Genomic DNA, 60948 nt, shown 5'->3' on the forward strand with positions numbered 1-60948 from the left:
AACCTTTTCCATCATCTTCTCAGCAACAAACAGAGAACTCTGAGCAGAGTCGTTCTGGCCTAGCTACCATAGTCTCTGATCTATCTAAGACCACACTAAGTTTCATGAATGAAACAAAGTCCTCTATTAGAAATTTGGAAGCACAAGTGGGTCAGCTGAGTAAGAGAATTACTGAAACTCCTCCTAGCACTCTCCCAAGCAATACAGAAGAGAATCCAAAGAGAGAGTGCAAGACCATAAATATAACCAATATGGCCAAATGCACAGAGGAGGAAGAGGCAGTGATTTCCAGTGAGGAAAACCTCAATGGACGTCCGCTAGTCTCCAAGAAGTTCCCTAATGAGGAACCAATGGAATCTGAGGCTCATACAGAGACCATAGAGATTCTACTGAACTTACTGTTGCCATTGATGAGCGGATATTTTATACGTTTTTTGGGGTTAATTTCATATAGTTTTTAGTATGTTTTAGTTAGTTTTTAGTTTATTTTCATTAGTTTCTAGGCAAAATTCATATTTCTGGACTTTACTATGATTTTGTGTATTTTTCTGTAATTTCAGGTATTTTCTGGCTGAAATTGAGGGAGCTGAGCAAAAATCTAATTCGGCTGAAAAAGGACTGCTGATGCTGTTGGATTCTGACCTCTCTGCACTCGGAATGGAATTTCTGGAGCTACAGAAGTCCAAATGGCACGCTTTCAATTGCGTTGGAAAGTAGACATCCAGGGCTTTCCAGAAATATATAATAGTCCATACTTTGCTCAAGAATAGACGACGTAAACTGGCGTTCAACGCCAGTTCCATGTTGCAGTCTGGCGTCCAGCGCCAGAAACAAGTTACAAGTTGGAGTTCAACGCCAGAAACAGGTTACAACCTGGCGTTGAACGCCCAAAACAGCGCATGAACGTGAGAAGCTTAAGTCTCAGCCCCAGCACACACCAAGTGGGCCCCAGAAGTGGATTTCTGCACCATCTATCATAGTTTACTCATTTTCTGTAAACCTAGGTTACTAGTTTAGTATTTAAACAACTTTTAGAGATTTATTTTGTATCTCATGACATTTTTAAATCAAAACTTTGTACCTTTTGACGGCATGAGTCTCTAAACTCCATTGTTGGGGGTGAGGAGCTCTGCTGTGTCTCGATGAACTAATGCAAGTATTTCTGTTTTCCATTCAAACATGCGTGTTCCTATCTAAGATATCCATTCGCACTTCAATATGAATGTGATGAACGTGACAATCATCATCATTCCTCCATGAACGCGTGCCTGACAACCACTTATGTTCCACTGTAGAATGAATGAATATCTCTTAGATCTCTTAAACGGAATCTTCGTGGTATAAGCTAGATTGATGGCAGCATTCAAGAGAATCCGAAAAGTCTAAACCTTTTCTGTGGTATTCTGAGTAGGATTCAGGGATTGAATGACTGTGACGAGCTTCAAACTCGCGAGTGCTGGGCGTAGTGACAGACACAAAAGGATAGTAAATCCTACTCCGGTACGATTGAGAACCTGCAGATGATTAGCCGTGCGGTGACAGCGCACCTGGACCCTTTTCACTGGAAGGATGGATGGTAGCCATTGACAACGGTGATCCACCAACACATTGCTTGCCATAGGAGGACATGCGTGCGTGAATCAAAAACAGAGGAAAGCAGAATTTCAGAAGACAAAGCATCTCTAAAACTCCAACATATTCTCCATCATTGCATACAAGTATAATTTGTGTTCTTCCCTTTTATTCCTTGCAATCAAATTTGATAAGTGAATTATTTTATTGTTTTCCTGACTAAGAGTTACAAGATAACCATAGATTGCTTCAAGCCAACAATCTCTGTGGGATCGACCCTTACTCACGTAAGGTATTACTTGGATGACCCAGTGCACTTGCTGGTTAGTTGTGCGAATTTGTGAAGAACTGTGATTTTCAATTTCGTGCACCAAATTTTTGGCGCCGTTGCCGGGGATTGTTTGAGTTTGAACAACTAACGGTGAATCCTGTTGCTTAGATTAGGAAAATTTTGTCTTTTAGGTCAGAGTCTTTTATATTCTTTTTAAAAAAAATAAATAAATAAATAAATAAATAATTTATTTTTTCTTAGTTATTAAAAATATTTTTCAAAACAAGTGTTACATTTACTGCCCATTTGGCTAGAGCGTTGGTCTGTGTTCTTGGTAAATTGGGTACCTTCTTTTTAAAATTCTTTTTCAAAAATAATTTTTACATTAAATCTTGTGCCAAACTTTAAGTTTGGTGTTTTCTTGTTGATTTTTCTTTGTTTTTCGAAAATTTTAGTTTGGTTTTCTAAAAATTTTAAGTTTGGTGTTCTTTCTTCATGTTCTTGTGCTCTTGTGAGTCTTCAAAGTGTTCTTGAGTTTTCCTTGTGTCTTGATCTTAAAATTTTTAAGTTTGGTGTTCCTTGGTGTTTTCCCTCTAAAATTTTCGAAAACAAGGAGCATTAGATCTAAAAAATTTTAAATCTTGTGCTATCTTATTGTTTTTCTCTCTCCTCTTTAAATTCAAAAATATCTTCTCTCTCTATTTTAAAGCAAATTTTCGAAATTTACCTTTAAAATTCAGATTTTTATTTCAAAATTTAAAACCATTTTCAAAAATCATCATATCCTTTTCAAAATTTTTTAACCACTCTCTCTCTCCTCATTTTTTTCGAAAATCTTCACCCATTTTTATTTATTTTAATTTATTTTGTTTTCAAAATAAATAAATAATTAAATAAATAAAAATATTTTTTTTCTATTTTACATCATCTCCCTTTCTCCATCATGGACCTAAGCGGAAATGAACAGTCCAGGAGGACTCTGGGGTCATATGCTAACCCCTCTACTGCTTCATATGGGAGCAGTATCTGCATACCCTCTATTGGAGTCAGTAGCTTTGAGTTGAATCCTCAACTCATTATCATGGTGCAGCAAAGTTGCCAGTATTCCGGTCTTCCACAGGAAGAACCTACAGAGTTTCTGGCACAATTTTTACAGATTGCTGACACAGTACATGATAAGGAAGTAGATCGGGATGTCTACAGATTATTACTGTTTCCATTTGCTGTAAAAGACCAGGCTAAGAGGTGGTTAAATAACCAACCTAAGGCCAGCATAAGGACATGGAAACAGCTGACAGAAAAATTCCTGAATCAATACTTTCTTCCAAAACGGATGACACAGCTAAGGCTGGACATCCAAGGCTTTAAACAAGGAGATAATGAATCTCTTTATGATGCCTGGGAGAGATACAGAGAGATGCTACAAAAATGCCCCTCTGAAATGTTTTCAGAGTGGGTTGAGTTAGACATCTTCTACTATGGGCTTGCAGAAAGAGCTCAGATGTCTCTAGATTACTTAGCTGGTGGATCTATCCACATGAGAAAGACAATTGAAGAAGCTCAAGAGCTCATTGATACAGTTGCCAAAAATCAGCATCTGTACCTAAGCAATGACCCTTCCATGAAAGAAGAGGTTAAAACAGTAACTGCTGAACTCAGTCCTGTAAAACAAGCTGCTGAATTCAATCAGCAATTGGACTTTCTAACAAAGCAGTTAGCCGAATTCAAGGATAGACTACAAGAGACAAGGATGGCTAATATAAATATGAAAGAACAATTGAAGCAAACAAAGCAGCAGCTGTCAAAACAAATAACAGAAGAATACCAAGCAGTTCAATTAAGAAGTGGAAAGACATTAAATACCCCCACCTCAAGGCAGCAAGAAGCCAAGAAATGAGCAAACCACCCAAAATCCACCTAAGGACAGTAAGAGCCCAGGGAAAAATAATTCTGGCGCTAAAACGCCAGAACTTGGGTGGAAGGCTGGCGCTGAACGCCCAGACCATGCTCAGGACTGGCGTTCAACGCCAGAAACAAGCAAGGATTTGGCGTTGAACGCCCAAAAGAAGCACAGTTCTGGCGTTCAGACGCCAAGAACAGATGAGGAGCTGGCGTCTAACGTCACTCTAACTTCTAACTCTGGTACTCCATTGCTAGTGAGGGATCAGACACACACAAGTGCTGATGACAACCCATCTGAAAAGGCTTCTTCAACCACTTCTGTAGGAAATAAACCTAGAGCAACTAAGGTTGAGGAATATAAAGCCAAGATACCTTATCCTCAAAAACTCTGCCAAGAGGAGCAGGATAAGCAATTTGCTCGCTTTGCAGATTATCTCAGGACTCTTGAAATAAAGATTCCATTTGCAGAGGCACTTGAGCAAATACCTTCTTATGCCATGTTCATGAAAGAGATCTTGAGTCATAAGAAGGATTGGAGAGAAACTGAAAGAGTTCTCCTCACTGAAGAATGCAGTGCAGTCATTCTGAAAAGCTTTCCTGAAAAGCTTAAAGACCCTGGGAGTTTTCTGATACCATGTACATTAGAAGAATTGCACCAAGACAGCTTTATGTGATCTTGGGGCAAGCATCAACCTAATACCTGCATCCACTATCAGAAAGCTTGGTTTAACTGAAGAAGTTAAACCAACCAGGATATGTCTCCAACTTGTTGATGGCTCCATTAAATACCCATCAGGCGTGATTGAAGACATGATTGTCAGAGTTGGGCCATTCGCCTTTCCCACTGACTTTGTAGTGCTGGAAATAGAGGAGCACAAGAGTGCTACTCTCATTCTAGGAAGACCCTTCCTAGCAACTGGACGAACTCTCATTGATGTCCAACAGGGGGAAATAACCCTGAGAGTCAATGAGGATGAGTTTAAGTTGAATGCTGTCAAAGCCATGCAGCATCCAGACACATCAAAAGACTGCATGAAAGTTGATCTTATTGACTCTTTGGTAGAAGAGATCAACATGGCTGAGAGTCTCGAATCAGAGTTGGAAGACATCTTTAAAGATGTTCAGGCTGATTTGGAGGATTCAGAGGAAATGAAAGAGCCTCTGAAATTTCCTCTGGAAGAGGAAAAATCTCCTAAACCTGAGCTCAAACCATTACCACCATCCCTGAAATATGCATTTCTGGGAGAAGGTGATACTTTTCCAGTGATCATAAGCTCTGCTTTAAATCCACAGGAAGAGGAAGCACTAATTCAAGTGCTAAGGACACACAAGACAGCTCTTGGGTGGTCCATAAGGTAGCGTTTGTTTTGAGGTATTGAGACAGAGACTGAGAGACTGAGACTCAGTATCGTGTTTGTTAGTTCAGAGACTGGTACTAAAATTTCTGTCTCTGTCTCTAAAATTTCAGTATTTCAGTACCTCCAAAAAGTAGGGACACAGAGGACTGGAATTTTTAGAGATAGAGACTGAAACTTTAATAACATTTTATACCTAAAATACTTTCATTTCAATTAATTAATTCCAATTTTACCCTTTGTGCAAATTAAATTAGAGTTTCATTCTTGTTTCAATTCATGTCTCCCATTTTGCACCAAACAGAATACTGAGATTTATTTCAATCGCTGTCTCTTAGTCTCTGTCTCTCAGTCTCAGTCTTTCCGTCTCTGTCTCTCCACCAAACGCTACCTAAGTGACCTTAAGGGCATAAGCCCAGCTAGATGCATGCACAAGATCTTATTGGAGGACAATGCTAAGCCAGTGGTTCAACCACAGAGGTGGCTAAATCCAACCATGAAGGAAGTGGTGCAGAAAGAGCTCACTAAATTACTGGAGGCTGGAATTATTTATCCTATTTCAGATAGCCCCTGGGTGAGTCCTGTTCAAGTTGTCCCTAAAAAGGGAGGCATGACAGTGGTTCATAATGAAAAAAATAAACTGGTTTCTACAAGAACAGTTACAGGGTGGCGCATGTGTATTGATTACAGAAGGCTCAATACAGCCACCAGAAAGGATCATTTTCCTTTACCATTCATAGACCAGATGCTAGAAAGACTAGCAGGTCATAATTATTACTGCTTTTTGGATGGCTATTCAGGCTACAACCAAATTGCAGTAGATCCCCAAGATCAAGAGAAAACAGCATTCACATGTCCATCTGGAGTATTTGCTTACAGAAGGATGCCTTTTGGGCTGTGTAATGCGCCTGCAACCTTTCAGATATGCATGCTCTCTATTTTCTCTGATATGGTGGAAAAATTTCTGGAAGTCTTCATGGATGACTTCTCAGTATATGGAGACTCATTCAGCTCCTGTCTTGATTACCTGACATTGGTTTTGAAAAGATGCCAAGAGACCAACCTGGTTTTAAACTGGGAAAAATGTCACTTTATGGTGACTGAAGGGATTGTCCTTGGGCATAAAATTTTAAACAAGGGAATAGAGGTGGATCAAGCAAAAATAGAGGTAATTGAAAAATTACCACCACCTGCCAATGTTAAGGCAATCAGAAGCTTTCTGGGGCATGCAAGATTCTATAGGAGGTTTATAAAGGATTTTTCAAAAATCGCAAAACCTCTGAGCAATCTTCTAGCTGCTGACATGCCCTTTGTGTTTGACACAGAGTGTCTGCAGGCGTTTGAAACGCTGAAAGCCAAGCTGGTCACAGCACCAGTTATTTCTGCACCTGACTGGACATTACCATTTGAGCTAATGTGTGATGCTAGTGATCACGCCATTGGTGCAGTATTGGGACAAAGGCATGACAAGCTTCTGCATGTCATTTATTATGCTAGCCGCGTTTTAAATGACGCCCAGAAAAATTACACAACCACAGAAAAAGAATTGCTTGCAGTGGTTTATGCCATTAACAAGTTCAGATTATACTTAGTAGGATCAAAAGTGATTGTGTATACTGACCATGCTGCTCTTAAATATCTACTCACAAAGCAGGATTCAAAACCCAGGCTCATCAGATGGGTGTTGCTTCTGCAAGAGTTTGATATAGAAATAAGAGACAGAAAAGGGACAGAGAACCAAGTGGCTGATCATCTGTCCCGGATAGAGCCAGTAGAAGGGACATCCCAACCCTCTCTTGAGATCTCTGAGACTTTTCCGGATGAGCAATTATTTGCCATTCAGGAAACACCATGGTTTGCAGACATTGCAAACTATAAAGCTGCAAGGTTCATACCCAAAGAGTACAACAGGCAACAAAAGAAAAAATTAATCACTGATGCAAAGTACTACTTGTGGGATGAACCCTATCTCTTCAAGAGATGTGCAGACGGAATAATCCGTTGGTGTGTGCCTAGAGAAGAAGCACAGAGGATCCTATGGCATTGCCATGGATCACAATATGGAGGCCATTTCGGAGGTGAGCGAACAGCCACCAAGGTCCTCCAATGTGGCTTCTATTGGCCCACACTCTATAGAGATTCCCGAGAGTTTGTACGTAACTGTGACAGTTGCCAAAGAGCTGGTAATCTACCTCATGGTTACGCCATGCCTCAACAAGGAATCTTGGAGATTGAGTTGTTTGACGTATGGGGAATTGACTTCATGGAACCTCTCCCACCATCATACTCAAACACTTATATTCTGGTGGCAGTTGACTACGTATCAAAATGGGTAGAGGCCGTTGCCACACCCACCAATGATACTAAAATAGTGCTGAAGTTCCTCCAGAAATATATCTTCAGCAGGTTTGGGGTCCCTAGAGTACTAATCAGTGATGGGGGCACTCACTTCTGCAACAAACAGCTTTACTCTGCCATGGTCCGGTATGGGATTCGCCACAAGGTGGCAACTCCATATCATCCACAAACTAATGGGCAAGCTGAAGTCTCTAACAGAGAGCTAAAAAGAATCCTAGAACGGACTGTAAATACCCATAGAAAGGATTGGGCAAGAAGCTTGGATGATGCTCTATGGGCATACAGAACAGCATTCAAGACTCCTATAGGGACCTCTCCATACCAACTTGTATATGGTAAGGCATGTCACCTGCCCGTGGAACTGGAACATAAAGCCTACTGGGCAACCAGATTCTTGAACTTTGATGCCAAATTAGCTGGAGAAAAAAGATTGCTTCAGCTAAATGAGCTAGAGGAATTCAGATTCACTGCATTCGAAAATGCCAAGCTTTATAAAGAGAAATCAAAAAAGTGGCATGACAGAAAGCTGTCATCTAGAATCTTTGAACCAGGACAGAAGGATCTGTTGTTTAACTCTAGACTCAGGCTATTCCCCGGGAAACTAAAATCCCGGTGGAGGGGACCATACGTGATTACAAGTGTATCACCATATGGTTATGTGGAATTTCAAGATATTGATTCTGATAAGAAGTTCATTGTTAATGGACAGAGAATCAAGCACTATCTTGAAGGCAATATTGAGCAAGAGTGCTCAAGACTGAAGCTAAATTAAAAGCTCAGCAAGGTCCAGCTAAAGACAATAAAGAAGCGCTTGCTGGGAAGCAACCCAGCCATGGGGCATCACTTCCTCTAAGCATTTTGCCCTATTCTTGATTTTATTTGTTTATATAAAGTTCATTGATACTAAGGTAAAGAGTCAATTGTATAAGTTTACAGGGTTACAGAAGGATTCTGCACACAAAACAGAGAAAAAGAGCTCACTGGCAAGAAAACGCCAGTAAAAGTCTGTTTTGGGCGTTCAACGCCCAAAAGAAGCATCCACTGGGCGTTGAACGCCAGTAAGGATAGCCATCTGGGCGTTAAATGCCAGAAAAAAGCATCTTCTGGGCGTTGAACGCCAGAAAGAAGCTCCTTCTGGGCGTTCAACGCCAGATTTACAGCGTCCTGGGCGTTCAGAAAAACGCCCAGTGACAAAGGAGTTCCTGGCGTTCAACGCCAGAAAGAAGCAACAGCTGGGCGTTGAACGCCCAGGAGAAGCAGCAGTTGGGCGTTGAACGCCCAAAACATGCAGCGTTTGGGCGTTCAAACGCCAGGATGGTGGGGAGGAGGTAAATTCGTTTTTTCTTAATATTTTTTATTTTAATCTTAATTTTCATGTTTCAATTCATGATTTCTTGCATAAACATGTTACAAACCCTGATTTCTAAAATCCCTAATTTCTAAAAACCCTTCTTTAAAAATATTAAATGTATCTTAATCCATAAGCACAAATCCTTTTTTTCAATCCAATTCAACTCTTTTTCAAAATTTTCAAAACAAATCTATCTCTTTTCATTCAAAAATCTTTTCAACTAATCAATATCTTTTTCAAATCTCCATATTATCTTTTTCAAAAATCCAATTTTATCTTTTTCAAATATCTTTCATATCTTTTCAATTTTAAATTATATCTTTTCTTATCATACTTATTTTTTTAAAATCATATCTTCTATCTTATCTTTCTCCCTAGTTTTGAAAACCCCCCTCCCTTTTAAAAACCCATTCGGCCTCCTTCCTCTCATCCACCATCCTACACTCTCTCCTTCTATCTCTCTCCTTTCTTTTCTTTTGCTTGAGGACAAGCAAACCTCTAAGTTTGGTGTGTTTATCCGTGATCACTAAACCATACCCACTAAGATCATGGCTCCTAAAGGAAAATAACCCACTCCAAGAGGCAAGAAAGAGAGTGTTCCAAAACCACTTTGGAATCAAGGGAATTTCTTAACTAAAGAACATTCAGACCATTATTACAAAATAATGGGTCTAAGATCAGTGATCCCGGAAGTTAGATTCGATCTAAAAGAAGACGAATATCCGGAGATCCAGGAGCAAATTCGAATCAGGAATTGGGAGATCCTAGCTAATCCTGAAACAAAAGTGGGAAGGAATATGGTCCAGGAGTTCTATGCTAATATGTGGCAAACAGACAAGCAAAGACTATCTGGATCTGCTCTCTATGACTATCGGACCTTGGTCAGAGGAAAGATTGTTCATACCCACCCTGACAAGATCAGGGAGATCTTAAAGCTACCTCAGCTGAAAGATGATCCAGACTCCTTCAATAGGAGAATGATGAGAACAGACAAGGGCCTGGATAAGATTCTAGAGGATATATGTATCCCTGGAGCCAGTGGACCACCAGCACGAAGGGTGTCCCAAATCAACTCAAAAGAGAAGATCTCAAACCAGTCGCCAGAGGATGGCTGGACTTCATTGGGCATTCTCTGCTGCCCACTAGCAACCGTTCTGAAGTCACTATTAGAAGAGCAGTGATGATCCATTGCGTCATGATGGGAAAAGAAGTGGAAGTTCATCAAATGATTCCAACTGAATTTTACAAAATTGCAAACAAAAATTCCAAAGATGCCAGATTGGCTTATCCAAGCTTGATTTCTATGCTCTACAAGGACGCTGGAGTAAGGATGGGAATAACTGAGTATATCTCAGTTGAGCGGCCAATCACCAAAGCATCAATGGAAAAACAACAAGCACAGGATGACCCCATCAAGAAGAGAACACAGGAAATTCTCCCAGAAATCCCTCAATCTGAATACTGGGAGTATCTTGAAACATCTATTACCAAGATGCAAGAAGCTATGGAACAAATAAAGAAAGAACAGAAGGAACAAAGTAGCATTCTTTGCTATTTGCTTAAAGAACAGGAGGAGCAAGGGCGTGATTTAAGGAAATTGAAGCGCCAGAAATTATCTCTTGAAGGACCAAGCACCCCGCAGATTAGAGGAACATCCACTTCCCAGAACACAGGTTGTTAAATTCCAATCTTAGCCTTAACTCTGTGATAACTGTTTTTATTTTAGTTTTACCTTAGGAATTATATAGTAGTAATTAGTATCTATATTTTTGATTTTATCTCCAATTAAGCTATAATTTAATTTTATCATCATCATTAAACATGAATAAAATAGAAGAATTTCTTTAGAATAAGAGGCAATAAATTTCGAGTTTTTTTTAAGAAAAATTCTAATTATTTACATGTGGTGGCAATGCTTTCTGTCTCCTGAATGAATGCTTGAACAGTGCATATGTCTTTTGAATTTGATGTTTAAGACTGTTAAATATGTTGGCTCTTGAAAGAATGATGAACATGAGACATGTTATTGATAATCTGAAAAATCATAAAAATGATTCTTGAAGCAAGAAAGAGCAGTGAATACAAAAGCTTGCAGAAAAAAAAATAGAGAAAGAAAAAGAAAAAGCAAGCAGAAAAAGCCAATAGCCCTTAAAACCAAAAGGCAAGGGTAAAAAGGATCCAAGGCTTTGAGAATCAGTGGATAGGAGGGCCTAAAGGAATAAAATCCTGGCCTAAGCGGCTAAACCAAGCTGTCCGTAACCATGTGCTTGTGGCGTGAAGGTGTCAAGTGAAAACTTGAGACTGAGCGGTTAAAGTCAAGGTCCAAAGCAAAGAGAAGAGTGTGCTTAAGAACCCTGGACACCTCTAATTGGGGGCTTTAGCAAAGCTGAGTCACAATCTGAAAAGGTTCACCCAATTATGTGTCTGTGGCATTTATGTATCCGGTGGTAATATTGGAAAACAAAGTGCTTAGGGCCACGGCCAAGACTCATAAAAGTAGCTGTGTTCAAGAATCAACATATTGAACTAGGAGAAACAATAACACTATCTGCATTCTAAGTTCCTATAGATGCCAATCACTCTGAGCTTCAATGGATAAAGTTAGATGCCAAAACTATTCGGAAGCAAAAAGCTACTAGTCCCGCTCATCTAATTAGAATCTGAGCTTCACTCAAAAACTCTGAGATATTATTGCTTCTTGACTTATTAGTAGTCTATTTTATTTATCTAGTTGCTTGGGGACAAGCAACAGTTTAAGTTTGGTGTTGTGATGAGCGGATATTTTATACGCTTTTTGGGGGTTAATTTCATATAGTTTTTAGTTTGTTTTAGTTAGTTTTTAGTTTATTTTCATTAGTTTCTAGGCAAAATTCATATTTCTGGACTTTACTATGAGTTTGTTTGTTTTTCTGTAATTTCAGGTATTTTCTGGCTGAAATTGAGGGAGCTGAGCAAAAATCTAATTTGGCTGAAAAAGGACTGCTGATGCTGTTGGATTCTGATCTCTCTGCACTCGGAATGGAATTTCTGGAGCTACAGAAGTCCAAATGGTGCGCTTCCAATTGCGTTGGAAAGTAGACATCCAGGGCTTTTCAGCAATATATAATAGTTCATACTTTCCTCAAGGATAAATGACATAAACTGGCGTTCAACGCCAGTTCCATGTTGTAGTCTGGCGTCCAGCGCCAGAAACAAGTTACAAGTTGGAGTTCAACGCCAGAAACAGGTTACAACATGGCGTTGAACGCCCAAAACAGCCCATGAACGTGAGAAGCTTAAGTCTCAGCCCCAGCACACACCAAGTGGGCCCCAGAAGTGGATTTCTGCACCATCTATCATAGTTTACTCATTTTCTGTAAACCTAGGTTACTAGTTTATTATTTAAACAACTTTTAGAGATTTATTTTGTATCTCATGGCATTTTTAGATCAAAACTTTGTACCTTTTGACGGCATGAGTCTCTAAACTCCATTGTTGGGGGTGAGGAGCTCTGCTGTGTCTCGATGAACTAATGCAAGTATTTCTGTTTTCCATTCAAACATGCATGTTCCTATCTAAGATATCCATTCGCACTTCAATATGAATGTGATGAACGTGACAATCATCATCATTCCTCCACGAACGCGTACCTGACAACCACTTACGTTCCACTGTAGAATGAATGAATATCTCTTAGATCTCTTAAGCGGAATCTTCGTGGTATAAGCTAGATTGATGGCAGCATTCAAGAGAATCCGAAAAGTCTAAACCTTGTCTGTGGTATTCCGAGTAGGATTCAGGGATTGAATGACTGTGACGAGCTTCAAACTCGCGAGTGATAGGCGTAGTGACAGACGCAAAAGGATAGTAAATCCTACTCCGGTACGATTGAGAACCTGCAGATGATTAGTCGTGCGGTGACAGCGCACCTGGACCCTTTTCACTGGAAGGATGGATGGCAGCCATTGACAATGGTGATCCACCAATACATAGCTTGCCATAGGAGGACATGCGTGCGTGAATTAGAAACAGAGGAAAGCAGAATTTCAAAAGACAAAGCATCTCCAAAACTCCAACATATTCTCCATCATTGCATACAAGTATAATTTGTGTTCTGCCCTTTTATTCCTTGCAATCAAATTTGATAAGTGAATTATTTTATTGTTTTCCTGACTAAGAGTTATAAGATAACCATAGATTGCTTCAAGCCAACAATCTCCGTGGGATCGACCCTTACTCACGTAAGGTATTACTTGGACGACCCAGTGTCCTTGCTGGTTAGTTGTGCGAATTTGTGAAGAACTGTGATTTCCAATTTCGTGCACCAGCCATTCATGAGCTCTGATGAGTATTCTTCCTCTGAAGAGAATGAAGATATTACTGAAGAGCAAGTTGCTAAGTACCTTGGAGCAATCATGAAGCTGAATGCCAAGTTATTTGGTAATGAGACTCGGGAGGATGAACCCCCCTTACTCAACAATGAACTGAATGACTTGATTAGGCAGACATTACCTCAGAAGAAACCAGATCCTGGAAAAATTCTTAATACCTGTATCATAGGCACCATGACCTTTGAGAAGGCTCTGTGTGACCTAGGGTCAAGTATAAACCTTATGCCCCTCTCTGTAATGGAGAAACTAGGGATCCTTGAGGTGCAAGCTGCAAGAATCTCACTAGAGATGGCAGACAATTCAAGGAAACGGGCTTATGGACTTGTAGAAGATGTCTTGGTAAAGGTTGAAGGCCTTTACATCCTTGCTGACTTCATAATCCTAGACACTGGAAAGAATAAGGATGAATCCATCATCCTTGGCAGACCCTTACTAGCCACAGCAAAAGCTGTGATTGATGTTGACAAAAGAGAATTGGTCCTTCAAGTGAATGAGGACTACCTTGTGTTTAAAGCTAAAGAATCTCCTTCTGTACACATGGAAAAGAAGCATGACAAGCTTCTCTCAATGCAGAGTCAAACAGAGCCCCCATATTCAAACTCTAAGTTTAGTGTTGGGAGGCCATCATCATGCTCTGAGTATCTGTGAGGCTCCATGAGAGCCCACTGTCAAGCTATTGACATTAAAGAAGTGCTTATTGGGAGGCAACCCAATTTTTACTTATCTATGTTAAATTTCTATTGTTATTTTATGTTTTCTTTAGGATGATGATCATGTGGAGTCACAAAAACAAAAGCTAAAATCAAAAACAGCATTGAAAACAGCACACCCTGGAGGATGAGCTTACTGGCGTTTAAACGCCAGTAAGGGTAGCAGAATGGGTGTTAAACGCCCAGCCTGGCACCATTCTGGGCGTTTAACGCCAGAAAAGGCCACCAGACTGGCGTTTAACGCCAGAAAAGGCCACAAGATTGGCGTTTAACACCAGAAAGGGAAGAAAAGCTGGCGTTAAACGCCAGAAATGGGCAGCAACCTGGCGTTTAACGCCAGGATTGGCACTCCATGGGGCGTTTACACGCCAAAATGGTGCAGGGATGAGAAATCCTTGACACCTCAAGATCTGTGGATCCCATAAGATCCCTACCTACCTCAACTCTCTCTCTCTCTCTTCTTCACACCTTCCCATAACACCCTTCCCCAAATACCCCTCACCAATCACCTCCATTTCTCTTCCCCATCACCTCTTAACCAATCACCTCCTTGCTATTCAAATTCAAAACCTTTCCCTCCCAAACCCAACCCCTAATACACGAACCCTACCCCTCTCTCCACTCCTATATAAACCCCTCATCCTTCCTTCATTTTCACACATCACAAACACTTATCTCCTCCCTTTGGCCGAACCACTCACACCTCTCCATCTCCTCTATTTTCTTTTTATTCTCCTCCCTTCTTTTCTTCTTTTGCTCGAGGATGAGCAAACCTTCTAAGTTTAGTATGGTAAAAGCGTTGCTTTTCATTTTTCCATAATCATTTATGGCACCTAAGGCCAGAGAAACCTCTAGAAAGAGGAAAAGGAAGGCAAAAGCTTCCTCCTCTGAGTCATGGGAGATGGAGAGATTCATTTCAAAGGTCCATCAAGACCACTTCTATGAAGTTTTGGCCAGGAAGAAGGTGATCCCTGAGGTCCCTTTCATGCTCAAAAGGAATGAGTATCCGGAGATCCGACATGAGATTCGAAAAAGAGGTTGGGAAGTTCTCACCAACCCCATTCAACAAGTCGGAATCTTAATGGTTCAAGAGTTCTATGCTAATGCATGGGTCACCAAAAACCATGATCAAAGTGTGAACCCGAACCCAAAGAATTGGCTTACAATGGTTTGGGGAAAGTACTTAGATTTCAGTCCAGAAAATGTAAGGTTGGCATTCAACTTGCCAATGGCAAGGAGATACACGCCCCTACACTAGAAGGTTCAACTTTGATCAAAGGTTGGACCAAGTCCTCATGGACATATGTGTGGAAGGAGCTCAGTGGAAAAGAGACTCCAAACGCAAGCCGGTTCAACTAAGAAGGCTTGACCTCAAACCCGTGGCTAGGGGATGGTTGGAGTTCATCCAACGCTCAATCATTCCTACTAGCAACCGGTCTGAAGTTACCATAGACCGGGCTATCATGATCCATAGCATCATGATTGGAGAGGAAGTAGAAGTTCATGAGGTCATATCTCTAGAACTCTACAAAGTGGCTGACAAAACCTCCACTTTGCCAAGGTTAGCCTTCCCTCGTCTCATCTGTCACCTATGTAATTTAGCTGGAGTTGTCATAGAGGAAGACACCCTCATTGAAGAGGACAAGCCCATCACTAAAAAGAGGATGGAGCAAATAAGAGAGCCCACTTATGGACCTCAACAAGAGCATGAGGAAGTCCCTCATCAAGAAATCCCTGAGATGCCTCAAGGGATGCATTTTCCTCCACAAAACTATTAGGGGCAAATTAACACCTCTTTAGGAGAACTGAGTTCCAACATGGAACAACTAAGAATGGAGCACCAAGAGCACTCCATTATTCTCCATGAAATTAGAGAGGATCAAATAGCCATGAGGGAAGAGCAACAAAGGCAAGGAAGAGACATTGAGGAGCTTAAGCACTCTATAAGATCTTCAAGAGGAAGAACTAGCGGCCATCACTAAGGTGGACCCGTTCTTTAATTTCCTTGCTCTTAATTTTTTGTTTTTCAAAAATTATGCTTTATGTTTTGACTATGTTTGTGTCTTTATTACATGATCATTAGTGTCTAGTGTCTATGCTTTAAAGTTATGAATGTTCTATGAATCCTTCACCTCTCTTAAATGAAAAAATGTTTTCTGAAAAAGAAAGAGAAGTACATGAATTTTAAATTTTAAAATAGTTTAATTATTTTGATATGGTGGCAATACTTTTTGTTTTTCTAAATGAATGCTTGAACAGTGCATATTTTTGAATTTGTTGTTTATGAATGTTAAAATTCTTGGCTCTTGAAAGAATAATGAAAAAGGAGAAATGTTATTGATAATCTGAAAAATCATAAAATTGATTCTTGAAGCAAGAAAAAGCAGTGAAGAGCAAAAGCTTGCGAAAAAAAGCGAAAAAAAGAGAAAGAAAAATAAAAAGCAAGCAGAAAAAGCCAGTAACCCTTTAAACCAAAAGGCAAGGGTAGAAAAAGGATCCAAGGCTTTGAGCATTAATGGATAGGAGTGCCAAAAGGAATAAAATCCTGGCCTAAGCGGCTAAACCAAGTTGTCCCTGACCATGTGCTTGTGGCGTGAAGGTGTCAAGTGAAAAGCTTGAGACTGAGCAGTTAAAGTCGTGGTCCAAAGAAAAAAGAGTGTGCTTAAGAGCTCTGGACACTTCTAACTGGGGACTCTAGCAAAGCTGAGTCACAATCTGAAAAGGTTCACCCAGTCATGTGTCTGTGGCATTTATGTATCCGGTGGTAATACTGGAAAACAAAATGCTTAGGGTCACGGCCAAGACTCATTAAGTAATTGTGTTCAAGAATCAACATACTGAACTAGGAGAATCAATAACACTATCTGAATTCTGAGTTCCTATAGATGCCAATCATTCTGAACTTCAAAGGATAAAGTGAGATGCCAAAATTGTTCAGAAGCAAAAAGCTAATGGCCCCGCTCATCTAATTAAGACTGATCTTCATAGATGTTTTCGAAATTTATTGTATACTCTCTTCTTTTTATCCTATTTTGTTTTTAGTTGCTTGGGGACAAGCAACAATTTAAGTTTGGTGTTGTGATGAGCGGATAATTTATACGCTTTTTAGCATTGTTTTTAGGAAGTTTTTAGTATGATTTAGTTAGTTTTTAGTATATAATTATTAGTTTTTAAATATAAATCACATTTCTGGACTTTACTATGAGTTTGTGTGTTTTTCTGTGATTTCAGATATTTTCTGGCTGAAATTGAGGGACCTGAGCAAAAATTTGATTCAGAGGCTGAAAAAGGACTGCAGATGCTGTTGGATTCTGACCTCCCTGCACTCGAAGTAGATTTTCTAGAGCTACAGAAGCCCAATTGGCAAGCTCTTAATTGATTTGGAAATTAGACATCCTGGGCTTTCCAGCAATATATAATAGTTTATACTTTGCTCGAGATTTGATGGCCCAAACTGGCGTTCAAAGTCAGTCCAAGGAATTCTGGCGTAAAACGCCCAAACTGGCACCAAAGCTGGCATTTAACTCCAGAAATAGCCTAAGCATGAAAAAACTTCAATGCTCAGCCCAAGCACACACCTAGTGGGCCCCGGAAGTGGATTTCTGCATCATTTACTTATTTCTGTAAACCTTAGGCCATTAGTTCATTATAAATAGGACCTTTTACTATTGTATCTTGAGTCTTTTATCTTTTAATCATGTTTTGATGATTGAACCCTCTTTGGGAGGCTGGCCATTCAGCCATGCCTAGACCTTCTTTCACTTATGTATTTTCTACGGTGGAGTTTCTACACCCCATAGATTAAGGTGTGGAGCTCTGCTCTTCTTCATGAATTAATGCAATTACTACTGTTTTCTATTCAATTCATGCCTACTTCTTCTCTAAGATATACTCTCGTACTTCAACCTAATGAATGTGATGACCCGTGACACTCATCATCATTATCACGTATGAACGCGTGCCTGACAACCACTTCCATTCTATCTGCAATAGCTTGAGTGTGTATCTCTTAGCCTCCTGGTTCACGACGCATGGTTGCCTCTCTTGACAACAGAGCATTCCATTCCATGAGATCAGAGTCTTTGTGGTATAGGCTAGAACCATTGGCAGCATTCCTGAGATCCAGAAAGTCTAAACCTTGTCTGTGGTATTCCGAGTAGGATCTAGGAAGGGATGACTGTGACGAGCTTCAAACCTGCGAATGTGGGGCGCAAGTGACAGTGCGCAAAAGGACAATGGTCCTATTCCGACGCTAGCGGGAACCGACAGATGATTAGCCATGCGGTGACAGCACAAATGGAATTGTTTTCATCCGAGAAGATCATACAGCTTGCCATGGAAGGAGGTAACGCATGGTTGGAAGAAGGCAACAGGAAAGCAGAGGTTCAAAAGGAACAAAGCATCTTCATACGCTTATCTGAAACTCCTACCAATGAATTACATAAGTATTTCTATCTTATTTTCTATTTTAATTATATTTTAATTATCAAAACTCATAACCATTTGAATCCGCCTGACTGAGATTTACAAGGTGACCGTAGCTTGCTTCAAGCCGACAATCTCTGTGGGATCGACCCTTACTCACGTAAGGTATTACTTGGATGACCCAGTGCACTTACTGGTTAGTTGTGCGGAGATGTGAAAAGTGTGAATCACGATTTCCGTGCACCAATCCTCTAAGCCATTCCTACCCTATAAACCATGAAAACACTTAACACACATATCACGGCATCGAATGGTAATAAGAGAGGATTAAAATTAGCAAAGTTAAGGCCAAAGAAGCATGTTTTCAATCATAGCACAAATTTAGGAAGAAAAATGTAAAACATGCGAATTATATGAATAAGTGTGAGTTTAGTGGATAAAATCCACTCAATTATGCATAAAATGTACCACGAAATAGTGGTGCATCACTGCTTATACATGGTTTAATTATGGTTCAGTTGAAACCAGAAATTAATTTAATGTGTTGTTATCTTTGGACTCTCTTCTGTTTCTTATAGCTACCCTCCAGAACCCAAAAAGCAGGATGTTACGGTCTCTCTTACGAGTTCTGTTATTGAAGAGATTTTCAAAGATGACGATGTCTATGATGTTTCTGGTGAAGAACAAAAGCAACAATCCCAAGAACCTCTGGTGGCACGGCAATCAGAACAACAAACTCTAATCTTGTCATCATTTAATAGGTACGTTACTTGCTTTTCTTTAATATCATTTTTGTTTAATATCATTTTGGTTCACTGTAAGTTTGAATTTAGGTTCACTATTTGTTTGAATTTCAGTACACTATAATGATTAAATATCATTCTTGTTTAATATGTTTATTAAATATCTATCATCTTGCAGTGCTGCTCAACCTAGGGAAAGGGAAGATGAAAGGCCTTCCTTTAGCCTTGGGATAAGTCCACCAGCATCTCAACCAAGTGAGCCCTCTCAACCGACTGTTTTAAAGCTTGAAATCTTGGAAGAGGTGGTGGTAGATGCTAGAGTGATAGCAGCATTAAAGTTTGCGAAAGCAACATCTTCAGAACCAACCTTACCAGCTTCTGAAGTTTACAAAACCCCAGAGAAAAATACAAAAATCACGAATAAGTTGATTGAAAAGTGTTATCATTGGATGACACATGTGAAACAGACAAAAGATGGTACCAATGAATATGAACCAGTATTTGTCTTGAAACATGAGGCACTCTACGAGGGATTAAGAGAATATTTCATGTCTCTAATGCCCAAAGAATAAGTGCATGCCATGGTAAATCTTTTGCCAATTGTGTTAACGTTAATGATTTTTTTTAAACACTCTTTTATATTATATCTCATAAATTTTCATCCTGTAGGTGGTTAGTATACATAGCATGATTCTCAACAAAACAAAAGTTAAGCGGTATCAAGAAACAATATACATTGTGCCGCTGGATATTGTGGTAAGCTAAATTTCTTATTCACTCCTGATTGCTGTTCGGTTGAGTGGGAATTTTAATATTGAATCACCTGATTGTTATGTGTTTTGTTGAGTTCTTTTGCATGAATAAAACTTTACTCATGATAATTGAATGGTTTTAAGTATTATTCAGCACATGAATTGTGTTCGGTTTGGTGCTTGAATTGTTTTCGGTTCAGTGCAAATGTGATTTAAGTGATATTCTTTTTGCAGAATTTTATGTTGGGAACACATGATGAGTCCTACATTGATAAAAGTACAAACAAGGCCTACCGGTTCAATATTCAATAGTATGCCCACCACCGCCAGTTTCTTGACAAAAGAAAACTTGCATCGCATCCATTTGTAAGTTGTAATTTCTAAAAACTCTTCGATAATTCTCTTGTTTGCTATTGTTTTGACTAAAATATTTTATTTTCCCAAACTTCAGCTATTTGTGCCAATTTGCAATGGAGCGCATTGGTGGTTGTGGATTGCCGATGTCAACAAAAAGAAATTCTACGTGCTTGACTCTGTCAATAAGCTGCCAGAAGATATACATGATTCCAGGAAGAAACTGAACAAATTTGTTGTAAGTTATTTTCTTGTAAATTATTCAAATTATTCAGTACATGAAATGAGTTCGGTTGAGTGTTGTTGATTTATTTTTTTCAATTTTTGCATACCTTTCAGGGATTAATAATTTCTCATATGAAGGTTTATGCTGGGGCGGAACCCTTAATGGAGGATGGACTGGGAGTAGAAGCAGAGTATATCCTACTAAATGGTCAACGTACAAAGTAAGAATCTTTCTCTTCTATAGTGCTATTTTTAATATGTTTTATTCTGTATACTATTAATCGTATTATACTCAATTCTTGCTTAGCTATGATTGTGAAATATACGTCATGAAATGACTCGAAACAATTGAACCACAAAATATCAAAAGCAAGAAGAGATATAAATATAGAGCTTGGACACAAGTTAGTACTTTATAAACTTCTTTCTTTTCTGATTTCAGTTGGGTTCATTTCTTATGTAACTAATTCCTTTCAATTGAAATGTAGGGAGAGATTGATAGCTTCAGGTATCAATATGGTCCGCACCTTCTATTCCATGAAATGAACAAAATTAGAGACCAAGTGATTTGGGAATCTCAAGTAATAAGACTCCCGAAGCCATCTGCTACCCTCTCCAGCCCTTATTGTCAATATACATCTGGGAATTTAGATAGTAAATAGCATATACTATGATTGGTTGTGTTTGTAATTAACAATATTTTGTTTAACTTGTTTAAAAAGCAAAAAAATGCTTACATCAAATGTATATATGTGGATATTAATGTAAATGTTAATGTTAATATTTATATTTGATTCAAGATGGATTACTCATCTAAGATGTTAATTTATATATCTGTTGGAACTGCCTGGCTGCTGTTTTATTCCAGGTTCTTAGTGATTGTAATCACTGTATTTACCAATACATTACGAATTCCAAAAGAACAAAGTGAACCGAAATTAATACACTTAGTGAACCGAAAGTTGGAAACACACTGAACCCCTAAAACCTAAACCTTAAATCCTAAACCCTAAACACTAAAACCAGAACCCTGAACACTAAACCCTGAACCCATAAACCCTAAAATCCTAAAACCCTAAACCTTAGATCCTAAACCCCTAAAATCCTAAATCCTGAACCCCTAAAACCCTAACTTCTAAAACCCTAAACCCTGAACCCTGAACCCCTAAACCCTCAATCCTGAACACGGTGAACCAAAATTAATACACTTGGCAAACCGAAAATATGGAAACACACTGAACCCCTAAACCCTGAACCCTAAATCCTAAACTCTAAACCCTGAACCTTGAACCACTAAACCCTAAACCCTAAACACTAAACAAGGAACCCTGAACACTGAACTCTGAACCCATAAACCCTAAACCCTAAACCCTAAACCCTAAATACTTCCCCTGAACCCTAAATCCTAGACCTAAAGCCCTAAACCCTAAAAATCCATCCAAGAAAGAGTTTTAAAACTCCACTAATGTAAGTTAAAAATAATTATATTACTCTTTTAGATTTTTTTTAATAATTTTTATTTAATTAATCACACAGAAAATGTAACTAGCAGTACACCTGATTCCCATATCTCAAAACAAATTCTAATTATTCAACTTAGAAATTAATACAGTAGACGAATCGAAAAACTTCATATATCAATATAGAATTTCAGAAAAAAAGTGACTATTCATTAAAGACTAACAACATTCAGAAATTAACCCTACTATAAGCATGGTGAACCGAAATTTGCTCATGGGTGAACAAAAATTTACATTAATAAAAACTAGAACTTGTACAATCCTCTCTTGGATAATTCATATCTGGTGCATTGTAAAGAGTGGAGCTTGACTGAATCGATGATCCGGAGTTTAAAAGGTTCAACTACAAAATACATAATTAATTGTATATTAGCAAAATGAACAATATTGAATTTTTAACTAATCAAAAGCAAGTCAATTTTACCTCACTTGGAGCTGTCTTTTTCTTTTTCTTCATGGCATTTGAGATCTTTTTTTCCAAGTTTGATCCAAGTCTGTTCTTGGGCCGACCTCTTGTTTTGACACGTGGTGGGCTTTGAAGATCATTCACATTGCTTAATGTCGCTTCTTCATGGGTTAACAAACTTTTTCCTTTCCTTCTCTCTTGATATTCTTCCATCTCAGCCATGACCTTGTCAAATGCTCGGTGCAAAATTCTGATCAACTCTTCAGACTCGGATGCAAATTCACATATATTGTGCGACCAAAACACCAATTCATCAAATCTCTTACTTCTTGGCTCCAGTAGAGGTTTATCTTGGTTGCTCTTGATGTGTGTATGCCTCCTCTTTATGTTCTTGCTCTAACGTTCCAATATGTATTTCGGTGCCACATTATCCACTCGCTCAAAGCTTAGGATGCTTAGGGAATGGCGGCACAATATGCCCCTAGACTCAAACAGCAAGCAATGGCACTTTACATCTCGTGATACTACATCGTAGGTGACGACAAACTTGTTGAATGTGGAGTTGGAAACCTGCTCTATGACTTCATATGTTGTGAAACCTAGTGTTGAATGCATTGATCTTGTGATACAGTTCACTTTACCTCTTAATTGAGCTTGAACTTCCCTAAACTTTTCATGGGTATATACATGTTGAAACTGTGCCTCTATTGCTGATTTTGTTGCGCATGGTATCACGGTGTAAAAATCTGCAGCATCGAATTATCTCTCTGCTTGCTAGGCAATTGTCGTATTGCTTCACGAATTATCTCAAGGAGCTATTCCGTGTGATGAACTTGTTGAAAAATGAATGCATGCTCTCGCTCCTTTGTGTGCTCATCCCGGCCCAAAAGTGGTGATCCAAGTAAACCAGAATCCATATATGCCGATCCTCGGACAGCTCTGTAAACCAAACCAAACTTATAAGGTCTGGTGAACCGAAAACAGTGCATGCTTTGGGAAAAAATATATGAGCATAAAAATAATTCGAATTGAAATCTCAATTACCTGAAAGCCACTTATTGCCTCCGAGGCCGTACTTTCCAAGGAAATCGATCCAGTTTCTGCCAAATACTTCTTTTGTGTACGAGTTCCAAACAATATGGCTCATCTCTTGTTCAATTTCGTTGTGTCCCTTGTAGCCATTTAATTTTCTTGGGATCTTCTTCATAATATGCTAGATGCACCAGCGGTCAATTGTTGTTGGCATGCACAGCTCAATTGCCCTTTGAATCGATGCGCATTGATCGGTAAGAATACCTTTTGGTGCCTTCCCTCCCATGCAACGTAGCCAACACTCAAATAGCCATTTGAATGATTGGATGTCCTCATTTTTCATCAGCGCGCATCCAAGAAGTTTCGACTGGCCGTGGTGATTCACGCCCACAAAAGAACCTAAAACCAAATTGTACCTGCATAAATAACAAGCACACGGTGGTGAACCGAAATATATACACTCACTGAACATCAAAAATATATTTGAAAGAACCGAATACCTATTTGTGTTATACGTGGTGTCAAATGAAACCACGTCTACGAAATAATCAAATGCAGCCATGCTTCTTGTATCAGCCCAAAATGCATGTTTAATGCAATGATCGCCTTCAAGGTTGAGCTAAAAGAATAAATTTTGGTTATTTTCTTTCATTCTTACTAGGTACTTCCCAAATTCTTTGGCATCGTCTTCTTCGGAAATATTTCGTACTTCCCTTCTAATGTAATTCCTGACGTCTTTTTCTATAAAACATAGTTCACGGTGGCTGCCAGCTGCTGCCACAAATGATTGGTAAGTTTTGCTCAGTCTGATTCTAGCTTCCTCGTGGGTTTCAATAGTGCGACGCACGAACATGCTAAGCTCCCTGTGTTGTTTGAGTATCTCAGCCTGGTCTGGACAACAAGGATGTGAGTGATTCAAAACAACTTTGAAAATTGTCCAAAGACCAACATCCTTCATTATATGTACGTAAATTCTGGTCGGACAATTTAACCCAGCTGAAGGGTTTGTCTTCAAAGTTGGAGATATCTTTGATTTCAACCTCCCCTCTCTAGAGCATATAATTAGTCGATTCTTAATCTTATCTCCGTCCCGAGTCGTGTTCCTTATTTTGGTGGAAAAACCGGCAAGTTTGGAATAATGTTTGTAGAACTTTCTAGCTTCTTCTAGTGTCTTGAAAATCATTCCCACCTTTGGGACAAATTTTTCATCCACAACATAGTCGGTCTGCACGGTGAACTGAAATCTTAGTTATGGTGAACCGAAATCTTAATTACGGTGAAACAATTATATAGTGCTTAGGGAACAAAACAGAATATATTCGTCTAATTTTTTTTAGACTCCTTTCTGGATACCGAACCGAACACATGCACATGCTGAATCACCTCTTTAGTACTTACCGAACCGAAAAGTTACTTACATTTACTCACATTTACATATTATCAATTCAATTCAATTCAATTCAGATGTAGATCACCTCAGTCCATTCAATTCACTTCAAATAAAATTAGCAATTTCATTCCATTAAATTCGATTCAAAATTCAATAATCCAAACCTCATCAAATTGATGCGTTTCAGAAGAATCGTCCAAATCGCACTCATTCAACTGATTTGAAGTTGATTCATTCATTGTTTCAATTCAAAAGTGTAGATCGAAGAAGAAAACGAAGAAGAAGATGAACGACGAAGCTAATTGCGTTAAATCAATGCAGATCCATAATGCAGAGAAGAAAAACGCGAAAGAGGAGAACAACGAATTTAATTAGGAAGAAGAAGAACACGAAAGAGGAGAACAACGAATTTAATTAGGTTGAAGAAGAAGAAGAAGAACGTGAAAAAGGTTTACGTTGTATGAGAAGATTTACGTTGAGAAATGTTGATCACGCAAAATAAGGATTACGTTATATACGTTATAAGAGGCGCGTGTAAAACAAACGAGTGTGGGAGGCGTGGAGTGAAAGTTACTTGGATACCATTCATATAATTTTTACATGAATGTAAAGTTTTTCCGTATAAAAATTTAATTAAAAATTTGATAAAACTACAGAGGTTTGTAGAATAATTAAACTTATTTTCTATTATCATCTGAATCTATATGACACATGTTAAGAAAAGATAATATTTAAAAAAAAAAAAAAAACTAAGTTTTGAACCGGTACTGATTACGGGTTAATAATACTTGAAAAATGGGTCAGTGACTCGGTGGTTGGCCAGTGGAATTTCCCTTCTCATCCGAATGATTAAATTCCAAAAGTTGCACGTTGTTCTAACTTCTGAGGCAGAATATGGCACTGATGTTGACAAAATCTAAATTATGTTTTACTGTATAAATAAGGGGTGAGGAAAATAAACATGGTATGGCTTTAGTGGGGATGTTTGCTATTGGAAGTGGGCGTCTAATGTTGACTGTTAAAATCAATTTGACGTTGTTAATTAAATCAATTAGAATTCCTTGGCTGACTGAATCTTCAATTACGGTGGTGCTTACCTTCCACCTCATCTACGACTGACTAACAGGGAAGCACGAACTAGAAGGACTCATTTTATAAGCACCAGTGATGGCAAAAAGGAAGTCAGCAATGGAGGTTGCAGCAGAAGAGGGGTGCTTCTAACGTGATTAGGAAGAAACAGTGCACCATTGGTGTCGGCTGCATCAGCCTCAAAAATCAACTAGTATATTAAAGAAAAAGAAAAGGAAGAAAAAAAAGAGGAGGGGGAAGAAGAAAAATGGAAAGACAAAAGAACCCTAGTATATTTGGGGTTGTTATTGGTCGCAATTAGTATAGTTAGCCATTAACAGATTGGAAGATGATAACTGCAGAATATGTAGTTATGTACACAATGGAATTCTTATGATATATTGAGCTCCTCTGTAAAAGAGGAAACAATCTCATTCAATAGCTCCGTTGGACGGTACTTCATGACCCAAAAAATAAAATAAAAATAAAGAATAGATGCCGCATACAATACCTGTAATTACTAATTAGTAAGTAGAAAACCCTAGGACGAATGACTACACACTCTCAAGCAATTAGCGATGAAAAATCATACTCTGATAGCATACATTCATACAACTTGACAGAAAGCAGACCAGGGTACCATATATATATTGGTAACCATTTTCAGATGAGAAAAACCAGGATGGCACACGACAGAAGCATGATGAACCTTTGGATGAAGGCAATGACAAGAGCCCTTTTCACCGTGAATGGAAATCGCAAGATATTCTACGTACAAAATTACGATTGACTAACATATAAAACAGGGACCAGTCCAGCCATCTTGCCATCCCTGCCAGGACGTTTCTTCTTAACCTGCAGCAAGGAAGAGGGAATCAACATCAGGCAGACTTCCGAGCACAATTAATCTTTCCCATATAAGATGGGCCGAAGTTAAAGCAAATGCTAGCTAGTTATCTAAATTCTAAATTGCTATTTCGGACAAGTATAGAGAGAGAAGACTTACGTAAAACCAGCCATCTACTTCATACTCAATCTCAACTTCTTCTCCGGCCGTTAAACTCAACTGCCAGGGGCAAAAAAGAGTTAATTATCTCCACCTGCCACAGAAATAATAAATCCTACCAGAAAAGTTTTAAAGTCAACTTACTTCATCATCTCCTCCTGCTGTGAAGTCATAAAGTGCAGATCCGAATTGTGGATTTCCAGACGAAGCTCGTTCATCATCTGGCGACCCGAAACTTTGAGATCCACTTCCCGCTAGGGGGTTCTCAAATGATTCATATCTTCCCAAGACAGGGGATGAGTATGGTGGAGGTTCTTCTCTTATCTGAAAAGGACTTGGATTTAATATCTAACCCAAGATTGGAGGAACAAAGAAATAACTAGAAAAGCTAAAGGGATCTTACCGGAGAACCATAACCCTCATATGTAGAGGGACCACTACCTCGGCTTGCTGCCTTGTCCTGCCATTAATTATTCGGATTTCCATAAGTAACTTTTATTTTATTGTTACAAAAAAAGGAGGTTTTCAATGACAGTCCAGAGATAAAAAAAAAAGCCGATGAATCTCTGTTTAAGCCTCCCATGATACCCCTTCTATCCTCACCCGTGAACCACCACTAACAACTAAAAAAAATATCAATCCCATACTGACATATACATTGATACCCAAAAGATAAAATAAAATAAAATAAAAATATCAAACAAAAATATGAAAAGATCAAAATAGCATCAAAATAGAAGCATGGGACATGTTGCAATATACATTGATTCTTAATCATGGTATTTTTTTTTTACCGTAGTTTGTGATGATGGTCGGGAACTAAATAGTGAAGGGTAACCCATTCCGCCAAAGTGGGATGATATTGAAGTTTCAACTGATCCTGTTGAGTCTGGAGACGATGATCCCAATGATCTTGCATCATCTTCCTGTTATCCCAAGGAGTTTATTAAAGTGTTCCATACCATAAATAATGCTCAAGACGTTCTGAGTAGGAAAAAAACTGTCTTATTCTTACCTCCATCTCAGAAGGTTCTAAAAGTGTTTTTGCCCACATATCATCATAGCTAACTGAAGGCCTAGATATCATATTCTCTTCATCAACTTCTGGGGCATCTGTTCCAGCGCCAGCAAGAAATTCATTTACCTAATGCCAAAAACAAGCATAAGTTTTTTATCCATTTAAATTCAACCAATATGTATACAACAAAGCAACCATAAAGATCATTAAAGTCAAGTCATTTAGCGTAACTCTGAAGAATTATAGAAGGGTGTCACTTTGCTGTTTTCTTTTCCCCACTGGACAACATACTTTGCTACTGACAAAAGTATCAGTAAAATTCTATGACCAAAATAAGGAAAACACGAGAGATAAAACTTGACCAACTCATACCCTATTCATTGCTGGTGCATTGTTTCCCCACAAGCCATCATCTCCAAGGTTCGCTGCCCAAGCATTTACTAGGTCATCATCAAGTCCATCAGGCTCAGCAGGTGCTGCTGCTTTGGATTCATAGATGAGGTCAGATATACCAGTTGCAACAGCTGGATCACTCAAACCAGTTGATGCACTAATATTGTGGCGTGTACGATAGATGTCGATGAGTTTGCCACTGAAAGAAATTTGGAAGAAAACGTTTTAGACATAATATCATTAATACAACCATAGCTAATAAACATTTCATATAGTTCAAACAAAACACCATGATTAAAATATGACATGGAACCAAAACTCAGGTTTTCTCTGTTTTTAGGATTTTAAAGAAGAAAGATATTTTTCACCTATAAAGATATAGCAAAATAAGTATTGAACAAAACTTTGATGCAGTGATGTTATCTTGTTCCTATACTAATGAAAGTAATTAGAGCAAAAAAAATCAACTTATGAAATCTGCTTTCTTTTCTGCTTGGCTGCGCAAAATAAGTTTTCATCATTTGATTTATCTAGCTAAATATCGAGTGTAAAAAAGACTTGGTTGTTATTGTATTAAAAATTAAATATTGGGATTTTCTTGTCTGAAAGTTATCTTTATAATAAATCTGAGAGCTTTATCTCTACATAATGCATGCACGTGGCGCAAAGGTTGCCTGCCTATAGTGCCCTGAATGAAAACTTCATAAACTAGTCAAAAGAAGTTACCCCAAAATTGACCAAGCAAAACTAAGTGCCAATTCTACATGGAAAAGGCTGGGGGCAACGTAAGAGTTCTATACTGGATCTTCCATGTGGTTTCTTGCAGTAAAAGACAACATAAAAATATTCAAATATTTCTCGATTGATTATCTCAGGCAGCTAAATGATGCTTCACCAAGCATATTAGGAGTGTTTTAATTATATAGCACAGCATTCAAATTTGATTAGCTCATTAGAAATGGTATCAGAATTCTAGTGCTAATTGATGTATCACAAAGAATTACAAAATAGAGGGGGGTATTTGGGAGACCTCTCAACTCTGCTAAGACTATAACAAATTATCAAAGACCAGTGAGTAGACCTCTATAGATGTGCTAGCTGATAAGTTTTAGCTTTTACAAATGCATAATAAACTTAAGATAGGACTAATGCCATCAAATGATCCATATAGCCAATTACACTTGGTGGGAAAAGGCTCTATTGTTATTGTGGTTCAATGCATTATAATTTATAAACTCAGGATTTAAAGTTTTAAATGAGCAAGACCAAAAGTGGAAGAAACTAGAAAACCGAAACTCCACTGCCTACAAAAACTAAGGGGCTACCACTGTGACAAGAAAAATGTACGATCAACCCGTTAGAGAGTGCACTGTAAACAACTTAGTACCTTATTGGACCCAAAGGAAGATACTTTGTTCTTGGAACATAGCAAAACAATGAAACAAGGTCCAGTAGCCTTTCGTGGGTTTCATATAGTTTCTTCAATTCATCATCAGTCCATTCTTTCTTAGCATTGTCATGATTGCGTATTTCCCTATTCAAAACCACAGTTCAACAGCATTATTAATCAACATCAATAAAACTGAAGCAAGCACAAAATTAAGATATGGTTCTCACTTGATCAAATCATCTTGCGCTCTGTACATCTCATCCAACACTTTTATCATTGGACTTAATAAAACTCCAAGGCCTGTACCGCTAGCTCCTTGATCTTCTCCATTGCTGAGATGTATGTCTGAGAACTGTGACTGCAGACCACCTTGTGCCAAAGTGTGCAGAAACTCATAAATCTGTAACCTGAAAGGTTCACCAGATCTGATTGCCATTGTTGTAAGAGCCTGAGCAGCAATAATTCGAATCTGCACATCCATTTAACAAGAATTTAAGTTACACAACAAAATGAATAATCATTTAGTGAAGATTCATAGAATTGAATCAGAGTATCAGACTAATAATTTGGGAAGGCCAACCAACACTAAGCTATAAAAATAAAATATATCATTCTTTTTCATGATGTTAGTATAAATGTACAATACCATTTAGATAATAAAGTCAAATCTGAGGGGTAATAAACAGGTAACAAAAGGGAAACCACAGGAGATATATACCTCCCAGCTGCCATTAAATGCACACCTCTGTAGCCTAGTCAAAGCACTAGCTAGAGTAGGATTACGAGAACTAGCAGCAGCAACCATTTTATCGGCATCTAACATCATTAGTGCAGTACCAGGTGGAGTAGACGATTCCCAAGCATATTCAGAAGCAGCATAATTTGCATTTTCTCCAAGGAACCATACCTAAAAGCATAAGATGATAGAAAACTGAGAATTTAAATATAAAAAATAACTGAGTGATGGATCTTGCTTATGAATGATGGAGCAACTCTACAGATGCTGATAACTGAATGTAACAACAACAACAACAACAACAACAACAACAACAACAATAATAATAATAATAATCTACCATCAGACAATGCTTACAGCTGCTTGGACTAATTTTTGTAAAGCAAGAGCAGACTTTGGGTCAGATGCAGACACCCTATCCACTGAAGTAAGACCAAGCATAGATCCAGGTTGTGGAGGTGGTAGATCAAGAACAATAGTGACTGCTTCTAAAGCTTTGTGTTTCCCATCAGGAACAGCTCCAACAAGACAAGTCTGAAAACAAACTACTATACTTAGTCAATTATTCATTCAAGTCAAAATGAGCATGCATGCAACCACAGTTTTATGTGTATTCATACTTGAGTTTACCTCTCCTTAATCATTATCACCATTTCATTACTCCATTATACAGAGCTGCTTGCCACAACAGATTTAAAAACGCCATCAAGGTAAAAAGCATACAAACTTACCTTCCAAAGCAGTTGTAGCACGTCAGCATCAACCTTTCCTGGTACTTTAGTAGCAAATATTCTTGCAATTTCAAGAAGCGTAACAGCCATATCCGGAGAAGCCTTCAAACAAAAGATATTGTTAATGCAAAATCTATGCTTTCCGTTATGCATGAATAAAGGCATTGCTGTGCAACTTCAAAATGAATGCTGCAAAAGATCACTATCCAAGCTCATTCCCTCAATAAAAGCATCTTTTGTTTACCCTTATTCAGCGCATGGATCATGATGATGGCCAAAAGAAAAAGAAAAAAGTTTGGAAGTATTTCAACAAAGGATAACTCAACTAACAAAGTGTACTAATTAAATTAATAAAGTAATAAAAGGAACAAGGAGTTTGAGATATAAAACCATGTATAAGCTTTCATCTAACAACTTTACAGGAGTTATCTTTGACAAAGTGATTAAGAATTAGCTACTTGGTAACCTATTCTTCTAAATGAAGTTGAATTCAGCACAACGAAGGTTGATCCTAATTCCTAGGCACTGTCAAAGGTTCAAGTCTATATGACCCTTGTGTGAAGTGGCATATTAGATATAAAACAATCAATAAATCTTTCCTATGATTTTATGAGATTTTTATCCTCCGTTTAGGCTGAAATTCAACCATAGAATGTGATCATCCTTCAATCAGTGCTTTGTTGATTAAACCTGTTTTGTGCACGAGAAGGTGGATATAATATCCATAAGATAGTCTGTTTACCTTAAACCGAGCATGTAGAGTGAGTAGAACATCATTCAACAGTGCTGCTGGCCAAGCTGGATCAGACAATTCTGAGGCAATAATAGATTCAAGCTCATCAAATGAGTCAACTGGGCTTTGCATCCAGATTAGTGCCTTGATCACCATCGCTCGTACATAAACACATTCACAAGCAACTGTTGTCCGTACGACCTCCATTAATGAAGCCAATAAACCCGCGATGGTATCTCTGCCACCACTTACACTGTTAGATATTGAAGAAGTTCTTCGAACACCTACACCAAAGCATCAATTAATTACACTATTAGATGACAGTAGTTCCAGATACATGGTAGACAATCCATTAATCTACTCTGTGCACCAATCACATCCTTGTGTAAGACTATATATTATAAGCATGCAACAAAAACGTTATGCTAGAGACAGCTCTGTTAAATATAAAAAATAAATAAATAAAACTGTTAAATGAAGGCTCCAGGTTGGTTTATTATCTCTATCAAAGATATTCGATTGTGGAGAACCTTTGAAACTACATATCTATATCTATCATCGAATTTTTTGTAATAGAAAAAATGCCCAAATATGCAAGCATGTACTATTAACAAATAAATGTCCATTACTTTCAGGATGTGTACTTTCATCTGAATCATTAAGATCAGCAGCCTCAGCAAATGTATTGATATGTGTCCCTTCATCAATATCCTGCATGCCCAAAGCAAAAGCAGCAGCTCGACTTTTCCCCATCTCCTGGACAACTCTAGATGCTGCATGAAGCACGGGTCTAGAAAAGCTACGGAAAGAACTTTCTAACCTGAAAAGCATTAAATGACACACTGTTCATAAGTTCAGAGAATTTTGACAACTTCAGAGTTCAACAAAATGAAATAGAATGCAGGCAAAAATAAACAAATGAGTTTCTGAACCTTCTCATTACAAGTTTTATAAGAGGTTGCGGACGTTTATTCTTAGATTTATCTTTAGAACTTTCCTTGGAAGATGCATCCGGTAACTTAAGAATCTCTCTGGTCAAACGGTACCACCCAGAAGCACGCTCCTCAGTCCTAGAAAATATAAACAATATGTTAAACATTGTAGTTTTCATAAAATTTACAGCCAAGCCAATCAAATCAAGAACTATCGTTATAACAAATGCAGAGACTAATTTCATGTCATAAATCACCTCTCAGAGTTATCATATTTTCCAAGTACGCAAATAATTGCCTCAAAGCAGACTTTTTCACTGGGATCCAACAGAAGTTGATAGAGCACTGAATTGAACTGAGATCTAATGTCTGATCTTTCTGTATAGTAAAGCAAAACACATTTAGTTATCCAAAACATCCCATGGATCAGATTTAATTAATCAACATAACATTTTCAATACACCAACCATCTAAAGATCTAGCTCTTGATATTGTGCAGCATAACCTAGCTAGAGAAACTCTAGCAAGAACATCATGCAAGTGGAGAACATCTAGTAAAGCCCCTGCAATGTACACCCATGGGGTAAAAAAAAAGGAAAAGAAAACAACATTAGCCAGCAATTTAGCTGCAAGGAACAACATAAAACACAATTATTATAACCTGCAAAGCCTCATTTCTTATAATGGCAGTGATCGAGTGAGTATGCGATTAGGTAGATGTATATCTTGATTCCATGGTATATTAGATGCCAGAATTAATGTCTAAACTATAAATTACAAGGCACCTCTTAAGTATTATAGGCCATAGGTATCATATTGTGTCGACGTGCCATAATATGTACCAGTTTTGTAACTTTTAACGAACGTAATGTTGCATTTATTTATTTTTGTGTAATACAGCATTGTAGTATATGCATGCTATACTTATAGACAAAAAAAAAATATATATATATATATGTCATTACTACTCGTGAGACCCTTCAATGTGAAAAATTAGGTACATGAAACTCCCCAACTCCAATCCTTCTTTGTTAATACTATGTTTAAATTTATACTTAAATCTCCTGAATTTTTTTCATATTCAAATCTCTTAATCTGTTGGTAAAAGTATTGCAATGATATCACGATACAACCAATTCTACTGAAGTATTAAATTTTTTATAACTACCCTGTATCCTGTAATATTAACGACTATGGTTATAGGTGAATAACTGGCTCTCCTTGAATAAAGAAGATATCAAATCCTATATCATGTTCAAACAACCAACAAGAAATGAAGGAAAAACAAATAAAAGATCTGACCAGCATACCTCCAGGCTGTGCATGCTTTCCTGCAGAAGAATATTCAGAGAGTATTAGATTGAAGGAGGATTGTTTTCCAACATTATAGTAAAATTACAACAACAACAACAACAACGACGATGACGATGGAACACCACTTATACAAAACTATTCTGAAGATCTAAACTGTTACCTAATGCCATTGCTACAGCATAAGGGTCCCTTGTAGCCAACTCAGAAACAATTCCCAGCCCATGCCTCACAGCAACCGGATCAGAAGATGAAATCCTGAAGTCAACTTCGTTCAGTACTTATGACTATAAATCACAAACTACAAAGGGAGAATGTGAAAACCAATAAACTATGCAATTAATGGTAGGTTGGTAAGTCCAAATAAATGTAAAGCATGAAGCAAAAAGTTGCTATACAAAAATAGGCTGATAGGCCATGAACTATCATGATCCTCTAAGCTGTGCTTCTTGAATTTTCATAATCAGAGTAAAGATATAAGGATACAGAAAACCCTATCAGTCATACATCACGATTCAAACAACTCATACATTTAAATGAAAATCCATAAGAGTAGAAAGTTAAATTTTTTTAGGGAGTAAAAAGTCTTGGCTTATTTGATAAACAGTACTTCATTAAAAGATAAAGGAAGTACTGTGTCAAAACTAAGAAATGATATACTTTATATGGAACTATGCCCAAAAAATCCTAACTTCTCTAAGGTTCAAACATGAGCAATAGCTAGTAAATGCTGGATATGAGATCAACTTACCCTAGTATAGCATAATGGAGAAATGCTGGATTCCCAGGATCGATAGGGAGTCTTCTTAGAGCACTCAAGGCAGCAAATTGCAGATTGGTTCGGATGATAGACTATGTCATCAAGAATATAAGGAAATATAAAAAGGACTGCAGATTAAACTAATATATAAGATATTTTAACTTTTTTGTTTGATATTTTGAAAATAAGCATAAAATGTTGGCATATCATCATAACCTATACACAAATTACGTTACAACTTACGAGAGAGGTAAGAATAAAAGGTAAAAAGATCCCTGATAGGAAATAATTCCGCAAGATGGTTATTAGATGCAGAATTTTTCAGTACCAGCAGTTAATGAAATTAAAGAAGTATACAGATAGTCACATATAAGCCAATAATCTTTACCTCTTTATCACCACCTTTAGTCCCAACCCCAAGTATGCCTTTCTTTCGCTTTGGTGGAGTGCCAACCTAAAATGTCAATAGCACCATAATGTCACATCTTAATTATAAAGAAACAAATTATTGTTAGAAAGAAAGTAAACAGTGGCCTCTATTTATGACTACGGAACCAGAACCAAATCAAAATAGAAGCTAGAAATCTAAGGGTGAGCTCAATTTTCAAGCACAAACCAACATTTCCAAACAACTAATTCAACATGGAGCTGACTTTACGACAAATTAGAAATGAATAAGCAACACTGAATATCTTATAAAGATAATGACGGTAACGGAGAAGCACAAACCTTCTCTAGTACACCAAAAACAATTTCATACAATCTGGACAATACTTCAGAGTTGGATGAAGGAGCATATGTAAGTGCCTTCAAGGATTGGAGTCTTCGAGCATGAACTTCAAAACACAAGTTGAATGTAGATCAAAAGATTAACCCGAAAACATTAATGAGGACATGCTTCAACAACTAAAACCCATTAAATGAGGACAATTTGATTTTTAGACAGGCTAAACGTGTTTATGATTATGAAAAATAATGACTCCATTGGTATCTGAGTGGATGAGGATGTCCTGATTCAACAGAAATATATACGATAGCTATTCACAATTAAAATATAAAATGGTGCATCCATCATGATAGTTTGGTATTTTAAAACCCCACCAATCACGTGCAAGTTCATTAGCCAAAGAGCATAATATCTACCATCCAATGCTCTGAACCACCCCCCCCCCTCCCCCCTTCTTTTGTTTTCCTTTCCAATGCATCAAGCCTTCTCAACGCTATAATCTCCATAAACAATTTATGCAAAAATATACCCCACCTTAGCCCTAGCAATGTCTCACTGCCTCTAGGTTTTGTACACTTCATAAATGCATTTCAGTCTCATTGCTTCCTATGTTTTGTACACTTCATAAGTGTTTATGCCATTCTTTACTGTATTTGGTTTTAGAATAACTCGCATTTTAAATTTAACAGAGGGCCTTTAGCCAAGCAGGTCTCATTGAAAGATATTAAGCATCTTGCTTCTAAGGTCTACCTGGTGTAAGGTTATGGTCTGTATATAAAGGGATCTCTCTAAACTCTATTCATATGTGTAGTACCCTTCCCTTTGTATTAATAATATTTTCTTTATATCCAAACATTGCCTTCAAACGAGGGCCAAAAAGAAAACATCCAATGCTCTGAACCACCCCCCCCCCCCCCCTTTCTCTCTTTTTGTTTTCCTTTCCAAGCATCAAGCCTTCTCAATGCTATAATCTCCATAAACAATTTATGCAAAAATATACCCCACCTTAGCCCTAGCAATGTCTCACTGCCTCTAGGCTTTGTACACTTCATAAATGCATTTCAGTCTCATTGCTTCCTATGTTTTGTACACTTCATAAGTGTTTATGCCATTCTTTACTGTATTTGGTTTTAGAATAACTCGCATTTTAAATTTAACAGAGGGCCTTTAGCCAAGCAGGTCTCATTGAAAGATATTAAGCATCTTGCTTCTAAGGTCTACGTGGTGTAAGGTTATGGTCTGTATATAAAGGGATCTCTCTATTTCATATGCGTAGTACCCTTCTCTTTGTATTAATAATATTTCCTCTTATGGAAAAATTTCTTCTCCACAATTACTGCAGTTAATTAGAAACTTAACAACTCCTTAAGAGTTCTAAGTAATTTGTCTACAAAAAAAATTTCAAATTAACAGCAACAACAAAGAGTAAAATAGCTATCAATTTTGAGGTAGAACAAATGAGTTCATCGACAAAAAACATGAAAGAATGCAACCTTCTGCCATATTTAAAAGTATTACGCTAACAAACAAAAGTGATTAATTACTCACACTCAGATTCAGCATTTGTGGCTTCGGCAATAAGCTGTTCTACTATCCGTGGCACAACATCAGCTCGAGTGACACCTCCAACTGCATCAATGTCAGCCAATGCATCCCAGTTAGGAGTGGGTATCCCACCGCCTGCGGTCAAACCTTGGGAGCCATTGTCAGACAAGATTCTAGCCAGGTAGTAATAGACATATCGTAGCACAGTTCTATCTTCGCACTGCTGATTAAGCTACAGAATAAAAAATAAAATAAAATAAACAGCAAAGCTATATGATTTTTCCAAACAAATTAAGCAAAATATAAATAAATGCATAAGGAAAATTCAGTAAGACACAATATTCTACATTTCGATGTCGGTGCAATTCAGCAGTAGGCCCATCCAAAAACAAGGAATCACATGTATGTAAAAGTATTCAAGTTCAAGGTAGTTAAAGCATACCATGAGAAGAGAGGGAGCGAGCGAAGGATCCACAGAATTATATACGGCAAGTTTTGGAAATACATGTTGCACTAATTGCCGCTGAGAACTTCTCTGGAGTCGAGTTATCATCAAGAATAAAGCATCAGCAAATATCCCTCAAAATTCTAACATTAAGTTTAAGAAGAAGAAGAAAGAAAGAACAAAGTTGCAATACTTACCTGATCAGAAGTGGCAGCTAGTTCATGGATACTTCTCGCAAGTTGTGAATATGAAACTGGCTGGAGGGAGAAAGAGCAAAATTCAAAGACCAAACGCAAAGCACAACATATTATCTTCTGGCGCAAAAAAGATCAAAAGAAAGTTCCAGTTCTATGTTCATCATCAGCTACCGATTTCCAAAGAGACACACTAGTTTTGCATCTCATGAACTAAACACGAGCTGATAAGACCACAGAGCATTCAAGTACATGTACAAAACCAATATTTATGAACTCAACACTAACTGATCTACGATGCGCACAGCAAATTCGCTAACTAGAAACGCCAACTTTGGCAAAGCACGAAAGAGAGGTAAAGAGACGAAATCGCGGAACCTTTTTCTTTTGTTTTTGCGGCATAAGATTGGCCCTAACTGGATTCAAAGCATTTTTGGCAGCAGAAAAGGTATCGTTCTGGATCTGCATCAATGCGGCTCGCTTCGATTTCTTCTCCCCACCGGGCTTACCCAGCGCCGTGGGAAGACCTGATGCCGGTGACGCCGATGCCGGAGACGCCACTGCAGAGGACGCCGAAGACGATGTCTGCGTAGGCGTAGGGTCCGCCGTAATCAGATCCATGAGCGTTGTTCCAGACGAGTCCTGAGGAAATCATGGTAAGTTGAGAAACGCGAAGAACCATAGCGTAGAACTTGTTCTAATTTTCGAGTAAGAGCGTGTTTGATGAGACTTACCGCCATTCGTTGAGCTGTGAACGAACGCAGAGAGAGAGAGAACCTTCTTTCGCTGTGTTTTCTGGGTGTTCTACTACTTCGTCACCGAGGGGGACGCCAACCGTGAAAATGGAAGACTTCCGGCATTGTTTTTTTTTTTTATTTTCCTTTTTTCAAAAATCTTTTTCTTTTTCTTTTTCTTTTATGAAAGAAAAACATTAATGATTTGTTTATTAGACGAAAACAAGATATTTAAAGTTAACACCTCCTTCATATTATCAAAATCTCTCACAAACCTTAATGTGTTAAACATTTTGAATTTTATGATATTGCACTTAAATTATTAATTGCATTATTTTACTTAATTATTTAATAATGTATCATCACATGAATTGAATTTATTGAGCCAATCACTTATTATGTCAAAAATTTTGTAAAGTACAAATATTTTATATGTTAATAATAACATAGAACATAGAATAGCGCTTAACAATTTTAAACTATATCTTAATAATATCGAACATTTATCTTTGTTAGTAAATTACGATAGCCAGACTAAACGATAAAATGATAAATGAATTTTTTTTTTTTTTGTATTTAATGATAAATGTTTATGTTGCGTTGAATGGTTTTTACTTTTGAGGCTCAAATACATTTAGGCCCAAATATATTTAAGACTTCTGGCCACTTAATCAGCAATAGTTGATCCGCATTTTCTTACCGAAATATTTTTATTCTTAGCAAACTTCAAAAATTGGCGAAAACATAAATCACTTAAAATATTAAAAATAGAGTAATTATCCAAATTAGTTTTTAAGGATTTTAAGAGTAGATATTTTAGTTCTCAAAAAAAATTAATACAAAGGCTAATTTTTAAGATTTTATTTCGGCAGACAAATCAGTTTCTAATTTATTTTTCGGCAGAATAACTACTCAGATCAGTCCCCAAAGATTTTAAAAACGGACATTTTAGTCCCAAAAAAATTAATATACAGATCAATTTCCAATGTTTTTTTCTATCAGACATAACAGTCTTCCATTTAAAAAAATAAAATAATTATTATTATTATTACTATTATTATTAATTGCACAATAATAATATACCATAATTTTTTTGTATTTTTTGGACAAAAATAATGATAAATTTATTTATTAGATTCTTATGTATATATTTCTAATAATAATAATAATAATAATAATAATAATAATAATAATAATAATAATAATAATAATAATCAATAAAATTATTAGAGATTATTCTACAAAAAAAAAATTTAAGGTTGAAATTATTTAATATTTTTGTATTTAATATAATCAAAAGATGTCCTACTTTAAAAATCATATTTGTATTAAAAAAAAATGTTTTAATTTAGATTTCAAAGCATTATTATTAACTTAGCTTTGTACATGTGGACATGACTCTAACATATTAATACACTCTTTTCGTTAGAAACAAGTAAGGTGAATAATGATGTTTTGAAATCCAAATTAAAATATTTTCTTTTAATACAAACATATTTTTTAAGGTAGGACATCTTTTAATTATATTAAATACAAAAATATCAAATATTTTTAACTTAAAATTTTTTGTAGAATAATCTCTAATTATTATTATTATTATTATTATTATTATTATTATTATTATTATTATTATTATTATTATTATTATTATTATTATTATTATTATTATTATTGAGTGACTATGTACGTGTGTATATATATATACTTTTTATATTAATTAGAAATACATACATAAAAATCTAATGAATAAATTTATCATTATTTTTTTCTAAAAAATACAAAAAAATTATGGTGTAGTAATATTGTACAAATAATAATAATAATAATAATAATAATAATAATAATAATAATATTTTTTTTGGATAGAGGACTATTATGTCTAACAAAAAAAATGTTGGAATTTATTTGTATATTAATTTTGTTGGGAATTAAAATATCCGTTTTTAAAATTCTTGAGGACTGATTTGGGTAATTACTCTGTCAAAAAATGAACTGAGGACTAATTTGTCTGCCGAAATAAAACTTTGGAGATCAATCTTTGTATTAATTTTTTTTTAAGACAAAAATGTCCAGTTTTAAAATCTTTATAGACTAATTTAGGTAACTACTCTTAAATAAATATAATATTTATCGAAATATATATTGTGAATTATGAGAGAAGGGGATAGTGAATCAAATAGCGCAATTCTTCAAGGTATTACACACACTTTCTTTTAGGCTTAATTCGCCCCCACCAATATACAATGGTGTGCAAAATTGGTTACTGGCGAATTTTCTGTAGGATACAATGAAGAACACTTTATGCACTCACACAGTCAAGCCTTACACTAAATGATAATTTACAGAATAATATTCTCTATTCTTTCTTTTGCGCATAAAAAAAGTGTTGAGATGGATTCACTAGCAATAATGAAATGAGAAAAATTTATAGAGACGGAGTACATGCAGCTACGTACTTAATAGACACAACTTTTTAAATAGTTACAACCTTTCAATAGACATAACTATTCAAATAGTTGCAACCTTTTAACAGGCATAACTTTTGATTAAGTCACAACTCTATGAAGAGATGTAACTCTTCAAAGTAGCTTTTCACATATTTTAAAAATATATCTCACAATCCCCCACCATTTTCAAAATTTCTTTTCAATCCTATTATTCTGGAAGTTTTATGCTTTCAGTAGAGGTATCTTGCGATTTGAACCTTTACCTAATAACCAGTGGTATTCACTCATCCGAATTTAAAATGGTAGTCAAGCTTTGAACCATTTAACTCATATGAACAAGCGTGCACTGATGACACATAAAATTTCGGTATCATTTAGATGTTATATTAAATATGACACATTTAGTATACTACATAGCCTTGTGTCTTGTATCCTTTCATGAGTGCTCTAAGAGTAAAATCTTAACTTTAAGAACCGACTTCAGTTCACACTCATATAGGTAGACTCTATCAAAAGTATTCCATAATTAAATACTTCAGCAATAATATACTTGCTATAGGTCTATTAAAAGCAAAGCTCATTCTGTTCCTTTATACCATTATGGTTCCAAGTACTTTTTACCTTGGGATGAAAGAAATAATTATGAGTACTTGCAATTACTCTAATAGTGTACTTTACCGCATTGAACTCAAGACTTGACGTTACTCAAGTGTGAGTTGGGTTTCTACCATTGGTAATTATTTAAAATACGGATTTTAGTCCCATCCCTTTTGATGTTTTAAACACAAAATCCCTTGTCAATCCTTTCGTCAAAGGATCTGCAAGATTTTGTTCTGACCTTATAAAATTTATAGATATAACTCCATTACCAATAAGGTTTTTAACAAAGCTATGTCTTACTCCAATATGCCTAGATTTTCTATTATAAACTTGGCTATAAGCCTTTGATAATGTTGCTTGGCTATCACAATGTAGAGAAATTGGTGTCATTGGTTTTGGCCAAACTGAAATTTCATGTAATAAATCTCTAAGCCATTCAGCTTCCTTGCTTGCTGCTGCCAAAGCAACAAATTCTGCAGCCATCGTAGAGTCCGTTATGCAAGTTTGTTTCTTGGATCCCCAAGAAACAGCACCCCACCAAGGGTAAAGATCCAACCACTTGTTGATGCATGATCCTCTGTATAGCTTATCCAACTGGCATCTGTATATCCTTCTAAAACAGAAGGTTCACCCTATACAGCAAAGTACAGTTTATTGTTCCTTTCAAATATTTTAATATTCTTCAGACAGCATGCCAATGGTCTTTACTTGGATTGCTTGTATACCGACTTAAGTGACCTATAGCATATGCTATATCTGGTCTAGTACAGGTCATAGCATACATTAAGCATCCAATTATTTTTGCATACTCAATTTGTGAAACAGACGAACCTGTATTAGGTACTAATTTAATACTTGGATCAAAAGGAGTATTCACCGAATATCCTTCAAACTCATCAAATCTTTTTAATATTTTTTCTATATAATGAGATTGAGATAATCCTAAATTATGACCATCTCTAACAATTTTAATTCCTAAAATTATATCTTCAGCTCCCATATCTTTCATATCAAAATTACTAGACAAAAAATATTTAGTTTTTTCTACCTCTTCTAAATCAGTACCAAAGATAAGCATATCATCAACATATAAACAAATCATAACACATTTACCATTTTTAACTTTACTATACACACATTTATCAGATTCATTTATTTTACATCCATTAGCACGAATAGTTTCATCAAATTTTTTATGCCATTGCTTAGGGGCTTGTTTCAATCCATATAAAGACTTAACTAATTTGCACACTTTATTTTTTTGACCAGCAACTATAAATCCTTCGGGTTGCTTCATATACACCTCTTCGTCTAGTTCACCATTTAAGAAAGTTGTTTTAACATCCATTTGGTGAATGACAAAATTAAAGATTGAAGCAAGTGCTATAAGCACTCTAATTGTAGCAATTCTTGCTACTGGTGCATATGTATCAAAGTAATCAATTCCTTCTTTTTGTGCAAACCCCTTAGCAACTAACCGTGCTTTGAATTTATCAACAGTTCCATCTACTTTCATTTTCTTTTTGAAAATCCATTTAGAACTAATGGCTTTTGACCCACGAGGAAGATCCACTAATTTCCAAGTGTTATTTCTCATTATTGAGTCCATCTTATCTTGTATTGCTTCTTTCCAAAAATCTGAATCTCGAAACCTTATAGCCTCTTCATAGGTCTCAGTATCACCTTCCATATGAAGGCATATAGGTGCAATGCTATCTTTTGATTCTCCTGTCCCTTCCACAAGGAACATAAAGAAATCTGGTCCATAAGTCTTTGCTTTTCTTATTCTCTTACTTTTTCTAAGTTCAATATTTTCAACGGGCTTATTTTCTACATTTTCTTCTTTTTCTAAGTGAATTTTACTTTCAGGTCTTGGAGTTGAATTAAATCTATCCTCTAAGAAAATTGCATCTCTTGATTCAATAACTGTATTAGCAGAGTATGATTCATTAGATTCAATAACTACAAACCTATAAGCTTTACTGTTCTCAGCATATCCTAAGAAAATACATTCTATACCTCTTTCTCCTAATTTCTTTCTTTTAGGTTCAGAAACTTTTACTATTGCTCTACAGTCCGAAACTTTAAAATATTTAAGATTAGACTTTTTATTCTTCCAAAGTTCATATGGAGTTATTTTATTCCTTTTATTAGGAATTCTATTTAAAATATAATAGGCAGTTAACATAGCCTCACCCCACTAACCTTTTGCTAGACCAGAATAAGATAGCATAGCATTAACCATTTCTTCCAACACTCTATTTTTTCTTTCAGCAATACCATTCTGTTGTGAAAAATATGGTGCAGTGGTTTGATGAATAATACCAGTGGACTCAAAATAACTAGGATTATAATATTCTCCTCTACGGTCAGACCTCAACCACTTAATAAAGGTTTCATGTTGTAATTCAACTTCAGTTTTAAAAATCTTAAATTTATCCAAGACTTCATCTTTAGAATGCATCAAATATATGTAACAATATCTACTGAAATCATCAATAAAAGTTACAAAATATTTCTTTCCACCTATAGTAGGCCAACCATGCAAATCACATACATCAGAATGTATTAATTCTAATAACTTTGAATTTCTTTGTACTCTTTGAAAAGGAAGTATTGTTATCTTAGTTAACATACAAGTTGTACATACATCTAATTTTTTAACTAATTTTGGAATAAGATTATATTTTATCATATCATTTAATTTATGAAAATTAACATGTCTTAAACGATTATGCCATAAATCAAAGGACTCAGCAATATAAACAGAAACATTATTATTATTAATAGTATTTACAATATTCAATTTAAACATATTCTCACATAGATATCCTTTACCCACAAACACTCCACCCTTAGACAGAATAAATTTGCCTCCTTCAAATACAGACTTAAACGCATACTTGTTAAGTAGAGGAACAAAAACTAAATTTTTTCTGACTTCGGGTACATAATATACATCAGTAAGAGTCAGTACTCTTCCAGAAGTGAATTCAAGTTTCACCGTTCCTTTACCCATTACTTGAACAGTTGATGCATTTCCCATATACAGAATAATCCCATTCTCTTCTTTGAATGTCTTGAAAAAATCTCTATTCTTACATACATGTCGAGTTACACCAGAATCTATCCACCATGATCCAATGTCTTCAATCATGTTGATCTCAGAAATTACAGCAATAAGATTATCTTTTATTGCTGTGTCATTCTTTTCTTTCTTTTTTCTTAAGAAACGACATTCTTTCTTAAAATGTCCTAGTTTTTCACAATGAAAACAATTTCTTTTCTTTTTATTTTTTCTAAAATCACCATTGTTACCTTGAGATTTATTAAAATTTTGGTATCTCTTCTTGTTGGGCTTGTTGGATTTTTCATCTTCCATTACGTGAAGATTAGCATGAGCACTTTGCTCTTTAGTATCGTCTTGTTTACGATACTCTTCTTCAAGACGAAGGTGATTACTTAATTGCTCAAGAGAAACATCATCCTTTCTATGTTTCATAACTCTTTTGAATTCTTTTCATGATGGAGGGAGTTTGTCAATAATTGAAGATACAATGATGGTATCATCCATGTGCATGTTATGTTGCTTAAAATTATTTAAAATACGCTCAATTTCATGCAGTTGTTCCATGACAGATCTACCATCAACCATCTTATAATTATTAAAGTGAGTGACAAGAAATTTCTTACTTGTTGCGTCCTCGGCCATATATTTTGCCTCTAATTTGTCCCATAATTCTTTTGCGCTCGCAACATTTTGGTAGACATCAAATAATGCATCAGCCATGCCATTGAGTATGTGTCCGGTGCATATATAGTCATCGTTGTCCCATTTTTACCTGGCTCGTGTTTCTGCAATGGCCTCCCCTTCAACTTCTGGTGGTCTTGGTATGGTAAGAACATATGCCACTTTTAGTGTTGTGAGAAGGAAGTGCATCTTCTTTTGCCATAGTATGAAATTTTTACCATCAAATCTTTCTAACTTGACAAAATCCGACGTCATCTCCTTAATTGATGCGGTGACTATTTTTGTTTTATTGGTGAAGAATTAAGCCTAAAGATTGTGAGTTATGAGAGAAGGAGATAGTGAATCAAATAGCGCAATTCTTCAAGGCGTGTGTTACACACACTTTCCTTTAGGCTTGATTCGCCCCACCAATGGTGCGCAAAATGGGTTATTGGCGAATTTCCTGTAGGATACAATGAAGAACACTTGACTTATTTATGCACTCACACAGTCAAGCCTTACACTAAATGATAATTTATAGAATAATATTCTCTATTCTTTCTTTTGCGCATAAAGAAAGTGTTGAGATGGATTCACTAGCAATAATGAAATGAGGGAAATTTATAGAGACGGAGTACATGCAGCTACGTGTTAGGATTTGGTTGAATTAGTCCCACATTGCTTAGGATAGCAAATGGAGTGGGTGGCCTAGGCTATAAATATGAGCCTAAGTTCTCCATATTTTTTGCACCAGTTGGAAACACTTAAAGCTTGTATCTGACTTTTCTTTTCCTCTATACTCTTTGATTAGAGAGTGTTGTGAGGTGTAATTAAATATTTGCTTTGAGAGTGTGGGTGTACTGGGGTGCCGGTGTTAGAGAGAAAGAAGTCTATGTGTTGTAACAATTTTCACATAGTGATATTCTTTGGTTGTCATTTGACAACGGCCATGGTTTTTTTTTTCCAGTAATTGGGGTTTTCCACGTTAAATTTTTGTGTTGTGATTGTATCTATTTTATTTCTCTGTGAAAGGTATTTTCTCAAGGGGGAATGGTGTATTATTCCCAACATGTGGTATCAGAGCTTCGTTTCGGTGGGATTTATTCTTAGTATGCTCTGTGGTTGCAGCCTAGTCTGACCTTCCACATTAGAAAAGAATTTTGTCCTGTGGCTTGAGGTTGATCTTTGGTTGCTGTTGTTGTTGCTGGAAGGCAGTGTGACACTGTGAGAGTGCAGTTCGGAAAGGTTCTGGCTAAGGAGAGACTTAGTATTTAAGTGTGTCCATTGTGACCCACCTCTCTTTCCTGGGACCCTTCCTAGTGCACGGTCTACAGTTGAGTTATACTATTCCAGTATACGGTTGCAACAATGTCAGGATATTCAAGTGCTGTGAAGCTTAAATAGAGAAATTTGATGGAAGAATCAATTTTGGCTTGTGGCAAATACAAGTCAAGGATGTGTTGATACAATCAGGTTTGCACAAGGCGTTGAAGGAGAAGTATCCTCATGGTATTGCCGCACTGCCATGGATAAGGATAAGTTGTGGCAATTGGGTCCACAATTACACACGGACATTGGTTGGCATTGAGATGCAAGGTGTGTGGCGGAATTATGTCGATGGCTGAAGAACTTCCAGGAAAAGTCAATTTGGAAGTTACACCATGAATTTTCAGCAAGGTTTCGATCTGTACCAAGGCGAAATGTTTGGAGTGGTCTAATTCCAAGTGAGTATACTTTCATGGTAGAGTATGATAGTTCTCTGAACTATGATTGTCGGTATAGACAATGGCAGCAAAGAATTGTCGGTGTTGACTATGGAAGCTGAAGATGTGTGACTATTTCAAACAAGGTGGAGATTATTAGGATTTGGTTGAATTAGTCCCACATTGCTTAGGATAGCAAATGGAGTGGGTGGCCTAGGCTATAAATATGAGGCTAAGTTCTCCATATTTTTTGCACCAGTCGGAAACACTTAAAACTTGTATCTGACTTTTCTTTTCCTCTATACTCTTTGATTAGAGAGTGTTGTGAGGTGTAGTTAAATATTTGCTTTGAGAGTGTGGGTGTATTGGGGTGCCGGTGTTAGAGAGAAAGAAGTCTATGTGTTGTAACAATTTTCACATAGTGATATTCTTTGATTGTCATTTGACAACGGCCGTGGTTTTTTTTTTTCTCTCCAGTAATTGGGGTTTTCCACGTTAAATTCTTGTGTTGTGATTGTGTCTATTTTATTTCTCTATAAAAGATATTTTCTCAAGGGAAAATGGTGTATTATTCTCAACACTACGTACTCAACAGACACAACTTTTCAAATAGTTACAACCTTTCAATAGGTATAACTATTCAAATAGTTGCAACCTTTTGACAGGCATAACTTTTGATTAAGTCACAACTTTATGAAGAGATGTAACTCTTCAAAATAGCTTTTCACATATTTTGAAAATATATCTCACATATATTAGATAGAGAATTTATAATTTTAAATACACGTACATATTTTGAGTACATATAAAAAAATTTAAAACATAAATCAAATACGGTGTATCATATATAAAAAAAAAAATCCTAGATACATCCGAATATGGGCATAACAAGTTTAATGCAAGGGTCTCTGAGATATGTATTTTACTGTAATAAATTGACTATAATATTATATACTCGTATTATTGTATTAATATTGTACTCATACAATTAATTAAATATTTAAGTTAAAAAAATTAATAATTTAAATTTTAAATTAAATTAACAATTTTATTTCATTAATTATACTCATTATTATATTCATATGTACAAAATCTTTTGATGGGTCGATATAAAGTGTTGGTTTGATTTTTATTTTTTTATTTTATTCAATTTGATTTCAATAATTTAAATTTTTTAAATTATTAAATATTTAATTTAAAATTTAGATAATTATAATTTAAATTAATAATTTAATTTAATTTAATAAAAAATATAGTCATCTTATTATATTCATATAATTAATTATAAGCACTATCCAATTAATATTTTAAAATTTTTTGAGTATGAATACAAATATTCGATGAATATTTGATAATTAAAAGAATTCTATATTTAATAAAAATAAGTGATCTAATTATTGTTTGTACTATTATTTTAGTGTGTGTAAATATATTAGTATCATAGTACAATAATACGAGTACATTTATTTTTATTAGATTAAATTAAATCGTTAATTAAAATTATAATCATTTAAATTTTAAATTTTAAATTGAATATTTTGTAATTTTAAATTATTTGAATAAAATGGGATGAAATAGTAAAATTAAAATCAAACTAATATTCTTTTCTTCTAGTAGTTGTAATTTTTGCCATTGAAAAAAAGAAAGGTTTATTGTTGGACTGACCTTCAATAAGTGTATAAGTTACGACATTCCAACCCATGTTATTAGCCATTTTGGATCTTTTTTTCAAATTGTAAAGTTTGACCTTTTTAAAACCAATATTTTGATACCAATAGAAGGTTTGTGAATGGCCTAGAAAACAAAGGTTAAATCTATGGCATCCTTTTTAAAATTTTTTTTGCTTTTATTTCTGATTAAAATAGGAATTTAGTTGCTGATACGTCTGTTAAGTTGAGATTCAGGAGACAATTTTATTTTGTCTCTTCACGATGCATTCAAGAATAAAGCAACTCTTTATTTTTGAATATATGTTGTAAACTCTAGGGGTGTGTATGGCCCGGCCCGATCCGAAGACCCGGCCCGGTCCCGAACACTTTAGGGGCTAATTTGGTGTGATTTCATCGGGTCTAGGGCCAGGTATGGGTCTCAAAAATAGACCCGGTCATTATTTCGGGTCGGGTCCGAGCCATAGCTCGGGTCACCCGAAATCGGCCCGGTGGCCCGGTCATCATACATAATTAATATTTTGTGTTATTAGTGATGGATTATTATGTGAAATTTAAGTGTTGTAAACCTTAATATTTTGTGTTATTAGTCATTATATATAAGACTATAAGTTAATATTTTATGTTTAAAATGCATAAGACTTTAAACTAATTCATAATCTTGTGTTATTTGTATTGATTTAAATATTTGGTGTTATTAGGCAATATTAGTATTGATTATGGTTATGCTTTAATTTTAGAGAAGAGTTGGTTCTTATTATATTTTTCTAAGTGAATTTTACCATGTCAAATAATGATTGGAGTCTTGAAAATTTGGATATTTTTACATGCTAACTTACAAGAAGGTATCAAGGTAATATAATATTAACGGCCCGGTTTTCACCCGGTTTTTACCCGGTATAATCGTGGCCCGAAAGTATATAGGTTTCATCGGGTCTAGGGTCGGGTTCGGGTCTAACAAATAGGTCCGGTATATATTTCGGGTCGGATCTGGATCACATCAAACCCGACTTCACCCGGCTCATGCACATCCCTAGTAAACTCTATGAAATTAGCGAATAATTAATCAATAAATTATTTTTAATCAAAAAATTAGAAATATAAATTTTATAGTAAAATAAGATAGAGCTAATTAAAACAAGAATTTGATACTAATTTCAAAAAATTTGTCTCAAGATTGGGCCGAACGAACCGAACCCGACAAACTGGGCCCAAGGTCCAGTTCAACCCAACAACACTTAAATGAACACAACTTCCCTTCCTCCTTTCTCTTCGTTCTCACTGGAAACATTTTTGGAGAAGGGAAGAAGAACTCAAAACCCTTGCTTTGATTTCAATCACCCATATCTTTTCGCTCCGAGTTCCGATCACCGCACCGTTTGCGGCCACGCGTCTGCGGCATCAAGCTCTACAAAGTTCGGTAACTAATTCCGATAAGAAATCTCATCTCACATCTTAGTCTCTCAATTCCCATGATTTTTGAAAATTATGCACGTGGGTGTTGAGATTGTGGTCTTTTTATGTTATAGGATCTAATTAGTTCGAAAAAAATATTCAATCTTGCCTCATTGGTACTTGGATAAAGTGAGAGTCCTGAACTCTAGCTAATTCTTTGATTTTGTATGTTGGGTATTAAGTTTTGGATATATATATATATAATATATAGTTGAGCTTGTACTTGTAAAGTAGGATCTTGTAAAGGTTGAAGATCAGGTTGTATCATTTGGACATTTACTACTTGTATTTGTGATTGTATAGCATGAAAATGTATCATACTTTGCACATGAAGATAATGCATCCTTCTAACATGATGAATACGTTTATTCTTGGTGCTTTCTCTAATGGTTTTTATTGATTTTATGGTTTTAATTTGTTGTAGAAACTTTTTAGTTCTAATAATTTTCTTATTTATCTTCTTTATCTCTACTGTTAATTCTGAAGATTCAGTTATTAATTCTCTTATTTTCCTTCTTTCTCTTACTTTCATTTTTCTTCTAACAAGCTTTAAAGAAGTAAGTCTTTTTTGAAACTCTTTCATTTTATAAGAATAGAAATAATAACTAAGATAATAAAGAAATTATAAGAAAAGAGAGCATAAGATAGTAAGCTTACAGAAATGAACTTGTACTATTATTGCTTGCAAAGTTGATACAAATTTGATGATAATTACAAATATTTAGAGAATTTTATGAAGTAAGAAGACATAGAAGTAGAGAGAGTTCTTGAGCTTTCAAGTATTTGATGATTGGGAATGAATGAGGCCTTAGGTATTTATAGACCCCAAATGATTACTATTTGGCTACTATTTACCGATAGTACTGTTTGCTTTTACTGTTTGCCGACATTTACTATTTTGTCGACATTTACTATCTGCTTTTACTGTTTGCCAACATTTACTGTGTGCCTTTTTTTTTACTGAGATCATTTTCTCTATGATTAGATTTTTTACATGAATTTCATATACAGTTTTTACTACATTTCAAATGGGACTTGGGAGTCTTGATAGTAATGAACCGGGCTTGACTGGACCTCTTCGTCTTCTCCAAGAGGTACGGCTTGTATTGCTTGTAGAGAGCTTTGGATATCTTCCTCTGAGGTTGCTGCCGCTAGGGCTGCCATAATTTGTCGCTTCTGTGCTAAGAATTGTCTCTTTTTTATAAGCTATTTGCTCATTGGTGGTGCTTGAGGCTGTTATTGCAGGACGCTTTTGTGACGTTGTTAACCATTGATCAATAGCTCTTTTTCTTAGCAAATTTATATCATATTTGTTCTACCACTTTATTTTTATTACTCTTACCAAATATTGTATGCTTGAACATTCTTCATATGCTACTGAATCATATTCCCAAGTCATAATCCAGCTTATTCCCATAACTGCTATAAATGAAATGAATTTGTACTCTTGTAAGAATGATGACTTGCTTTTAAAATATTCATACGCCAGGCTGGCTTCTTTTGGGAAGAATGCTTCTATTGGTCTAAAATTCTGGAACCATGATTGGAACCATTTTCAAAAATTGCAATGATATTCCATTTCTGAACCAAATGAACCAAGAATGGGGACTTGGTGATAGGAATAAGATATGATTCCATACTTCTTGGTAATCATAATAGGGATAGCTCTGAGGTTCAAATTTCAAAGAGAAATTTTTAGACTGATATGGAGGTAATTCCCATTCTTGTAGAGATAATATTTTCATGATTTTTATTTTTGAATAAATGGGCTGTTTGGTGTTGGAATCTCTATAATGTGTCAACTCAACAGATCCGGTGTCTACTAATATGAATTCATAGAATTTTTGAGTTTTTTGTGGGTTAATAGGAATATAATAGAAAGTATTTGAAAAAATAGTCTTGTATAGGATTTTCCTATCTTTTTTGAACCACTCTTTTTCGATGGTTAATATTTTAATAGGATTGGGTTTTTCATAGTAAGAAAATTGTTCTTTCAAGGATTGAGTATTATAGAGATCTGATGGTTGTAATAATGTGAATTTATTAGTAGTAATTAAAGAGCTCTTAGATGGTGATGATGATAATGATGCTTTTACAACCTGTGGCATAGTCATAGGTCTTAATGATAATGGTTTTGCTGGTACAAGAGTAATAGGTAATTTTCTTTTCTTTCTTTCAATATTATTATGTATATATTTTATTTTAGAAGTCGTAATACTACACCACCTTTATTTTATGGCTTAAGCGTAAAGCTCTGTGTGGTAGGGTGTTATAGCTGTGACTTCCGAAAAATATGCAATGCAGGAGACACGTTTATTTTGTCTCTTTACGAAGTGAAACAGAAGAAGAGTAGAGAAGAAAAAAAAATCACACAGCCATGTATCATGGTTCAATCATCTTGTGCAATGTGACCTACATCCATTCTCCCCCACAATAATGGAAGAATTTTCACTATCTTTTACAAAGATTACAAAATACCAATTTCTCTAAAATTCAACCCGATCCTATCTAAAACAAATCTATTTTCTATCAAGCTAGATTTGGCTAGGTTCACTCCCTAAACTTGCAACCACTAAGTGCTTATCCAACTTAGCAAGAGAATCTCCTCAAAATCATGTGTTCAAAACAGAAAAATATACAAAAGAGTTTTGACATAATTTTTTGATTTTTTTTCTTGATAACTCTCTTTGTCTTTTTTTTCTCAATGGCTTTTACTGATACCTTCGTTAATGTTTTTTTTTTTTTTATTGAAAAGAAACAAAGAAAGATGAACACTAAAGAATAGAAAATTTAATGTAAATTCATGAAGGAGAAAAAGGGTTAGGTTGAAAGTTATGAAGACCCAAACTTATGTGCTCACTCCTTGAATCAATCTCTGGCCCTTTACTCCGTTAATAGAAGAGTAAAGTTTCTAAAGCTTAAAACTTAATTTTTTCAAGGATTTGAGCCATTCATCAAGACTTTGACTCCATGTTTAGTTCTTGATCCTTAATTTGTAGCAGAGTTCATAATCTCTATTTTCTTTAAACTTTTCGTTTAGTGCATGAAAAAAAAAAGACATTCTGAACAAGCAACAATGAAGCATAAAGATAAAATAATTTTTTGAATCATCTTCGAATGTGATCTTTACTTTTGAGTCTTATCAATTGACTTTTTTCTTCTTTTCCTTTTATTTTTTGATTTTGGTAATCATTTTTTTTATTTATTTATTTGAGTCTTGATCAGAGTTACTTTTTCTTGCTTACTCTTGAAAGTAATCACGTGGGTAGAGAAAAAAGAAAAAAACTATTTTAGTTTCAATCAAAATGCATTGTTATGGTTAATGATAAGCAACTATTCTCTTGAGCTATTAGTGAATAAATAAATGCTTACCAGCCTAAACTACTATTGAACCTAATTAACTTGTTATTAAGCCTAATTTAATTTTTAACCCAAAATAATAATATTTAGTTATCCTCCAATAATGGTTATTATTTTCTTAAACTCAACCGTTCGATAAACCTATATTTTAATTCTTTAGACCCAATTCATAAGGGTGCCAGAACCTGTGTTCATATATGTTAATTAATTATTAATTATTGTTTGGTTTAAACTTAATTTTAATATTTTGGAATTAATTTGTAATATAATTTTCAGATAAAAATAAGAATAATTATCTAAATCAATTTTTAAAAATTTTAAAAATTGACATTTTAACTTTTAAGAAAAATTAATACACAGATTAATCTCCAAGATTTTATTCCAGCAGACAAATTAATTCTCAGTTCATTTTTCGACAAAATAATTATCCATATCGGTCCCCAAAAATTTTAAAAGCGAACATTTTAGTCCCTAAAAAAAATTAATACACAGATCAATTTTCAACGTTTTTTTTCGTTAGACATAATAATCTTTCATCCAAAGAAAACAAAATAATAATAATAATAAAGATTATTCTACAAAAAATTCAAAGTTGAAATCATTTGATATTTTTGTATTTAATATAATAAAAAATGCCTATTTTAAAAAATATATTTGTATTAAAAGAAAATGTTTTGATTTGGATTTCAAAACATCATTATTCACCTTCCTTGTTTCTAACAAAAAGAGTGTATTAATATGCTAGTGTCATCGTCCACATGCACAAAGCTAAGTAATAATAATAAAGGTCGAAATATAGTACAAGTAAAATGGATCGGAGACTATTATGTCTCACAGAAAAAAACGTTGGGGATTAATTTGTGTATTAATTTTTGTTGAGTCTAAAATGTCCGCAAATTGGGGACTGATTTGTCTGCCGGAATAAAACTTTAGAGATTAATCTGTGTATTACTTTTTCTTGAGGACTAAAATGTCCGCTTTTAAAATTTTTGGGACTGATTTAGGTAATTACTCTAAAAATAATATATTTAATCAATGTTGTGAATTTTACTTAATTTTAAATATGATTCCTTTCCATTAATGTGCTTCAAGAACGACATATAAAATTTTGAGTTACTTTTCCTTTATGGAACCGGTACTTGAAGCTGATGAGTTGTATAGATATCCTTAATTGGTAATTTAAATATACAAGTTTGGTGATTCTTGGGGTATTTCCAGCTACCGTAAATTCACTTGGTGTTTTGTGTTTGATGTGAAAAGAAATGATCCATCTTTTTCCACATTAAAGAACACTTGTCTTTAATCAGAGAGCATCATTCTGCAATTATCTTCCTGAGTGTTAAAGTGTCTTTAATTGGTGCAATCTAATAAAAACGAGAAGAGGGCAAGAAGGAAAACTGCCAAAGTAAGTATCTATCTATTTTAATTTCTCTAAGAGGTCAAAACAAAAAAAGGCGAACAAAGATGTGGTAATAACAACACTACATATTAGTTTTGAGATTGATTCTCATTAGCTTCCCCAGTCCAGTAAGTCTTTTCAGCAACAAGAATCTTTTCTGGGTTGAAAGGTCCACTTTCATGATCCGTTATACTACTTTTCCATCTCATTGCATCAGTAATGCTTTTAATCTTCACCAGAAGCTCCACTCCTTCTCTTAATATCACAGTACCTTCTGGCCTTAGAATTCTGTCCATCTCCAATAGTATCAGAGTAATGTTGCACCTTCCACACACAAGAATTACCATACATATCATATCAGTCAAAGAAACACACGATTAATTAATGCCATGGATCATATCATATGTTCAAATGTATGCTACTTACCTATCCTGATATATGCTGAAAACGCCACTGGCATGGATCATATCATATGTTCTTGGATAAGTTGAGAAAGCTTCACACCAATCATGGTAAGTCCCAATAAAACCTCGTTCATAAATTACACCTAGAGTGTCATGGTCTGAATTTGGTGGAACCACATTCATAACCCACACTGGATACTTTGACATAGCTGCAGCAAATCCACCAAGATAAGCATTCATATCCATCACATTCCTATATTTTCCTTGGGTGAGAGGAGCAAGACGCCGGTAGCGAGCTATCCTGTCCCTCCACATATCATTATCACTTCTGAATTTCTCCGCATTGATACCCGGAATGGAACCGCTGCTAATCCGAGGAGGAAGCGTGAATGCTCGCTTAGGCCATTTCTCAAGCTCTCCCCCAGACACTTTGTCTGATCTTGTAACTTCTGGCAATGGAGTTATGCATTTTTCCAATTCTTTGTACCTTTGAAACAAAGAAAAATGGTATGAACACAAGTGAGAAAATAAGCCAAGACACAATCATACATGAACTTATTAGTTATTACAATGCAAACAAGTACCAACCAAGCTATGTCAGGATTGTCCCCTTGGCATATGTGTGGTGTTTTGAAAACCTTTCTGCTCTTAACACATTCATTGTGATTGATAGGCTTTTGCCAAATTGCAAGATCATCCTTCTCAATAAGTTTCTTCCAACAAATACTTGCTGCTACCCGCTCTATTTCATCTTGCTCTCTCTTCAAATCTTCTTGAGTTCTCTCCCATCCTTTCCAGTGTTTCTGCCATCGAATAGGTGGCCCAGAAAGAACCCAATAACCTCCTGGCCTCAGGATTCTATCCACTTCAATCAGATATAGTCCATCTGTGACAATCCAATTTAAAGATGTTACTTATAACATGCATGCAGATAAAAATGGAATCCAAGCAAAGATGTTACACATTTTCAGTCATTCTTGATTAATGTCACAATACATGATTGCCTAAGTTCTAAATTGTAATGCCTGGCAAATAACAAATTAATGAAATTATCGGTAGCATTATAGCAACAAGTGGACCATGATAATATGAGAATACCATATTTGCCCCAAGGTATGAGACATCGAGAACAATGAGCCATGTCAAATGCCCTTGCCGGGTATGGAAGCCTCTGTGAACCCATGATGCCAATCATAGCAGGAACTCCTCTCTCCAATGCAAACTGGACCTGAGCTTCGTGTGTGTCTCTTGGTGCAAATGACATTGCTATGATGTCCCGTTTCAAAAGATAAGCACCCCAACTTGCTACCTTTACGTGTTATAAAGAAAGTATTAACTTGGACATGAATAAAAAAAGTATGATGATAAATATATTGATTCAACTTACACCACAGCCTGTATCGATTGCAGTTCTGATATGACCACTCTTGAGGGGAATAAGCTCATTAATTTCATCAATGTATGCATCGGCACCACGGGGAAACATGGTGCCTCCACCAGGGAATCTGAAGCGGTCACCCTCGACCTGAATCCAATTTTGAATGGCCTTCTCAATGCTAAGCTCTTTGTGAGGGATGTTATCATACCAAGCATAGTCTCTGCTTTGAGGCCACCTGAAAGGAGGCTTATAATTTGGTGGAGCAGGTATAAGACAATACATAAGTTCATCCTTTGCAGGGCAATGCCTCTCCCTATACTTCAACATGTTCCGGTCGTATCTCCGCCCTCTCGTTTGATCTTGGCACGGAGTATATTCACTGTATTTCATGTCACATGGTGGGAATTCTTGCACTCCTGAAGAACTATTGAGATCAAGTTGATGGTGACTTTCAAAGTCTAGATTTGAAGAAGAAAATGGTGATGCTTTGGAAGCTGAAGATGATGATCCTCCTTCACAACCCACTTTTGCGACTGTGTCATATTGGCCTGTGGTTGGTGTTGGAGTACTCTTCCATGAACCCATTATATATGACAAGATACATAACCCACTAACCCCTAGAATCCATGTGATTCGGTTTCTCTTAGCATCAAGCGGACCATGATGTTTCGGAGATCCATTGTAATCCTTGGCCATTTTTTTCCCTTTAGTTTTGTGCTCTGAATAAATTTTCAAATAAACAAATAACATTAGTCCATGTTCACAACTTTTAGACAGATGAAAGCTACAACAACTATAATCTTTTTCTTTCTTTCTTCGTGCATTTGAGATGCGTCAATTATACTCTAGTTGAAAGAAAAGTCTAGGGACCAACAACTTCATTGAATTCTGGTCAGTATATAACCAGCAAAGAAAAGTGAGCTATTGGATGAAATCTCACACCAATCTCACACCATTAAAATTATCATTGATGGTTGTTTGTTGGCTATAAATCATAAAAATTGCTTACTCCTAGCACTCCTCATAGTTTAATTCGGGAGGAAAACCATAAAGTTGTAATGCCCAAGTTGCACGAACCATGCACTGTTCTATGCATTTGACATAATATTACCAGTGAATTAATTAGCATAGTAGACGTGATTAAAAAGGGAATACCTCAGATTTAAGTGGAAATTACACTCTTGAATGTAATCTTCACTCATTCATACATGATAATTTTTATGTTCAAAAGTAAAGGTTGAACGGAAAAGAAAAAGAAAGTGACGTAATGTTAGAGGGATATGATGATATTGATTGTGAAGAAGAAAAAAAAAATAATAATAAAACTGAAAAGGAAAAAAGGTAGACAGTAAAGGAAGGTGTAGTGAGTTAGTCAGTTATCTATTAATATTTATTTTTTGCATGTTTCCTAACTTGTAGTTGATCGAGAGACATGAAACAAGTTATGGCTTGAAAAGAAAGACGTTAAGTTGGATCTAGTCAATATGGCAAAGAAAGATATACACAATGTTAATACGAGATTTTATAGCCTCAGATTACTCTTCTTTCACCCATTCTATATGGATTGCGGATCACTCTTGTCTTGTCTTGTTCCTAAAATGTGTCAAAATGTTTACGTCAACTACCAATATAAATCGTTATATTATAGAAAATTTATTGGGTATACCATGTACTTTTTTGGAATTTTAATGTTACTTGTACGATCAAATTGTCAATAAAATTTTTGTTTTGTAGTCCCTCATCAAATGACAGATGCAACCCTCTAGTAAGAAAGAAAAAGATAAGATCCGCTAACTTTAAAAATGGCTCTGCAAATAAGTGTTGACATGGAAGGACATGCTAAACAAGAGTTTGATGAAGAGCCATTTGATAGGTGTTTTTCTTATATATATATTTTGGGTAATTAAAAAAATTACTGTACAAAAAATTTTAGTAATTAACATTATTTTTATCTTATTTTTAAATTAATTTTAGCTAATTCTTTTATAATAAAAATGTTAGCAACCATCAGTTTCATAAGATATTAATGGGTCAAATTTTTAGTGAATGGATTAGGTGTAAAAGTATTTTTTTAGGATAAAAACTTTTTTTTTTTTGAATCAAAGGGAGCTCAACACAGCAGAGTGGAGCAGATAGCAAAGTTATAGTAAGAATAAAACAAGATAACATACAACTCCTAGACACTGTGACCCGGCCATCAACACCCAAAGGGCTCAGCACCACTCCATTCTTCGTAGAACGTAAACGATCTGTTGATAATGTCCCCTACTCTTGAGCTCTTATTTCGGAAGAGCCTGTCATTCCTTTCTAGCCAAATTGTCCAGATAACAGCAAAGAATCCAGTGAACCATCTCTTCCTATCTACCTTCCTTCCTAGAAAGCTCGTCCAACTCTCAAAATGTTCCTTCAAAGTACCCGGAAAGCTCCACCTTTGTTGAAAGGCCATTAGTCAAGCACACCACACCTGCCATGTAATCTCACAACTAAGAAACAGATGATACGCGGTTTCCACAGGCTTACCACAGAGAAGACACCTATTGTCCTGCTGGTCAATAACCCGTAATCTGCACAGTCGATCCTTTGTGTTGACCCTTCCGACTAACGCAAACCAAGAAAGGAGTTCAACTCTCGGGGGACAAATCCTTTCCAAACAGCACTAGTGAAGCTATAGCTGGTAACCTCCTCCGGTAGGACTTCCTCCTGCATCACTCGCACAAAGGATTTTGTTGAGTAGTCACTTGTTTTATCAAATTTTCATACCACACTATCTTCCCTCCCATTTGTAAGCTTGAATGACTGTAAGATCTCATGAAGCTGGTGTACTAAGTCCAACTCCCATTGGAACAACTCTCTCCTCCACTGGAAACTCCAAATCCACACTAGCCCATCCCAAAAGCCACAGTCTGCTGTCACAGATTCATGAAGAGTTGAGACCGAGAAAAGCCTAGGAAACATATCTTTCAATACTCCAGCCGGTAGCCATCTATCCTCCCAGAATCGGATTGTTCTGCCATTCCCTAACTCCATCGACAACCCACTGATCATCTGATCTCTCAGCCCCGGCTTACTAACTTGTAGCTGGCATATATCCTTCCAAGGACCCCCTCGCGTGGGAGTAGGCTGTCCTCCCACCATTCTTGCAGGATGCATATTATTACAAGAGCACACCACTTTCTTCCATAAGGGACAGTCTTCTTTCGAGAACCTCCACCACCACTTAAACAGCAATGCAGTATTTCGAATCACCGCATCCCCAACTCCCAACCCACCTGCCTTCTTTGGAGCCATAACCACTTCCCACTTCACGAGCGATACCCCGTATCTCCCATCCTCAGTACTCCACAGGAACCGTCGTTGCAGGGAAATCAGCTTCTCTGCCACTGTCTTTGGCATCTTATATAAATTGAGGTAGTAAATCGGCAAGCTACTAAGCACCGCCTTAATTAGGACCAGCTTACCTGCTTTGTTAAGAGTTTTTGCTTTCCACAAACTCAGTTTGTCTTCCACCTTATCAATCACCGGTTTTCATGTCTTAACCAGTCTCGGATTTGCTCCCAGGAGAATGCCCAGATATCTGACTGGTAATGAAGCCTCTTTACAACCCAGTAACCGACACATCCTCCGGACCCATATCCTCTCACAGCCTCTTTTCGAATTAAGGATGAAAACTTTTTAAAATAAAAAAAATTGGTAAAGTGAGCAAGTGAGGAGTTAATCACTCTTAAATTAAAATAGTAAAATATATTTTATAAAAATTATAAATTTAATAGTGATTAACTCTTCACTTTATTAATTTTATCACTTTAAAAAAAATAAATTCTTTTTTATTATATATCATATTGTTTAAAAAATCTCACAAAAAATACCTCTTATTCGTTGGAATACTTTTATTCGCCAGAACATGCTAAAGAGGTAAAAAGTAAAAACATATGCAATGGTTTAAATATTAATTTTTAATGCTTCAAGTCAACTATTAATTTATAATTTGATAAATATATCAATTAATTTATTTTAAAAGATGAACAGATTAAAATGACTGGTAAAAAATAAAAAAATCATATTTACAACAATGTCACAGTAACATTTGCAAGAAAACTCCCTAATCTTTCTTTTATGTATTTCTCTTCATGTAGATAATATATTACTAATTTATAATTATTAATATTACTAACACTTAATATAAGTGCAGAACACATTAATATATATTATAAAAATATTATATATATATATTATTTTATATATTTTTAATATATATTTTGTATAAAGTTAATTTAGTGACTAATTTTAAATATGTATATAGTATAATTGTATAGTTTATTCATGATTATCAATACAAGTTTAAAATT

The 60948-nt window shown here is 35.8% G+C and overlaps 3 protein-coding genes across 3 annotated transcripts; all 3 read right to left on the reverse strand.

Annotated features, from left to right (window-relative positions):
• Nucleotides 1-26175: 26175 nt before the first annotated feature.
• Nucleotides 26176-38710, reverse strand: LOC112732386 (uncharacterized). Its single transcript, XM_025781093.3, has 27 exons — nucleotides 38460-38710; nucleotides 38104-38367; nucleotides 37729-37788; nucleotides 37529-37621; nucleotides 37090-37318; nucleotides 35544-35650; nucleotides 35203-35268; nucleotides 34806-34906; nucleotides 34218-34312; nucleotides 34054-34074; nucleotides 33211-33306; nucleotides 33001-33121; nucleotides 32744-32881; nucleotides 32441-32631; nucleotides 31821-32095; nucleotides 31079-31180; nucleotides 30705-30881; nucleotides 30330-30518; nucleotides 29839-30080; nucleotides 29609-29755; nucleotides 28201-28420; nucleotides 27826-27954; nucleotides 27605-27736; nucleotides 27214-27270; nucleotides 26955-27134; nucleotides 26811-26870; nucleotides 26176-26659 (listed from the first exon to the last, which is right to left on the reverse strand). Exons 1-27 carry the CDS (start codon nucleotides 38463-38465, stop codon nucleotides 26585-26587), a joined length of 3573 nt encoding a protein of 1190 aa, XP_025636878.1. The 5' UTR covers nucleotides 38466-38710; the 3' UTR covers nucleotides 26176-26584.
• A 3290-nt stretch (nucleotides 38711-42000) lies between these two features.
• Nucleotides 42001-45008, reverse strand: LOC140177651 (uncharacterized). The gene is made up of 4 exons (XM_072210796.1): nucleotides 44226-45008; nucleotides 43712-43790; nucleotides 42555-43432; nucleotides 42001-42138 (listed from the first exon to the last, which is right to left on the reverse strand). The coding sequence occupies exons 1-4, from the start codon at nucleotides 45006-45008 to the stop codon at nucleotides 42001-42003; spliced, it is 1878 nt and encodes a 625-aa protein (XP_072066897.1).
• Nucleotides 45009-54909: 9901 nt separating this feature from the next.
• Nucleotides 54910-57298, reverse strand: LOC112735965 (probable methyltransferase PMT18). The gene is made up of 5 exons (XM_025785364.2): nucleotides 56612-57298; nucleotides 56323-56533; nucleotides 55813-56110; nucleotides 55247-55711; nucleotides 54910-55144 (listed from the first exon to the last, which is right to left on the reverse strand). Exons 1-5 carry the CDS (start codon nucleotides 57296-57298, stop codon nucleotides 54910-54912), a joined length of 1896 nt encoding a protein of 631 aa, XP_025641149.1.
• Between the last annotated feature and the right edge of the window lie 3650 nt (nucleotides 57299-60948).

This window comes from Arachis hypogaea, chromosome 13 (assembly GCF_003086295.3).
Source record: "Arachis hypogaea cultivar Tifrunner chromosome 13, arahy.Tifrunner.gnm2.J5K5, whole genome shotgun sequence".
Taxonomy (NCBI): domain Eukaryota; kingdom Viridiplantae; phylum Streptophyta; class Magnoliopsida; order Fabales; family Fabaceae; genus Arachis; species Arachis hypogaea.

Coding starts and splice junctions, on each gene's coding strand:
- LOC112732386 (XM_025781093.3), bottom strand. Junction 35,651..37,089: donor CACAAATGCTGAATCTGAGT/GTGAGTAATTAA, acceptor TGTGTTTTGAAG/TTCATGCTCGAAGACTCCAA. Junction 30,882..31,078: donor TGCTACAACTGCTTTGGAAG/GTAAGTTTGTAT, acceptor GTTTGTTTTCAG/ACTTGTCTTGTTGGAGCTGT.
- LOC140177651 (XM_072210796.1), bottom strand. CDS start 45,008: ATGAAACATAGAAAGGATGATGTTTCTCTTGAGCAATTAAGTAATCAC. Junction 43,433..43,711: donor TTATTCTGGTCTAGCAAAAG/GTTAGTGGGGTG, acceptor CTGCTAATACAG/TTATTGAATCAAGAGATGCA. Junction 42,139..42,554: donor TTGGTACTGATTTAGAAGAG/GTAGAAAAAACT, acceptor TTTGCTGTATAG/GGTGAACCTTCTGTTTTAGA.
- LOC112735965 (XM_025785364.2), bottom strand. CDS start 57,298: ATGGCCAAGGATTACAATGGATCTCCGAAACATCATGGTCCGCTTGAT. Junction 56,111..56,322: donor CATACCTTGGGGCAAATATG/GTATTCTCATAT, acceptor GGATTGTCACAG/ATGGACTATATCTGATTGAA. Junction 55,712..55,812: donor GACAATCCTGACATAGCTTG/GTTGGTACTTGT, acceptor TTTGTTTCAAAG/GTACAAAGAATTGGAAAAAT.